We start from the raw sequence: 72,089 nt of genomic DNA, 5'->3' as shown, positions 1-72,089 counted from the left end.
AACTTAAAAGACCTGTAAACCACTGATCTTGTGATATAGCAATACATCGCCGGGGGGGGGGGGGGGCCAAAAAATTGTTTACACAGGAAAGGCATGAAAAAAACCAAGGTCGAGCTACCTCCTTCTCTCTTCTCCACATGGTATCGGTACATCGGCATATCAGTGATGGGAAATCCTGCATCCTACATTATCAGGGATTACAGGAATAGAGGGGATACCTCCCCAAAAAAATTGTGGGATTGTGATTTTGTGATTTAGTATAAGATCGTCGAGGAAGGCCAAAATTATTTAACAAATGAAACCCATATAAAAGCAGGGTGGGGCAAGCCTTTTTCTCTCTCCTCCAGGGGGCCATGTGGAGGCATATGATTTATCCTTAGAGCTAACATGGAAGCTGACATCATCAATGACATGGTAGTACGGATGCTAATGTGGAAGATGGAATGTGTCACTCAGTTTCAGCATTTTCAAGATTCCTATGGGGCCATTTTTAGGTGACGCGTGTCACCAATCACTGGGTGACATGTGGTAGTGATGACATCACCCTGGGGTATCGACGATCGAGGATCGTGCAAAGTAAATTTCATTCCCACGTCGATGTTCCTTCCCTGCCTACGATTGCGATATGCGGGGAACCCTCTCGGATGCGATATGTTTTAATGGTTCTCTACCTCATTAGGATTTTGCATCTGGACGGTCGACACATACTATGGAAAAAGGTAAAAGGTCCCCCTCTCCTGTAGTCCAATTGCGATGTCCTAGGTGGGCCTGATCCCGCAGATTGGCAATCGCAGTTGTCTAGGGGAGAATCTTAAGGTAAATCATGGTAATTTGTCGATATGCGAGATTCTATACAAAAAAGGAGAAGCTCTCCGTGCAAAGGTTTTAAGGGTTTTAGTGCTTGAAGGCTAGGCCCCAAGTCTCTGCCCCTAGTTATATGAAGAAAATAGAGGAAAGAGGGGCTAAACTCAAAGGGGGCTAAGTAATTTTGAAAATTTCTGTTCTTTAGCGTCTACAGGAGTAAAGGCCCTGATTAGAGTAGGACCCCAAGGGCATGGTATATAGCTTTAAAGGTGGATGGTTTAGCAGCTCCAACATTGAATAAAAGTAGTGCATAATGAGTAAATGAAAATATGAGAGGCATAAATAAGACTTAATGGCTCGGCATGGAGTCTAGCTCCTATGCACATCGAAGGATTGCCTAAACGCGCTCCATCACTCCTCCAGTGAACGAGCTACTCAGCAAGTTAAGGTGGAATTAACAGAAATCGGTTGAGCAGTAGGGGAAGTGCATCACAACAGAGGCGTGGCCTCAGTAGGGGCGTCCACTGAAGCATAAGAGAAACACCTCTTCCTTAATATTTCTATTTTCCTCCTTATTTCATTACTTCTACAATTTCCATTTATTTTCCTACTTCTTTCATTACTTTTGTAATCTTTTTGGGCGACACTACCATCCCAGGACCAAGAATCTAGTCCATCAGATAACTGGCCCTGGGCTGAGATATTTTGTGAACTATAATTCTAGCTCCTCCTCTTCTTATAAAAAGTGGGAAACAACACTTTAAGAAGGGTTGGTTGGTTCCAGAATTTTTTACCTGCAGGGTGTAAATTTTGAGATGCCATTTTGGTTTAATTTATTTTTCATGGGGGCTTCACTGATATGATGCTAAATGTATGGACTGGTTATTTGGACCCTTTAAGATAAATGTAATTTCCTTGTTCATTGCAATAATGTGCGATGTGCAGTATGTTTTCCCTTCTATAACCTCATTTTATAAGTTTTTCTTCCTTCTCTCAAATAGTGTAATGAGATTATTGGTTTCTCCTTGGTTCATGGATTTACCCTGGCTGCTAAATAAAGAACAATGCATGTATGTATTACATATTTACTTTTGTTGTTCAACAGCCTATAGTACCTGTAGTAACTACATATTTACTTGTGTTATTAGATTAGCCTGCAGTACCTGTATGAGCACAACCTTTCTCACACTATTTGGTGATAGAGGTACCCACACCATAAGCATGAAACCTCAATAATTACTCTACTTTTTCTATCACTCCACCTCCTCCCTTTTGCATATTTCTATTAGAAAATCTTTACTAAGGATTATGTGTTGTTTATAGCCCTATACATCGAATTCCATATTTTTGTTGGAACATTGCTACTTAGGATTCTCATTAGGGGAATTTTGAGGTCTAAAATAGGCCTCCTAAGGAAATTATAAAATAATATTGGAAATAATAAAAGAAGATTAGATTGCATCACCAAATTTTAGAGGGAAAAAAGAAAAAACTACTTTTTCAACTCGTATTTTCAACTTATCTCCCTATGGGTTTACTGAAATTTTGAGTGGGAACACTTGTTGGATGTAGAATTTTATTCCTCATCCAAGGAGACCCATGTTGCATACTTTTGTGTAGATGGGTCCATTGAAAGTATGCAACATGGGTAATCTTTGGATGATGAATTAAATTTTGCATCCAATGAGTACTCCCCCTTGAATTTTGAGTAAAACATTACGGAGATAAGTTGAAAATATAATTTGAAAAAGTAGTTTTATTATTTTATTATTTTTTAATATTTTTACTTTTTTACTCCAAAAATGGTGAATCACCCCCCATGGTTGACATCATCATCTTGAATCCTATTAGTTCTTATAAAGTTTATTTTGGTTGTACATTTTTCTTAGGAAGCCCATTTTAGACCTCAAAATTCCTCTAATGGTTTGTTACAACCCGGTGCATCTACTTCCCTTCTTCCTTTCCTCGTCTCCACCATTTCTACAATTTTAGTTTTAAGTTGTCTCATTATTGTGTGTCGGCCACCAGAAGAAGAGGCCATTTCTCTTTGAGATTTCCCCAAACATACCCCCAGCATTTGGATCCATGAGTTGGCCTGAATCTACCTCATGAAGGCTTATTGAACCAATCCCCTCCTTTTACCTTTTTACATTACAATTGGAGTGCTGAAAACCCCTCACAGATAATCTCTTAAGAACTCCTCTATTTAAGATTTCCTATGAACTAGTCTACAATCAACCTAGAGGCTATCTCTAGGAAGCTTTCTCTGTCTCCTGAAGCACTTGTGCCACAGGGTGCTAAATTTAGCTACAACATGGTGTATGAGTATGTATGTGGCCTTTTAGCACTATTGTTGTTTGTTTATTGAAATGCTAATTTAGAACCTAATCAAGCTATCTTACATCGTTAATCAAAAATGATATTTGAAACTAGAACTTGTATAAGGACAAACCTTTATCTCCTTGAGTTGTTATCTATCTAATAGTTTAATCTTATAGATGTCTCGCTTCATACTTGTCATGTATTGGAACTATTTTAGTATTGTGGCATGAACCTTTTGGTCCTTATGCATATGTTGTATTAGGAGTTGGAGTTATTTACAATTAAGTGTCTAGTAAATACTTATTAGGCATGTAGTTGTTCATAATTGTTTTAACGAGGATTAGATCTTGTGAGTTGTTTCCCTAGTCTAGTTCCTTCATTTTATTTCAATTTCTACATGCTTATTTTCCCATTGTTTTAGCTTGCTCTTGATTGAGAGAAGGACTAATCCTTCCTTCAATCGAGATAGGTCTAGGATTAGATGCATCTTAGATTATACATTGCATTTATTTTTACTTTCTACATTCTAGAAGTCCCCTCATACAGTGGAAAACTTTAGTTTTGGCTTGGCTGAGCCCTAGATCAACTTAAGTATCACTTTATTTCCTGATCAGCAAGAAGACTGATCTGATGTCTCTTCTTTATTGGTAGGTGAAAGTCATATTTTAAGCCAGTAGAGATAGAGAGAAGGTAATTGGGCCTAGTTTAACAAGTCTTAACCACCATTTCAATGGAAAAGGAGCTGCTCTAAGTTCCCAACTGGGTGTTCTCCCTTATAATGTTGTAGGTAGAGATTTTCAAGCCTTTAACATTTTTGGCGCGATAAGGAGGGCTAGTGAATTGTTTTCTTTGAATATTCTTCCTATTTGACATGGCTCCATGTAAATGACTTTCTTCGAGTTGCTTTATTGGACCTCATCCAAAAACCACTCTAGTAATGGAAGTCAAGATCATGTCTCGGGTAGAATATAATGGTACGGCATCTTCTTTTAATCATCTATTTCAATTTATCTTAAGTTGCAATAATTTAAATATTGGTGAAGATATTATTTGCAGAATATTTACTCTAACTCAGACAGGAAAAGACAAAGACTGGTTCTTGTTACCTCCAGTTTCCTTTGTACGTAATTGGGATGAATTTCCAAAGATTTTCCTTCACGCATTTCAGTAATATAACTACGAAAAGGTGTGCAATCAGTTAGAATAATTGCATAGATGGAAGGTGGGACTTTGGATATGTTTTATGTTAGATTTAAATAAATGCAATTTTGTTCCAATGATTTTCCTCCTAAATTCCAATTGATTGGATGGTTTAGGAAATTAGTGTCTCTATCTTGTGATAACTATCATGAACAAGAAAGTATATCCTTTGTTGATAGTGATACACTTTCTCAAAATGACAATTTTGATTGTTCACAAATTGAAATTACAAATGATAATGCCATAAATTCTCTAAATTTACATAATGTTGGTCAAGTAGAATTTCAACAAAATGCACAATCTATCAACAACAACTAAATTAGAAACAATTAAATCAACTAGAGTATGTCAGCAATGCATGGTCTATTGCTGAAATTAATTCACGATCTGCTGATAATAAATTGCAAATGGAGTAGCTTAACAACAATTTGCAAATTGATCAAATATATCAAGAATTTGAATTGTCTATTTTGGAAAATCATAAATCATTTATGTACAGAGAAACCTTCAGGTATATATCTTCAACTTCCTATTTTTCTCTCTACCCTGATATCTTTAACAATATTAGTTTAATTCATAATCAATCAACAGTTCCTTTAGATATAAATTTAATTTTAGAAAATAAAGGAACTGATTTTAATAATGAATTATTAATTTCTAATACAAGTAGAGAAATTTAATCTATAATTCAATCAATAAACCTGAAGATTCTCTTAACTTGATAGTCAATCACTTGCCAGGTTCTGATTTATTTAATTCAGAGGAAAATAACACTTATGAAGTTACATATGATGATGAGTTGGAAAATGAAAAATCTCAACCTCTTTTCTCTTTGGAAATGATTTTGTTTGATTCCTTAGGTGAATCCATTTTTGAAGATAAAGAGAATTTTAATCAAGGATTTATTCCAACTCAATCTAATTTTCAAATATTAAATCATCCTATTAATTTTGGTATTCAAGAACCTATCCCAATTTTTTATTCCTATGACGATCAAATGCCCTTTTTGGATCATAAACTTGAAATCTTCCCATTCCTGCAAATGAAAGAAAACAATGAGTTTTCTTTTATAATTTCTATTGATGCTCGTGGGAAAGAAATATTCACATATGAATCCTAGCCATGTTGTACCATTACTTTTAACATTAATGTAAACTTGAATCCGCTCTATTTTCAGTTCTCTTGGTTTGAATTTATTTTTCTTTTGAATCTCATTGTTGAATTTCTGAGCACAATGTACTGGTATTTTGAACATTGAAGCTCTAGACACTCATCAGGTGCATTAATAAGCATATATGAGAATCAATTCAAGATTTTTAGTCAAGGACATCGACTGCTTTTTATTTTGAAAATTTATTTGTTCATGCTTGACCAATTTATTTATGATTTTCAAATAAGTTCATCACATATTTTGGCACTTGAGAATGCACTAGTTCATTATGACTAGCAATGCGGCACTTCTAGGAACCTTTTAAATGTTCATCCATTCTTCATTTATCCATTTGAAAAATATATGGAAGTTATAGTACATAGGAATATTTATGACTTTGCTAGTGTTTGGTAGGCTTCAATAATTAAAAATTTACCATTGAAGCCTGACATGATGTTTACTCTTCCTACGAACTTCTTCCAATCATTCACTAAAATTCATGCTATTTTTTATGTTCTTGTAAACATTTGGTTGGAAGAATTCAAGGTAATAATTTTGTAAATAAATTTATTTCTCTAAATTTGTTAATTATGCATAATAGGCTTAAATTTTAGTTTTAAAACTTAATTGCAATTTTACTCGTGTCGTTTGACCTGTACATATATGTAGGAATCAAAATGATAAAATTGTTGCATTGGAAGTATGAATATACCTAGTCATGTTTCCTTTTATTCGGTTAGCAGTAGGAATAGATTAATTTAGATTAGATTCCTTTTATGTTTGCATTTATTTCCTTATTTGATATTTTCAATAAGAAAGTAATGAATCCAAGTTTTGTTGGAATCTCCTTTCATTTTCTAGAAAAATGTCTTGGAACATGTCAGAGTTCTTATATAGTCAGATGATATACACTTTTGATGTCCTTAATTGCATTTCTTTTGCAAAAATTCACTGCATTTTTTCTGTAATGAAAACTTGTATCAATAAATTTGAAGGAATTACTATAACTTGGAAATTTTGGATTCACAGGTATCTCTAAAATCTTATTTTATCACTTTGGTCCTGTGATGGAAATTTGAAGTGGATATGATTAATAATTCATTACTTAGCATTTTAAATTGAATAAAATATGATTTTGGGCCAATGAAAATTACATTTAAATCCACTTTTTCATGCTTTTACTTCCAATTAAAAGAAGAGGTTACTTTGGTTGGAAGCAAAAAAAATTCTTAGGTAAGATCAAACAAAATTCTCCAACGGTAAGTTTCATATGCCCATTCTCATCCTTTTATTTTTTTCAGTTTTCCTTTTTCCTAAATTCCTTGCTTCTATTTTCTCTACTAGTTATATTCCCTTATCCTTGTCTCCTCTATTTTGGAGGTTTTCATTGGTTTGAGGATTTATTTTGTTTGAAGAGATCAGTAAAAGTATCTAGGAATAACAATCTAGTAGTTTCAGGAATTATCCTCTTCCCTTCCTTGTTTATGATTTTCATTCTAATTGATGGTCTTCTTCTTAAAAGAAAACAATATTTAAAAACTTTCAATTTAAATTCCTAGAATAAGATTTGTAAAAAGAAAAATTCTCCAAAAATGCACATCAATGATTTATTATTTAATAAAGCCTCAATTTAACAAATTTATTTACAATATAAAAGCTCTAATCTTGACATACTTTTTAAATCTTATAAAAATTTACGCAAAGATCATTCTCCTGATTGGCTTCCTTGTTGATTTGCTAACATTTGGTGCTTTCCTTTTTATTTAATTTTTACATAATCATATGTATATACCAAAGTGTTTTTGTTTGTTGAAGTACCATTTCTTTTGGTTTTATACTTGGGCTATATTTCCATCTGTGTGATCCAACAAAGTTCATTCCAAAAGGAAGATTATTAAAAAAAATAGCGTTATGTTATGTTTCATATTTTCACTTCACTATAATATCTTACTACTTAATCATCATTCTTCTAAATTATCTATGAAATTAGCACTTTAAGGTTTAATTCTACAATATGATAAGCTATAACATATTTAGCTACTAAAGAAGAAAAGTTCCTCAATGAAGGTCTAGAATTTTATGATTCTTGTCATCTCGATCTCTTAAAGAGTGGATTTATCTCCCCATCCATTAATAAAATATTTTCAGTGTAATTCAGAAATAATAATAGACTTGAAAGATAGGGAGTCTCACCAAGAGCTAGCCTACCATGATCATAGGCATTGATAGTGGTGACATTATCACAATTGGTTACCAAGCCAGGATAATGGCTTGTAGCCAAATGGAATTGTCAATATCTGGTCACCAAGCTAGGAAAATGGCTTTCAAAGTGACAAAAAGGAAATAAAATAATTATTCCTCTATTATAAACTAATGCATGGGATACTGATACTTCCAAGGGTTAAAACATGACCCTGTCGAGGCTATGGACGCTTGCTGGTAGAAATGGCACAACCTATGACATTCAAGTATATCTTTAAGGTGAGCTTATAAATAAACTTTTCTTCCTTTAGTTCAAGCCAACATCTCTACATAGCTATCTAAAATATGATTATACTCTTATATCTAATGTTAGTGTCAGTCTTGTTAGCCCGTCACCTGGATCAAATGTGCTTTTACAATTCTTGTTAGGACTATCAAAATCAGATTTTGTCATGTCACTTGGTTTACACAGTTAAATTTGATCATTGTTTAGTCGGTCTAGGAGTAAGTTCAGTCTTTTGAGAATTCACTCATGCTAGTCGCCTATCACATTTCTATGAAGGTGTCATAATAAAGACAAGACAATCATGATCATCATTCCATTCAGTTTCAGGTCCTCTATTAGGTCATGTTGTGGTAAAAACACAACCCCCCCATTATTGAGGTGTTCACCTCAAATAATGGGGACCCTTTCTATAAAAGTTTGGCTAAGCACCTTTTTGGATTTTTATTTTAGTTGATTGCCCGACGCTTTTGTTAATTTTTAGTTTTCTTTGGATTCTTGTTTTGATTGTTTTCTTAGAATCTATTTTTTATAAGCTTCCCATCGATGCTTGTTTCGCCTCATTTGGTCAACTGGTTTGAAAATGGCACTCCTTTGAAGTCTCATCATTTATCTAGCCTGGGTTAAAAATGCATAAAATGTACAATATTGCATTTTGTAAATAAATTAGTTCAATAAGGCATTCATTTTAAATATTAACCCGTAGCGAGTTTTTACTAACATTTTTCATTTTTAGTTATGCGGCCAAATCATTAATTATCGAGATTTAAGAAATTTACTCCAATTTCCAAATCAAATCCTAATCTCGAAAACCCAAACATTCAAGTGGCTGTAGTTTATTTTTATTATTTTTAATTATTTTTCAAGTGGCTGTAGTTTAGATAATTTCGCAACTTAACTAAAACTCATTAAAATAAAATCAAAACCAAAAAATAATATTAAATATTAATTTAATTAAATTTAATTAATATAATTAATTTAATTAAATTAAAATTTAATATAAAAAAATAAATAAATAAATAAAATCGCATCGCAAGTTTATTCGCAACATATTTTAAAAGCCCCCGACATACCCATAAGCCATACCCCCGATGCGATATCGCATCGGGGAAGTTCACTTGACATGTTTTAATGAACCCCGATACGACACCTCCCGATTTGCCGATTGCGAATACCCATTATATGCCCGATCACCAATTAAACAAAAGTTTTTATATACATATCGCATCGGAGATAAATGGTTTATCGCATCGGGACTTCAAAATAACACATTTCTTAGGACGCCGATATGCCGATTGCGAAAAAGGTAAAAGGCATTAACTTGTTTTGTGTTGGGTTAATATAGTTTTCAAAAAACACTCATACGTATGAGTGGAGTATGGTAACATGGTTAGTTAGTATATATTAATTAGTTTATATTAATATGTAATATGTAATATATTATTTAAAATAATATGTAATATATATTATATTATTTAAATTAATATGTAGTATTTAATTAATAAATTTTAATTATCATTTAGATTAATATTAATTAGTTTTTAGATAAAATTTGTTATAAATAATTAATTAGATATTAGTTAGTTAAATTAATAAATAGTTCATTAATAATTAGTTTAATTTATAAATTAACAATTAATTTAGAATTAATTAGAATTCTAATTTAGGATTTAATTTTTAATGAGAATTTTGATTTTTAGCCCAATAACAGAATTTCCAGATTTACATCAGATTTGATCCATCAACTTTGGAGGCTCATAAATTGAGTTATACTTGGCCAAATGAGGCCCAGGACGGCTCATTGGAAAGAGAAAATCAAGGAGAACATTTTGGAGGAGGTTTCACCAACAGATTTATTCATTTATTGGGTCAAAAATCAGGCAGAAGATCAGGCTCCGAATTTTGAAAACAAAATCAATTTTCTGAGTTATTTTCTTCAATTTCATTTGTCCAAAGCCTCTTCTAATTGCAGATCCATTGGTCAATAATATCCTTTGCCAATCAAATCATTCCAAGCATCAATACAGAGCTTATATTTTATTTTCAATTATTTATTTAAAATAGAATTTGATTGGGTTTGATTTAATTGCCAGAAATGATATTTTGATTGCATTTTTTATTTATTTTGATTTCTTTTGCAGGAAAACAGTGGAAAAGATATGGAGAAAAGGATTTCAAGCAATAAGAATGCTCCAGCAATTGAAGATCAAAATTAGGAGCAAGTAAAATTATATTTGGCAGATTTCTCTTCAACAAACTCTTCTCTCAAGAATTCCTTCACAAATATTATAAATAATAGATTGCAGAATGTAAAAGGGGCTGCTCTCCTCTATAATGCTAGACTTCTAAGAGCACTACTGTAATAGGAATTTAGAGTTGTAGGAGAGAGGAGAGAAAATCTCAGATCTGGGGATTATTGAGGATTTTCCTTTGTATCTTGAATTATGTATGAGGGGCAGAGTTTTCACTATTGTGGCTTTAGCTTTGAAGGCAGAAGTTCAAGCAATGTAAAGGACTGTTGGAGACCAAGATCAGAGAAATGGATGCAATAAATTGGTATTTTTAATACTACTGTTTTAAATATCAGTTTCATTTTTATGGTAACAGGAATGTGTCATTTTATTCATGTTTGTGCATTATTGTCAATATGGGTAGTTTGTCTCAATGTTGTTATCATGTATCTCTGTTCTTATGAATTAATTTCTCATTTCTGAGTAACTATTTACTCAGAAATCTGCCTTATTAAAACTGATTTATTGAGTGGTAATATGTTGTGAACTATTTCCACATATTATTGTTTAGTTATTGGATTTGCTGATTTGATAATCAATATCATTTATGTGAACTACTTCATGAGTGTTGTTGGTTTATTATTTCAGTTAAGAGGTCTCAATAGGATGTGTTTTGATATCCATAATATCAGTTAATTGAACTACTTCATTAACTTGATATTCATTATAAGCAAGACATATCTAAATCCCAATACTTTAATTATCTTGCTCTTAGTTGGGTTAGATCTATATCTGCCTAATTAAGATAGGATTTAGATTAGTTTCTTTTGCTTGCATCATAGAATAAACTTGCATTTAGAGTAATTTTGCATTCTTTTAAGTCCTCTCCTCAAAGAGGCAAAATTTTAGTTGTGGCTTGGCTGAACCCAAATCAGCTTAAGGTTCATTCTCTTGCCTGATCAACAAGAAGAAGTGATCTGATGTCCCTGTCTATTGGTAGTTAAAGATACATTATAAACCAATAGCAATAGGGAGAAGGTAACTGGACCTAGATGAACAGTCGGAGCCACTACACCAAACGGAAAAGGAGCTGCTTTTAAGGTCCGGACCGGGTGGTTATCCCCCAATGTTGTTGCAGCGATTTTCGAGGCATCAACAGGTCATTAGGGTTTCCAAGGTCCATCATTTTCATGAATAAATTCAGTAGTGAATAGAGCATGACAAGCAGCTCTTTGGTATTGATTTGTGAGTTATCACACATTCATCATATTTTCATGTTTGGAAAGTTCCAGAAGAAGAAGTTATAGTATTCAGGAAAGTGAAAAGACAGCTCAGGTTTTAGTTTTAAAGGTGAGTATGTTTTCAAAAGTAAAAAAAATCAGGTTTTCAAGGGTTTGTGGATCCCATTTCTTTTTAAAAGGAGAAATAAATTTGCCTCTATAAATTAAAAAGCCCCAAACTTGTCATGTTTACCTCTAATTCACTCTTGTTTATCGAGCTCTCCTACCCAAAAGAGAGAAAAAGTTGATTTTTTAGGTAAAACAGGAAAAAATATCAAGGCACTGTGCTCAGAGACACTACACTACACTTGGAGACCTGACATTGCGCTCAGGGACACTGCACTGCACTTAGGCACTACGCTCAAGCTAACTGTGCTACGCTCGCGTTAGAGTGTCTAGAAAATGCCCAAATATCTCCCAAAATCAATTTTCAAGATTGTTAACCTGATTTCATTGCTTCCTAAGCCACGAAAGAAGTAAGTACATCACTGCATTTCCTTCCTTTTTTTTCAAAATCATCTCATCCTAATGATTTTTCCAATTAGGGTTTTGTAGTGAATTTTTCATGGAAAATGATAGGTTGATGTTAGCCATTTTCATTTCTTGGTTTTTAAACATGTAAAGTGTTGCCCTACACCTATACACATGTTTGATAATCTAGTTAAATCATTCAATCAACATCCAAACTTAATCTTATCTATCCAAAAGTGAAACCCTAGTTCATTCCTAGGGGTTTTGGGCACTTTCACTAAAAACTCTTTTTTTTCCTTCTCACAAGCATATCATTCCTCCATTGGTTTTTCACCCATTTTCATCAGCTCTCCATATTTAATTTCCACCTCTTTCAAACCTCCCTTACCATGTTTTCAAATTCCACCTTCCCATCACTCCATTTTCCGCTCATACCTCATAGTTTTTCTCATTTTTTTGCTATTAGGGTTTCTATCATCATGGAAGCAAAATCTTCACTAGAGAGGAAAAGACATCACAAGGGAGGGAAAATACTTAAATATGAGCCATCAAATTGCAGTGAAATCAACTCATATCCCTTTATCAAATAGTGCTTTGAAGATGTACATTGCTTAGATTTCTGCAAAAGGGTGAGTGAGGTGAGTTTCAATGAGTAGTTGACAAATTGGGTGGCAACTCAGTTGAAGGGTGAAAGTATTGTTATTGCTAGTGTTGAATTCACTTTTCTAGTGGCCTCCATTTCACTTTCTCCAGGGCTACCAGAAAATGGTGAATATTAGTTCAAGGGAATGAGCCTAGATCTTGAGTATTATAGGCCCTTCTTAAAAACACCATACAGGGAAAACATGCTCATGTTATGCCTTTCAGGTACTTATTAGAGAAGTATGCCCCCTTGATGAATATTGTCATCAATTTCTTTACATGTGAAGGAATATTCTCCGGACTATATGCTTATCATATTTGCCTCCTAGTGCACTTTACCTCTCAGAAGCCACTCAATATGTGCAACTACCTATGTAGGAGCATTGCCAAAATGTCAGAGAGGATTCAAATGAAGAACAAGGAGCACTACCCTGGCCTTTTTCATCATATTCTGATCAAGACTATAGTCCTTCATAAACTTGCAGAGAAAGGTATGACTTTGGAAACATTTTTGGAAACATCTCTCAAATGGCATGAAACTAATGTGGCAACTCAACCATCTAGCCTACCAACACAAGAAATGGAAGTGGGCTTATCTAGCAAATCAGTTGAGAAAACCAATGAACCTAAGCCTGAGGAGACCAAGATGTACAAGAGAACAAAGAGGCTTGTGTTTGCTTCTCATGGTGAAAAAGGGGCCAAGCCTTCTACATCAACAAAACAGGTATCAGAAGCATGGGATAAAGACATGGTTGAACATGAATTTGAGCTAGTTGATTTAGAGGCAGACGATCATACTTCAAGCATGCAGCAAATCATCAAATATAAATACTATCATATCAAAGAGCTTACAATAAACATGGAGAGATCAAGGTAGATAATTTCATTTCTAGAACAGAAGAATAGTCAGCTCAAAGTGAAACAATTAATCGAGGAAAAAGAGAAAACCAAGTTATTACAATAGGTTGGCAAAGGAAAAGTAGTCATTGAGTAAAGTGAGCCTCAAGGAAAAAAATGGAAAGGTAAGTGGAAAAGGCCAAGAACAAAGGGCCTAAATAAGGCATTGCAAGAAGAAGAAGAACACATTCTGTTGAATGAAGAGTCCCTAGACCTAGAGGATAGAATTGCTCTTGAGGTCAGTCAAGATAAGGATTATTGACTCAACAAGGTGAATAAACACTTGGAGAAGCTTCTAGAGAAGAAATACAAAGACAATCAACTACTTAGGCATATGGTGAACCACTACCAGGCTGAAAAGATGATTGCCAACGTCAAGGTAAAGCAGCTTGAAATCAAGCTCAAAGAAGCCAAAAATGAGGAAAAGGATGAAGGAAATTTAGAGATTCTTTCTAAAGCATCTATGAAGGTTTAACATACATAATTTTACAGCTCCTGGCCAATTTTGAGAAAATTGTGATCATTTTTGGTTTTTTGTGAATTTTGAAGCCAAATTCAGAAATTCAACAATTCGAGGAGCGTAGCGCCTTGGCATTGCTCTTCTTCCTCAAACATGTATTTCAAGGAAAATCTAAATTTTTAGAAATCTCTTACCATCGTATAAAACCCGATTTGCTCAGATTTTCTAGAGGTGGCTCAGATTTTGAGAAAAGTGGAAAAAAGTGGCAAAAAACTAGCATTTTGGACCCTCTTTTGATAGGCACTGCACTTCTGGAGTGACATTGGGAGAATGAATTATTGAAGCCATTCCCATGGGCCATTTCCAAAAATTCAAACTTTTCAAGAAACTAGACTTGAGGGGCTAGTTGATCGTTCTCTGATTTTTTTATTTGCACCTTAGGAAGGCACCTAAAAATCATCTCAAATGTGGTGCTATGCTACTACATTTTTCTGTGTTTTAATTTGTAAATTTCATTTTGTAAAATTTCTAGTTCCAGTTTGACTTAGTCAAAGTCAAACCTCTTTATACAATGGAACTTTTTTCAAGGCTAGGTTATTTAGGCATGAATAAATCTACATGAGAGGTTGTTTTTGATGTTTATTAGGCCTCATAAAGGAAGAAAACTCCTAAACAAACTCTCCAAGAAGTGTTTGAGTTTCACCTTCTCACTCTCACCAGTTGGTTGAGAGAATATTGGAGTCAGTTCCTCCACCAAGGAATTCGACTCTTGAAGGTGGGAAAGTGGTCTAGGAAAGTCTATATGTATCATTTCTCTTTCATAAAGAGGGGTTGGACTTTTTGTGGAGGAGGCTTGCATGTAATCATCTTTTCAGCTCATACAAAGAAAATTGCAGCATTTTTTAAGGAACTCTAGCCAGTGAGTTCATGGTGTTTGTTCTTCATTTTATTTGTTTTCTAATGGTTAAAACATCTTAATCTACATGATATCTCTTCTTTCTATGGATACCTTACAATGAAATATACATAATTCTTGTTCTCAAGCTTTGTTTATCTCGTTTTCATAGTTATGTTTATGTCTTCCTATGTTAATGAAATCATGTTTATTTATGCTCGTTAGTTTCTTCTTCACTCTCTCTTCTATACTACATTAACGATATTCTAAATACACCATGGTCTTCTGGCATCTAGCTCCTTTCCATATTTCCTTCTCCACTCCTATAGCCTAGACCTATTTGCGGCTCCAAACCCTAGTCCAACAAACCCTAAAATCTAAATTTTCACCAACACACAAACAAAGATACATATCTAACCTAAAAATTATTTTCCTTAAATTCATTTCATTGATAAGAGACTTTAAGAGACCTCTCATGCTCAGTAGGGCTAGCTACTGAGCTGAAGTGGTTTGAGGTTACCCTTCTCGATCTCCTTTCCAGCCTACGAAGTTGTAAGGGACAACATTTTTGGCATTGTTGTTGGGGAAACAACTAATAAATCATTCCTAGGAAATATCTAAGAGCTTTCAAAGAATTGGTTTTGTAGTTCACAACTTCTAGTATCCAAAGAAATGCTGAATTCATAAATTTCATTAATTTAGGGTGTGAAATCCTGGTTCCTAAGAGACATACCAGGTCAAACCCTGACCCAAATCCCCCCTTCATTGTTGAAGATCCAGAAAAACTGCTCAAAAAACTTAGATTACCCATTACTAAAAGTGCAGTTCAAAAAATTAAAAGAACAACCTCTCTTCTTGAAAATATGTTTTCCTTTGAGCAACTTCCATTTGATGTTTACATAGAATTGTCTCTTTCAAGGTCAAAGTCTGGGTCCTACATCTTTGAAGTGACATTAAAGCCTTTAATAGTTGAAATTCACTCTATTTATTCAAAATCTTTGTCTGCTAAATCTAACCATGTATAGTGGTTGAATTTTGGCAAACTTCAATACCTTGTTGACCAACTCTAGATCACTATTGAAAAGGCCTTCATCTTGTATCACCTTGAATACCTAGCCACTACTTCATCTTCTATTTTGCCCCCAAATACATTTGTTACATCTCCAAGTACTTAAGCAATCTCATCTTTTCTTCCACCACATCCATTTGTTCCATCTTTGCTTGTACAACCAATTGTAATACCCCCACCGCCTCCAGCAGTCATGACAAGATTTGCACCCCTTTTACTTCCTACTCAACTTGTTGTTTTGCCTCAGAATTATGGTCAAATACTCCCCTTGTTTGACGGAAGTGCATAAATTACAGCTCAACAACATGTTGATAAATTAGTGGATTTCATTGATTTAGAAGAAATTGATGAAAATGCCAAGATGAGGATTATAGCTCAGAGTTTTTCAGGAGATGTTAAGAAATGGTTTTGAAGTATGGATGCTAATTATATCAACAACTCTCAAAGGTTCATTGAATTATTCTTATCTCATTGGCAAGAGAAGAAAAATCCATTGTAGATATCGGTTGAGTACAATTCAATGAAAATAAATGCAAATGAGACAGTTCAAGAATTTACAGCAAGATTTAACTTGGTATACAATTCTATTCCTGATGATATGAAGCCTCCACCTGGTATAGCAACTCTCCATTATCTCGATGCCTTTGACCCAGGCAAGGCATATCATCTCAGAGAGAGAGACCCTGCTACTCTTGAAGAAATGCAGCGAAATGCAGTCAATATTGAATCCAATCTGCTTATCAAGAAGTCTAAATCAAAGTCTGAGAGGATTGAGAAGAAATTTGTTTTTAAAGAAGAACCTTCATCATCTTCAGATGTAAAGCTTTACACTCTGACCAAAACCATGGAGATAATGATGGATAGAATGTCCATAACTGATCGACAAGTATAACCTTCAGTGAGGAATCCTAACTTTCACGGAAAACAACAACAATAGTTTAGAAATTGACAGAAATAGTAGCAAAACCAAGATCCTCAAGGCAAAGTAAGAGCTCCATTTAAGCAAAATTATACTGAAGCCTAGGATGAAGATGAAGAAGAGATTGTAGAAGTGAATCACTTCTTTGAAGAAGATGAGCTACCTACTTTCCTAACAAAAGAAGATCAGTTTTCCGAACATTCTTTCATACCGAGTGATCAATAAATTTTTCTTGCAAGTGATGATTTATGGGTTGTTCAAATTGAAAAATACCAAAGAGGATATTAGAATTCCCTTAGCCATCTTCGAAATCAGTACAACTTGATGAATAGAAATGTATCTGTTACTTTGACTCAGAAAAGGCAAAATGTACAAAAATACACACCAAGCAAGGAACCAGCTCTAGCGGGTTAGAACAAAGAAAAGGAAATTGTCATACTGAACTGGGACAAGACAAATGAAGCCTCTACCAGCAATGTAACAAAGGACAAAGAGTTTCAAGCTTAAAGTCACAAGAAAGAATCTCAAGCTAAAGGATAGATAGAAAATAAGGAAATCACTGCAAAGGAGGTAGAAAAACAATCTAATATTTTTAGCTTGCAAAATGAAATTTCTAAGTTGAAGGTTGCTATTAGCCTCACTGAATTAGTGAAGAATGACAAATATAAATTCCATATTGCAAAAATGATTAAGGTTTACAAAATGTCAGATACAGTTACTGTGGTTGATGATGAAACAATAATCCCTTTCGGTCCAGCATTATATGGAACTCATGAAGATAGTGAAATCCCTCCTTTTTATCTAAGTCATAAACTTCATGATTTTATCTTCCATAATGCCATGCTAGATTTTGGTGCCTCATATAATCTTATTCCTAAAGTCATCATGGACAAACTAGGACTGAGTATCACCCAACCCTACCATGAACATTATTCCTTTCATTCCAGGAGAGTGAAATGCCTTGGCCTCATTAAAGACTTGGCAGTTTCCTTGGACCAAATCCCGGCCAAGAATGTACTTATGGATGTAGTAGTTGCTGATATTCCTCCTAGGTTTGGCATTTTCTTTCAAGTTCTTGGGGAGAAAAACTAAAGGGCACTCTACAACTTGACTTTTCATATGCCACTATCCCTGTTTTTCGTCAACTCTAGAAACTTTATAGAGAAAAGAAGATGAAATTCATGATCAATAGTAAGGAAATGCCAGTCAATAATCCTATACATGTTAATCATACTGATCTTAACTCTTTCATTTTATATAGTGATATGAATTATGTTGATGATAAAAGACAGCTAGTGGAAATTTCTGAAGTTCCTAAGGTCATGATCAGCGTGCATGAAGTTATTACAGCAGAAGGTAAACAGGTTAATGAAGAGTGTTTGCAGCCAACAAATCCTATTGAGGAGATAGAAAGGATAGTGCAGAAAATAGAGAGTCTTGAGATAGTTGATTATCTTGTTAAAGAGAAAACAATTCAACCTTTAGACATCCTTTTTCTAGATGAATAAGATGGCATTTGGACCATGGAGTTTCACAGTGCGTTGGGAAGAGAAGGAGCTAGGATTGGTGTTCGGATACATAGTCCATTACATCAGTCAAGTGAAATTCCTCGAAATGTGAGAATGAGTTCTTACAAGTTGGCTTTTGAGTGTTCAAACACTGAGGCAAAGTATGAAGCATTGATTTCTAGCCTCAAAATTCTGAAGAAGCTAGTAGAAAAGAAGATTTTTATTTATGGTGACTCCGAATTAGTAATCAAACAAGTTAAAGGGGAATACCAGGCCAAGCATCCAAGAACGAGAGCTTATCGCAATGTTGAACTTGACATCTTGAAGAATTTTTCATAATATACTTTGTCTCTTATTCCTAGAACTCAGAATGTCATAGCTGACTCACTCACCCCTACAACAAGTATGGTGAAGATTCCTATTCATCCCAATTAGAAGTATTCCATCCATGTCAAACATTACCTAGTTGTCCCAGATCATATGAGATTTTGGCAAGTGTTTTGCGATGATAAACAGATAGACAATTTTCTGTAATTGGAAGAATAATTTCAGAATTCTCACATTGATGATGCATCCAATATGAATGATATAGATATCCACTCAGTTGAGATTGAAGTATTACAGCTCAAGGAAAACAACATTCCAAGAGGCTTGGTGCCTTTGGAAGAGCTTTTTGATCATGATGATGTTTCTAGGAAACCCACCATGGTTCCTATAGAAAAAGGAGTTGAAGATGTAAACATTGGCGTAGTTGATAATCCTAATATGGTTAAGCTATCAAATTCCCTATCTCCTAAAACAAAAAGTAAGTACATGTACTTAATGAAAGAATTTCCTGTTGTATTTTCTTGGGATTATTCAAATCTAACGGTTTATTAAAAGAGTATCATTCAGCATACCATTCCTATCAATCTTGATCAAAAGCCATTTCACCAGAAACTAAGGAAGATTAATCCCAAGCTACTGCCACCAATTGAGAAAGAGGTAAATAGGCTTTATAAGTCTGGTATCATAGTCCCTATTATATTTTCTGAATGGATGTATAATCTAGTGCCTGTAAGAAAGAAGACTGGGGAGATTCATCTATGTATTGATTTCAGAAATTTGAATAAGGTATCCTTGAAATATAATTATCCCATGCCTAAGATGGATCATATACTTCAGAGGGTGATTGGGTTCTCTAGGATGTCATTACTAGATGGATACTCCAAGTATAATCAAATTCTAGTACACAAGGATGATCAACTCAAGGCAGCCTTTAAAACGCCATGGTCGGGTACATTCATGTACGCCAAGTTCCTTTTGGATTGAAGAATGCAACAACTACTTTTCAGCGGGATATGGACATAGCTTTTGCAAATGAAAAAGATGTATTTCTAGTTATCTATTTAGATGATCTTACAATGTTTTCAAAACCTGATGAAGATCATTTAAATCATTTAAGAATTGATTTTCAGAAATGTAGAAAATTTGGCATCTCACTCCACCCAAAGAAGAGCTTATTCGCCATGGAAGAAGGTAAGCTATTGGGCCACATCATCTCTAAATATGTGTTATAGACATTTTTGTGCCTTACAGCTCTAAGCATGAAATGTCCATAAACCAAGCAATCCTAAGTCCCTAAAAGTGTTGTTCCTACCCCTAGGGGAACAAGGTCAACCAATTACAGCTTCTCCCAGAAGTTCTCCACCAGAAACTGCTCAGAATCAGTCAAATCAGGATCATTTCAGCCACTCCACTAGCTAGCTGCCTTGCATAGCACCCAAGTACACTAGCTAGGTGCGTTGCAACACACCTAAATGCACTACCAGGGTGCGCTGAGCGTGAAATGACAAATGGCAGTGTCATTCCGCGAGGTGGACAAACAATGGAAGCTTCCAGAATCTTCCCCATTGACACTTGCCTCACTGAGTTCGACCAAGGATGAGTAAGAGGCTCTCAGTCTCCAAGTGGAAGCAAGAACTGACAGAGAGAAGCCACTAGTCAAATCATAAGCTGACTCATCCTCTTTGCATACATCTATATATGGATCCCTCATCCCAAAGATCTAGAGGCTGGAATTTTGTACATTGTAGAGAATTGTTGTTGGTTTTGAGATAGAGATCAGTGTATTGGGTGATTTATGCTTTGTTGGAGGTGAAGAGGGGATTCCTTTGCTGGGGGTTGATGCTGGATCAGGAATCATCGGTTGTAACTCCTCCTGGACCTTCTTGTTATATCAATAAAACTATTTGAGTTTCTCCTACATGCTTGTGTACCAATGATGTTTTGTTATATTTGCATGTTTAGCTTAAATCTGATCCTAAGCTATTTATGAATATAAATCCATGTCTTTGTGTAGTTTTCCTCTTCTGTGATCTTGCAGGAACTTGGTGAAGTTGGGCAAATAATGGAGCAGGTAGCTGGAAGCTGTCAAATAGGAGAGAGATTGGATCAAAGGACTAGCGCAAGACACAGGTTGGTTCATCCTATTACTCTTCGTTTATAGTTCATAAAGAAGAATATGAAAATAGTTTTCTCTGTTTGTTTCTAAGGTACTCTCACACCTTAGTGGGATAGGGGCGTTCTAAGTAGACACTTTTCCCGTTAACAAAATGGCGACTCCGCTGGGGAGCGTGTCTAGTTAGTTTGTTTGTGTTTCTCTTGTTGTTTGTTTCATAAACATAGAAGTAGCAATCGAACTGCATTTGCCATTATCAAATGCAAAGTAGACACCTGCTACTTCGATCCATTCACTGGATTTGTTTATGATTTGAACAGCTGATTCACAAATGATCTGATTACCCTTTGTGATAGCTCTTAGACCTCCTTTAAATCCACCCTCTGATTGTGCATTACTGATTGCTTTTACTCGGCCAAAATCCATAGATTAAACTGCAAACCGTGACCCAGAACCCGGATAGAATTCTCGTTTCTGCCCCAGCGCAGGCTCTGTGAAGAGATTCTGCATTTTAGTGCAGTTCCCGAGAGGCCTACCTGCGCTGCAATCCAGTTTCTCTGTGTAACAGGTGTGCTGATCAGCCTAGCCCTGTGCAGCTGAGGTTCTTTGCTTCATTTTTTCAGTTTTGTCTCTGATTTTGCAGCCTGTGATTAGTGTGTGTCTGTTTAAAAACCCCTTTTCTTTGCCTTAATTCCGCCTCCTCTGTACAAAAAAACTGTAGATGTTCTTTGTGTGTTTGTTACATCATTTACAGTTTTCCATTGAAAGTGTATAATAATCATACTGTCGTCCTTGGATTTAGATCTGTCGCAAGTGTCAATTTTGATCTTAGGAGAAAGTTTATTTGCTGTTGACAGTCGATTATGCTTTTACTTTTGCCTTTGGTTTGAATTTGTCACTTTCTAGTGTCGAAACGAGTGTTTATTTCAAAATCATAAAGTGTCGTAATCTTCTCTACCTTTTGATTTCGAAAAGAAGCTTGTTTGTGTTTGTCGCTTGAAAGCAAATTCAGATTTGTACATCAACTTTCTTTTTAGGCATCAATATTGAGAAAGTGAAAACAAATACATGCATATGTGCATTTGCATATTGATAGTCTGTTTGGCTTGATTTAGGAAAAAGTGCATTTACAGTGTGCTCTTTGCTCTTTGAGAAAAGATTGTGTCTTTCTTTTCCCCTTGTAGCTAGGATTTTCATTGCTGAAAAGAGATAAAAGCTTGCTTATCATCTTTAGATTGCATTTTAGGAATTACATCTACATCTCGTGGTGATCCCAAAAGGCAAACTTCTAAGAAAGATCAACTTAAAATAAATTGAATGAATCTAACAACGCTTTGGAACTTAACGCACAACATTTAGAGGTCTAGGCTAGAGACATATTCCGGCGTCGTAAAGCTTGGTAACTGTTGTTCTCACTGATGGTTGGGTGATTCCTCCACTTTGAGACGATAAGTGCCAGTACGGACTTGTTCTCCCACGTACCATCGAGTATATATTGGGAGACCCCTATAGGCTTAAAACCTTTTATCCATAGGAAGCCGTGTCGGCCGCCCTACTGATCGCAATGCACCGAACATAGCATTCGGGAAGATTGACTGCCGTACCGTAAAAATTATTCTGCAGTTTTGCGATTGGTTTGGTACTCCCTCTACCTAGATCTCTAGAGCAGTCCCTTTCGCTCCTTTTCAGACTCCTTAACGGAAAAGGTCCATCTGAGCACTTGTCACTTCAGGCTCATTAAAAATCGAGGGAGACTAGAGTCATCTTTTGTTTTTTCTCGACTCTTAAAAACTGAGAAAACAAGTTGTGTCAAAGCGTCTTAAAATTTATTTTAAACGGAATATTCATACCCTTTTCCTACGTTGATATTAGGTTGAGAAAATGGATTCTACCAACCAAGGAATTCCCCTTGGTGGAAATCCTAGTCCCTTCTCCTCTTGGGGAGATGTCGGTGCACCCCATATGACCACATTGTCGCTTCCAGGACTGACAATTGGCTTGCCAGTATGGCTCTTCTCAACCAATGTCATTCAGAACACCACTATTCCTGAACAATCGAATCAGCAATTAGACGAGTCCAGAGTTGCCCACCAACCTTCTACTTCCTCTAATTCTTCCTCTCCTCCTTCCTCTTCGCTTGATGGGGCTGGCAAAGCCAAAATTCAAGTTCCTAAAGAGAAGATGGAGAAGAATAAGAAAGAGAAGAAGAAGAAGGAGCCAAAGGCGAATGGGGGAGAATGAGTGTCGTCTAACGAAAATCCACACACTGCACCGACCAGGCCTAAATCGCCATGTGTCATTTGCAAAGGAGACCACTTTCACAGAGATTTTCCTTGCATCCCTCGGATACTAAGGGACCGGTCTCCTCGTTTGCACAATCCAGTGTCATCAACCTCTGATGATCATGTTGAAAGCACACCGTCAACTAGTGAAAGTGAAGCCCCAAGACAAAAAGGGAAAGCTAGATTTACTTGTAAATTGTGCGAAGGCAATCATGTCATCCACCGTTGTCCCTTCTTAGACGAAGCGAAAAGAGTTTTGGATGATCGTCCGGTTTCACCGTTACGACTTCCTCCTGGATATAAAAAACTCTTGCCGAGTCCGTCGCTAGTTGAGAATCCAGCTGGCCCGCTCAAGTGGTCGGCTGAAGTGCATATCATTGAAGATAAACCATCTGAATCCATACCAGACAAAAGTCAAAAGGTCGAGGCGGCAGTTGACCCGGTCTTGCCTTCAGAGGTTTTATCTTCGGATGATACAGTCACTGAAGAGAACAAGGATGACACCGTCCAAATTCTCTTCATCAACACAGACTCCGACGAACATGGGGGCAATCTACCCATTCCCTTACCGTAGGAGGGAAGTTCGTCAGAGCCATACCCGGCCGTCTACTCGGTCCCACCTCCAAGCAACCTAGTTGTCTCCTTCGATTGGAATCAACTAGGCAGACCCCGTTTACCAGCAAGCATACCATTCCGAATTATCGTTCAAATATATAGAATGGTCATGGCTGGTACAATCATAGATGAGGGGGCTTCTGAGAGTATCCTTTCCTCTATTGCTTGGAAAGCGCTTGGTTCGCCATCGTTGTTGCCTGAGATGAGAAATCTGACAGGTTTTGATAAAGGAACTAGTCGACCTTTAGGGATCCTTCCCAATGTGCCCATAACATTGAGAGGGAAGACAGTTCAAATGAACGTAATGGTAGTGCAAGGACCCTTGGATTATAACCTACTCCTTGGACGAGACTATATTTATTGCATGGGAGCCATCGTCTCCTCACTCTTTAGAGTAATGTTTTTTCCACACGAAGGAAGAATGGTCAAGCTCGTGGACCAGCTTTCATTTCGCGGATCACGCATAGCAAATAGTCACATACCATCCCTAAATGGTCTCTTCACGCAAGAAATGTCTCAATCTCCAGTCCGTCCTCCCGATAAGCGCGAGTAATTCAGAGGGATATGACTGAAACCCAGGGGGCATGCGTCCTGGTCTGCTTCGGCGGGAAAACTTCGGGTATAGGGTAGGTTTCCGCGAGAGAATATGACTAGTTTGTACCCCGTCCGTCGGTGGAAGAGGGGTTATTCTAGAATAATATTATCTTGTCAAAGTTATGTGAGTGGCGGACGTCGTCACTCACCTTTGTTTATCTCGATAGACATCGCCGAAGAAGTGTTTTGTTTGCACCGCGAATAGAACAATCTTTGGGTAACCTGTAAGAGGTAGGCCTTTCCCGATAGAACAAATGTTTTGTCTGCAAATTGAGGGGTAACCTTGAAACCATATTTTATACCTGGGGGCATGCAAACCTTTTGGAGTGCAAGAAAAGAGCGATTATTTATCTGTTTTTTGGATTAGTCGTTTCCTAACTTGCATAAAGAAAGGATGTGGGGCAAAAATCTAAAAGTTGTCATTTTATACGGGACATTCTTATCATATGACTGGATTAATCGAGCAGTTTTAGCGCATAGTTCAAGCTCGTTAAAAAATAAACATAAGACATGAGCAAATGTTTCCACCCACGTTTAAGCTCGTTAAAAAATGAACTATTCCCCGGTAAATAACCACCGTGAATGAAGCATTTCAGCCATTAAAGCCTTGGTCGTGTTTGCACCGTCACCTCCACTTTTCCATAGGCCGATCATTCACCTCCATTTGATTGTTTACCCATTTTGAGGAACAACTGCGAAGAGTGATTTCACTAGCCATCCTTGTGACACTGCCGTGATTGGAAAATTTCAACCCTTACCTGGAATCAGCTGCTACCCATTTTATCACTCGTTCCTCAAAAGATGAGTCTTCTTTAAGCTCTTTTCAACTGACTCGTAAAATATGAAAAGATTGCCGAGTTTTGGCCTTCCAGCTCGTTAAAGCGACCGGAAGTGCTATCCCTCCTCTAGATTTTAATCTTTTTGGACCTGAGGGATTATTACACAAAACGATCGAGCGCTTGTTTTGTTCGGCTCGTTAAAACTATCGAAAATTCATCCCTTCTGTATTGTTTTATACCTTTTCAGACTTAATGGATTAGATGACGAAAAAGGAATTTCGGAGTTACCTTTACGTACCTTTTCAGACTATCTACAAATGAAAAGGACCGAGTTATCTTTGTCGTTAAACTCGTTAAAAAGATTAATAGCGACAAACTTGTCTTTAGACGAGAACGAGTTTCACTATCGCTAGGCTCGTTAAAACATAGCGATGGGTTTGCTTGAAGGGAAAATTATAGAACAAGCATATGTTATCCTCCTCAAGCTTGACAAAAATAAAGAGGTACTGGTCAGCAATGACTGGGGAAAAATTGGGAAGAAACTCAAAAAATCTTTATTGGTAGCAAGTCACTCTTGAACATGACACTTCCATTCCGTGCCTAAGTCGGGTTGGGTTGTTTCATTCACCGGTCACATCGCCATGGTCACACCATACCATCCATATTTGGGGTAAATGCTACCAATCCATCACATAAGTGTCGCCGACATGTTCAAGAGAAGTCATCCAGAGAAGTCATCTGTGTCCCATCCACTACCATACATTACACTTCATTCTTTCATGACCGCCATCCTGAACCATATATCATCAGATCGTTTTCACCTCCATCAAAATCATTTGCTCCGTTCCGTATCATTGATGTGGGATTCATCAAGGCCCTCCTTTCACGGATCGCTTCTTGTCGACCTCAGCTCATTATCCAAGAAGTTGATCTAGGAACACCCCTTCAGTACTTTGAAGCTTGCATGCCTCAATGGCAAGTTTCTCACTTCCAGTGACAGGTATACATCAATGACCTTCGACCGAAAGATTTTGCGTGGTGTTCGACGCCAAGTCCTTTATTCACACCACGTGAATTGTACTGCAGTACCTTGAGAGTCATCATCATTATCGATGATTCCTCTCGCGCTTGTTAACAGTTTACATCATTGACTGGTAATCAAGCGATATCTTTCCATGTTCGACTTCAAAACATTTCTCACATGGATCGATTTGTACCTCAAGTGAAGATCGGACGAAATTGAAGACCCCGGATCTAGTTTCATCCATCCGGGCTATGATATATATTCAGGAAAATTAAAGACATTGACATGTACAACATTGCAGCACAGATAATCATCCTACCAAAGGGATGATGGCTCTATCAGAATCATCAGTCTACCATCAGACGATTGTCTGTCCTATGTACATGAAAATGAATTTATAAAGTTGAGCAAGGGAATGCCCGCCTTAGCTAGATCATGAAAACAGTATGAAGATAATGTATTGTATTGTATCTTATTACAGGTCTCCTCCCAGTATTGAATGAACTTCGGATCCTCCTAATAAATCATTTCACCCGATAAATGGCCTCATACTTTAGGGGGCAACTGTTATAGACATTTTTGTGCCTTACAGCTCTAAGCATGAAATGTCCATAAACCAAGGGATCCTAAGTCCCTAAAATTGTTGTTCCTACCCCTAGAGGAACAAGGTCAACCAATTACAGCTTCTCCCAGAGGTTCTCCACCAGAAACTGCTCAGAATCAGTCAAATCAGGATCATTTCAGCCACTCCACTAGCTAGCTGCGTTGCATAGCACCCAGGTACACTAGCTAGGTGCGTTACAACGCACCTAAATGCACTACCAGGGTGCACTGAGCGGGAAATGACAAATGTCAGTGTCATTCCGCGAGGTGGACAGACAATGGAAGCTTCTAGAATCTTCCCCAATGACACTTGCCTCACTGAGTTCGACCAAGGATGAGTAAGAGGCTCTCAGTCTCCAAGTGGAAGCAAGAACTAACAGAGAGAAGCCACTAGTCAAATCATAAGCTGACTCATCCTCTTTGCATACATCTATATATGGATCCCTCATCCCAGAGATCCGGAGGTTGGAATTTTGTACATTGCAGAGAATTGTTGTTGGTTTTGAGATAGAGATCAGTGTATTGGGTGATTTATGCTTTGTTGGAGGTGAAGAGGGGATTCCTTTGCTGGGGGTTGATGCTGGATCAGGAATCATCGGTTGTAACTCCTCCTGGACCTTCTTTTTATATCAATAAAACTATTTGAGTTTCTCCTACATGCTTGTGTACCAATGATGTTTTGTTATATTTGCATGTTTAGCTTAAATCTGATCCTAAGCTATTTATGAATATAAATCCATGTCTTTGTGTAGTTTTCTTCTTCTGTGATCTTGCAGGAACTTGGTGAAGCTGGGAAAGTAAGGGAGCAGGTAGCTGGAAGTTGTCAAAGAGGAGAGAGATTGGATCAAAGGACTAGCGCAAGACACAGGTTGGTTCATCCTATTCCTCTTCGTTTATAGTTCATAAAGAAGAATATGAAAATAGTTTTCTCTGTTTGTTTCTAAGGTACTGTCACACCTTAGTGGGATAGGGGCGTTCTAAGTAGACACTTTTCCCGTTAACAATATGGCATCCACATTGATCCTGCAAGAGTGGAGACCATTCAAAAATTAGATTTCCCAAGGAACAAGAAGGAGATTCAATCTTTCAATGGGAACATCAATTTTTTCAGAAGATTCATTCCTAATCTAGCTGAGCATTTGAAGGAAATGACAAACATGTTGAAGAAGGACAGTGAAGTAAAGTAGTCTTTAGAGGCTAAGAAATCATTTCATGTAGTGAAGTTTGAATTATCTCTTGCTCCTATTTTGATTAATCCATATTACACCTCAGATTTCATCATCTTTTCTTTTCCCTCTGAGCATACATTAGTCTTGGGGTCTTGACTTCATTGGAGAAATCCATCCCTCTTCCTCAGGCTAGCATAAGTGGATTTTAACAGCCACCGACTATTTCACCAAGTGGATTGAATCCATTCCATGCAGGCAGGCCAATGACACCACCATTATCCAATTCCTTCAGTGCAATATCCTGTCTAGATTTGGCTGCCTTGAGAAGATCATCACTGACCATGCCGCTGCTTTCAAATCCAAAAAGATGATCAATTTTTGCCATAAATTCCATATCACTTTAGGCCATTCCACAGCCTATTACCCTCAAGGTAATGGCTTAGCCGAGTCATCTAATAAGAGCCTGATCATTAAGAAGACCTTGGAAGAAAGCAAGAAGAACTGGCATAAAAAGCTCACCAATGCCCTATGGGCAGACATATTATCAACCAAGAAATCCATTGGGATGAGCCCTTATGAGCTAGTATATGGCATGGAGGCTAGATTTCCTTCATCACTGGGCATTCCTATTATCAAGCTGCTACAAGAGATTCAAGCTGAGCCAAATGATATACAAAGGAGGATAAACCAAACAATCCATTTGCAGCAGACAAGAGAGCAGGTCTATGACACAGCTCAAATTATGCAAGAAAAGCTCAAAAGGATGTTTGATAAGAGGACTAAGGCTGAGAATTTCTGTGTTGGCAACAAATTTCTAAGGTGGGACTCACGAAGAGAAGACAAGGGAAAACATGCAAAATTTGATTTCCTTTGGAGAGGGCCATTTGTTATTTCTGCTGTTCAGGGAAATAACACATATTTCCTCAAATCTGTAGAGGGCAGCACTACTGAAGAAGGCCCTGTAAATGGTCGTATGCTGAAGCATTATCATGATCCCTTTTGTTGAACATAACGCAGCTTTGTAAATATCTCTTTGTACATTGATATGTGTATATATCAGCACTTTTGTTTTTATTTTGTATAAACAGTCTGATTGTTAGAGGAGCAGCAACAAATTTTGTGAAGACACAGTCAATACAAGTCCTCTATTTTTAAGCTCTGTCTCTGCAGTAATATCAGCAAAACAACAAGAGCACCGCTGTCATATCACAACGATTTATGATAAAGAGAAACTGTTTGCAGCTTGTAGTCTTCAATTCAACAGTCTCAAAAAGAAAGGAGGATTTTTAGTTTACTTCAGCACCCTTTCAAAGACAAGAAAAGAAGAGCTCCAGTTTTATTCCCTTTTTGTGTTTATTTCACAAGGCAGTGCTCAAGAAAAAGTGTATGCAATATCAAGCATGCAGAAGAAAGCAGGCGATGCATTATTTTTCATAGTGTTTCAGATAAGGAGGAGTGCTGCATTCAGAAGTTAAAGTTCTAGCCATTCAACAGTTAGCACGGAAGAGATTTTTAATTAACAGCAACTACAGAGGATCAAGGCATTCTAACCTACTATTCTTGGCTTGTCACAAGGAAAAGCCATCCCCAAGTGGAGCCATTGTTAGCCTCCTGCTGCAGTAGGTTAATCATCTTTCATGATCGACATTTTTACATGCCAAATATGTCAGACTTTGCTTGCTGCAATGCTCGATATTTGCTACAGATGGCCAGAGAAGTATCCATGAGGGGGGGCTAGTCTAAATGCCACTTCTGTGTTCCATTTTTGATGAGTTTTCAGCTAGGGGAGGTCCAAACAGCTTAATCTTGGTCTCCCTAGATTTCAATTTCCTGTTTTAGAATATAGAGAATAAACATCTATCCAAACTGTTTAATCTTGGCAGATCTGTAAATAGGTAGATAAACAAGGGTGCTCAACAGCTTAGTCTGAGCCCCTAGATGCAATAAGTGTAGTTGTAGATAGGAGGACAGCAAGAAGAAAAGAATGAAAAGCTGGGTATGCTAGTTCAAGTGCACCTAAACCAAAAAGAAGAGAAAATGCTAGGCAAGTAGGTCAGGTAGGTAGCTTTGTGGTTGCAGAATCATGGCTTGTGATCCATTTCATATTGTCAAGTGTTATACCTATCATATCACAAGTTTGAGGTAGTTTTCCATTTGAAGGACTTCAAGCGAGGCATGACTAACTTCCCCTTCTTCCTCTTTCCCCAAATCACTCACTAACTTCCCTAAAAGAGGTCAAGATCTGGTTGGTACCTCTTAGTCTCATCATTCTCCATATCATTTACCTTAGTGAAGATCTACTTCACTCAAGGAATGTCCACACTACTTCTATGAAGTCATTTGCCCCATTAATAGCCTAAGACATCATACTTAGCACTTTTTCTCATCATTGTCATATTAACTAATAACACTACTATGTATCCCCCTATCTATTTCCCCTTCCGTTACAAAAACTATGTATATAACTCCCCTATATATTTATCCCCCCCCCTGGTTGAAAATAACCATATACATCCTTTGGAATTGCTAAGTTTATCTGAAACTTAGCAAGAACCCTCATTGACCCCTCTGACCATCTTCCAAATGCATAAGGACTCATTCCTTTGCATAATTCTCCTTCACATGTTTAAAAATCACCCCTTTTACCTTGGTTTGCCTTTATAAGGCATGAAACCCTCTTTGGCCACTAAACCCCTCTCAAAACCACATCACTTTCCTCCTAAGTGCCTTTGGACTCCTTCCAAGGCATAAGAATACAAAAACCATGCAAAACCCATGAAAAACCTTCAAAAGGGGATAAAATCCTCCCTTTTTTGGCTATCGGACCCCTTCTGATGCCTTAGAATCCATGCCAAACTATAAAGGAACCCTTACGATTTCCCAAAAGGCTTGGCAGTTCAGAAAAACATGGGTCCGATATAATAAAGTTTCATTTGGACCCCCTCCGATGCAATATCGCTGTCGGGAGGGGGCAGCGGCATATATAAGCGAAAATGGCTAAGTCTCAAGGCATGGGGCATAGTGCCGATGGGCCAGACCCGAAAACATATAAAATGGACCGTTAAAAGCATATCGGGTCCGCGCAGTTCGGCAATTCCATATGTGCCACCCTCTGGTCCCTCCGACTGTCGATTCGCCGATGGATCCAGGACCGTTGGATCGGGCCCCGGATCTAACGGTCCAGATCTTGTCGCATGGCCCCCATTTCACATCGCCCCATATACTGCTCTGATTTGGTGGAGCCGATGAGTTATCAAATGCATTGTTAAGGGTTTTTCTGGTCCGCGGACCCATTCCTCTATTAAACCGCCGATTTGGGTTCCGCCGATGGGTCGGACCCAAAATAAAATAAAGAGGGCCTATATAAATATATCGGGTCCGATGGGTTTCAGCGTTTTTATGTGGCAACCCCATGACCCCGCCGATAGCGAATTGTCAAGTTAATCTCAACCGTCCATTCAGGTCCAGAGATCAACGACCCATATCTAATCGCATCACTCCTATATGGCTCCGACCAACGGAGCCGAAAAGTAATAAAGCGCGGCATAAAGGCATATCGGTTCCGCAAAGATTGGTACTGTGTGCCCCATATCCGGATCCTATAATTTATAAAGAGCAATTGAAAGGGATTTCGGGTCCGATGCCCATTTTCATTCAAATCCTCCGATAAGAGTTCGCCGATGGGCCAGACCCGATCTCAATAAAGAAAGGGCCTATAATCATTTCGGGTCCGCAGCATTTCAGAAGCACTATGTTTTGGGATGAATGGTCCGCCCCGATGCAATTTAGCGCTGGCCGTTGGATCGGCCCACGCCGGATCCAACGACCAGCATTTAATGTTATGAACAGTGATTCGCTAAGCGCCATTTTTTATCAAAATTTGCAGTTTTAAAGGTATTTTGCCTGTTTTAAAGGGAGGGTTGATTTATGCAGGTTTCTATGCGGCGCCTCCGCCCGCTCAAATCTAAGGCAAGCACGGATTTTCTCGGCCCATTATACATCACTTGTGGCTCTATTTGTGCCAAAATTCATGATTTTACCTTAGCAAATCTGTGGGCGATCCCTTTTCATCATTTTTGTAGCGATTTATCAGATTAAAGGCAGTTTTTTGATCGGCAAGGGCCGATAAGCTCCCATAGGCAGCTGGAGGATTTCACAGCAAGTTTTTGGGGCTGAACAATAGCCATGATGGGCGATGTAGTAATTAAAGGCCTTTTCAAGCCAGGAGGGGGCAAGAGGCATGCTATAGCATCTCCAAAAGCGGCAAAGAGTATCGATCCATTTTTTCAAAGCAGATGAAAGCAAAGCAAGCCCAGCAAAGTCAACAAAGCATCATTTAGCCATTAAGGCTCATCAACACTTCTTTTATTGCTTTAAAGCCACCTAAAGGCATAGATGAAGGCTTTCAAGGCAGAGTTATTGCAGAGAAATTGTTCCCAGTCATGTTTTTGGAGCAGAGCTGCTTCCTTAAATGCGCAGTTATCACACAGAGGACAGCGCATGGCTCAAGGAACTCTTTTAGTCCATTTGTGAAGCTGCAGGACCATGCGCAGCCCTAAAGAGCCATTTTGATGAGGCTGCTCCCTCATGTGCAGCTGTTTTAGATATTTTATTGCATTTATTTCCAGCAACTTAGCATTAGAAGCAGTTATTGCACAGATCTCTTTGGATCCGTTTTGATAGATATTTTGAGATATTTTCTCCCTTGACACTTGTTCAAGGGATGTTTGTAAATATTTTCTATTTAAACAACCCTCTGTATTATGTAAAGGGTTGGTTGGTCGATAACTTCCTCTCTAGACTTGCACTGTATTTTCTGAGAGTCTCTATAATCAAAGATCGCTGGAATGTTTGGGAGATGAACTGGCTGTTGTGTTTTAATGATTGAAGAGTGACTATGGAATCCTAACGCTTCTACATAGCCCAATAAGTGTTTCTTATCTCTGTTTACAGTTTATATGTTTTATGCCATCATTGTTTCACTATCTAAATAGCAGAAAGAAAGAATAGTTCAGAGCTCACTTAGTTGTATTCTGTTCTCAATTTCTGTGATTTATCTATGTTTTCCTCTGAATTAGTCCTGAATATGAACACTGATTGGCTCATATTTACACTATTTCCTTCATATATGAATGTTGTTTAGGAATCCTTTATTGCTCCTATGTAAATGTTCATTCACCTTCCCTCTGTTAGCATAATGAGAGCTACTTAGTTACCTTTCATTCACTGACCTTCATTCCATCCTTATTCCAGCTTGATATTTTTTTATGTGTAGCTATCCCGCTCTGTATTCCTCTTGTGACCAAGAAAATGCAACAGCAATCCTAATCCACGACTCCATGCCCAATGGTTTGAACTTCTCACACTATGCATCCCAACTCTATTTGAAAGAATCCCCCATCCCACCAAACATAAACAAAACCCCCTTGAACTCATTAGCTAGCCTAATATCATCTTCAACAAAGCTAAATTATAAAGAGAGAGCCCTCTCTGATTGCAGGTAGGCTAGGACTTGCAGTCCAAAGATTGGTTTGTGGTTACCTCGGCCATATCCTTTAAGGAGCTTTAAGGACAACCTGAGTGATAACATAATGGCGACTCCACTGGGGACCATCCTCAGTTAATTTCACAAATCAAGTTGGAAAGCTCCACTGGGAAGGAACCAGACCTTCAAAAGTTTCTTTCTAACCCTTATATTCTTAGAAAAATCCCCAAAAAACAAGCTAGAAGCTGGCTCCCAAAAAGAATTCACGTTATACAAGGTCAAATCCAGACCCAAATCCCCCAGCAGCTTTTGAAAATCCCAATATAATCCCAAGGAACCTTTGGAAGCTAGAGCGAAGAGAGGATTTTGCTGATAATAGTCCTGAAGTAGTTCACCCATGCTGTGGCCCAACCCCTGTCAAAGTTTTATTTCGGTCAACCCCTAGTTCCCCTTGTTCTTCATCCACCTCTCAAAGCACTCCTTCCACACCTCCATTCACTGCACATACTACCACTACTACTCCTATTATCCCATTTGTTCCTATTGTCCCTCTTATCCCTGTGAATATGGCTAACAGATATGCACCTTTGCAATTACCTGCTAATCCTGGAGCTATGCCTCAGGATTACCAAACTAAAATCACATATTTTTTGGCACAAGTGCCTGCACAGCCCTTCAACATACAAAGAAAATTTAGGATTACTTTGAAAGCTATGAGATTGACGATGATGGTGTGAGAATGAAGATTTTTGTCCAAAGCTTGTCAGGTGATGTCAGGACTTGGTTTAGAGCACTTCCAACCATTTCCATAGCAGACCCAGAAGCCTTATACCAGTCATTTATCAACAGATGGGAGAAAAAGAAAGACCCTTTGCACATACTAGCTGAATATGATACAATCAAAAGAGGTCCACAAGAAACAGTCTTGGACTATTGTGCAAGGTTCAATAGCGTTTATAATGCTATCCCACAAAACTTAAGGCCCACACCTGACCTTGCCTTATATAAATTCCCTGATGGATTCAACCTAGATATGGCCTACCAATTAAAAGAAAGAGCCCCTAACAGCCTTGCAGACATGCAAAATGTGGCTGTCACTGTGGAGGCAAATTTAATTGCCAAAAGGAACAGAGCTAGAACTGAGAGAAGAACCACCTTCAAGGAAGAGCCCTCAGCCGTGGATCAAAACCTAGATGCTATTATCAATGGCATGCACAGGCTGGGAGACAGAGTAGAGAGTGTTGAGAGGAAATCATCATGGCAAGGACAACAACCCAATACCATAAGGAACCCAAATTTCAGGAACACTCAGAACTCAAACACTGGTAGATCTAGCCAAGACCGTGATATAAGGCCTCCTTTCCAAGAAAATTATACAGAAGAATCCACATCTAGTGATGCCATAGAGGACACTCACATGAACTTGGTGGATTTGAAGGGTGAGCAACAAATTTTCCTAACTCAAGAAGACCAAGATGACCATGAGATAAGTCAATTTAAGACTAACTCTGGTGAGTCTTTTGACTTTAAACAAGGTTATGATTCAGCTATTTATGAAGTCCACAAACAGTATAAGCTGAGGACAAGAACCATAGATGTGCTCGAAAAATTTAAACCAAAGGAGGGCAAACAGCCCAACCAGATTAGAGGCAAGGCTATTATAACAGAAACAGCTGATATAACTATCCCAAACCCGCACCAAGTGACTGTAGAGGACATAACAGACATACAACTTTCTGTTGATCAGCCTCTGCCACCTTCTCCCTTGAAAGAGAACTTGAACAGCACTCCTAAAAGCCTTCCCAAAATAGAAATACCGCAAGGTATCACCCATCATAACACTGATAATCAAGAGGAAAACGCAGAAAATACACTTGAAAGAGGGAAACCTACCATCGCCAACACAAAGACTCCGTTGGAGACACCATTCAACTTAGAAGCAGAAATAAGCAAACTTAAGATTTCCATCCCCTTATCTGAACTTGCAAAGCATGATATGTATAGGCAAAAAATCCAAAGATCACTGCAAATGCCAGAGAATAGGGATGATGTGAATGTTTTAGATGATACACCTGAGTTGCTTTTTGGTCCAGAAGTTGATGGCAAATCAGCGCATGGAGCTGTTCTACCCTTTTATGTCAGTCTGCACATACATGATAAAGTTTTACATAATGCAATGTTTGACTCAGGTGCCTCACACAACCTTATGCCCAAAGCTGTAATGGAGAAGCTAAACCTTGATGTAACAAGACCATACAAAGATCTATTCTCCTTTGACTCAAGTCAAGTCAAATGTTTAGGCCTCATCAAAGACTTGTGTGTCTCCTTAGTCCAATACCCAAACAAGACAATCCTAATGGATGTGGTGGTTGCTAACATTCCACCAAAGTATGGCATGCTGTTGTCAAGATCTTGGGGGGAAAAACTCCAAGGATCTCTCCAATTAGACCTCTCCTATGCCACTATTTCAGTCTTTGGGCAACCAAAGAGACTGTATAGAGAAACACTGATGAAGTATGTGGTAAGTAGTGAGGAAAAGCCCCAGAATTTCCCTATCTATTCAATCCATTCCAATATGGATTCTTTTATTTTGTTTAATGATGAAACAAGTCCTCCAACTAATGAGAGGCCTCTTCATTTAGAACAAGAAACATGCATCAATCAAGAATTGGTTGCCCATACCCAGGAAACTATCAAAACAGTCAGTGCAACCAGCATACAAGAAGAACCACATGAAGCACAAATCCTAGGTCTACCTAATCCTAAAATGACTGAAACTCTTAATACTAACCCAAGAAATCACATGGTATTTAGAGTTTGATGGTTCTGTTAAAAAGTTAGGAGCAGGGGCAGGAATATGGATTCACAATACACATAATAGCCATGCAGAGGGTCATGCTTACAGACTTAACTTCAGATGTACCAACAACATGGATGAGTATGAGGCACTCCTCTTAGGCCTTAAGCTGCTCAAAGCTTTAGGAGCTGTCAAAGTTTCCATTCTAGGTGACTCAAACCTAGTAATCCAACAAATGAAAGGCAACTTTGTTACCAATGGTAGAAGGCTAAGAGCTTATAGGATTGCTGCCACTGCAATACTTCATACATTCACTGAATCCAGGCTTGCCAAGATTTCAAGAAATCATAACATTCATGCTCACAGCCTAGCCACTTTCGCTAGTACATGCAAGCTTCCCTTTGATCCAAATCACCATTTCACTGCTGAAATAAAACATAGGCCTGCTGTCCCAAATAACATTAAATATTGGCAAGTGTTTGAGGATGATGCTCAAATCAACAATTTTCTTACCTTATAGCATGAGTTTTCAGGCCTAAACATTGATATGGATGCCATGGATGATCCCCTACAAGCAATAAACCAAATCCAGCAAACTGTGACAGCTGAAACAGCTAGAAAATTGCTACAGCCAACCATCTTTGATGAAGAAAACATAGAAGAGCTTAAACAGATGCATTTGGAGGAAATAGCCAAAACAGAGGCTGAAATCATTGAACTAAAGGAAAATTTTCTCCCGGTTGGCCTCACTCCACTAGAAGACATGTTTGATGCAAATGATGTGCCCAAAAAGCCAAAAATGCAGCCTATAAACACTACCATAGAAGAACACAACATTGGGACAGCAGAGAAGCCCAAAATGATCAAACTATCTCAATCTTTGCCACCCGATCAAAAACCCAAATACGTTGATTTGTTCAAAGAATTCCTAGATGTATTTGCTTGGAGTTATGAGGACTTGAAGTCCTATGACACCTCAATTATTCAACATACCATTCCCTTAAAGCCAAATCAAAAGCCCTTCAAATAGAAACTGAGGAGAATCAATCCTATGCTTCTCCCTTTAATTGAGAAAGAAGTGAAAAGAATGTTTGAAGCAGGTATCATAGCACCCATTAGATTTTCTGAATGGGTATCCAATCTTGTTCCCACAAGAAAGAAAATAGGTGAGATTAGGCTTTGTGTAGATTTGAGAAACTTAAACCAAGTCTCCCTTAAAGACCACTACCCATTGCCCAAAATGGACCACATCCTACAAAGAGTATTGGGGTCATCTAGAATCTCTTTGCTAGATGGATATTTAGGTTTTAATCAAATACTGGTTCACCCAGATGATCAAGACAGGACAGCCTTTACAACACCGTGGGGAACATTCAAATATGTGAAAATGCCTTTCGGCCTAAAGAAAGCAGGTGCCACCTTTCAAAGGGCCATGGACATTGCATTTTCCAAAGAAATCCATGATTTCTTGGTTGTTTATCTTGATGATCTTACCTCTTTCTCCAAACCTGATCAAGAGCACCTAAGACATTTGAGACAAGTGTTCCTAAAATGTAGGAAATATGGCATTTCCTTGAACCCCAAGAAGTCTTTATTTGGCCTTGAAGAAGGCAAGTTACTTGGACATATCATTTCAAAAGATGGGATTAGAATTGCTCCGGAAAGGATCGAGGCCATTCTCCAAATCCCATATCCAAGAAACATAAAAGAGCTGCAAGCATTCCTAGGAAAGATCAATTTCCTAAGGAGATTTATCCCAAATCTAGCCGAGCTGATAAGACTGTTGAGCAAGATGTTAAAGAAGGATGCCAAGGTAAAATGGTCTCTTGAAACGAAGCAAGCATTTGAGAGTATCAAGGTTGCCTTAACTCAAGCCCCAGTCCTCACAAGTCCTCAATTTGATAGGGACTTTATCATATTTTCATTTGCATCTGATAATACCATAACTGCTGTCCTATTGAAAAAGGATGACCAAGGAAATGAAAAGCCAATTGCTTTTTTCAGCCGAGCCTTAAGAGATGCACCCCTGAAGTACCAAATCATGGAGAAGTAGGCCTATGCCCTTGTTAAAGCAATCAAAGACTTTAGAATTTACATTTTATATTCACACGTGATTGCCTATGTCCCAAATGATGTTGTAAAAGACATACTAACTCAAGAAGGGTTAGAAGGCAAAAGAGGCAAGTGGATTGCTAACATTCTTGAGTATGACATAGAAATAAAACCAATCAAGCTAATAAAGGGACAAGGTTTAGCCAAACTGATGTTCGAAACAAACTTCCAAGCCTTAGACATCAACCAACTGGACAATGAACAGGAGCTGGCGACTCCATAGATCAGTGACACCTTTCTGCAATCCCCATGGTATGCTGATATATGCTTTGTATTGTTAAACTTGTTTGCTCCCCCAGGATTGTCCAAGACCAAGAAGAGATTTTTAAGAATGAAGGCTTTGAAATTTTGTGTCTTAGATGGTGCTTTATTTTGGAAGAATCATGAAGGCATATTGCTTAATTGTTTGACCATGAATGAAACTAATAATGTCATGAAAGAATTCCATGCAGGGGACTGTGGAGGACATCTATATTGGAAGTCCACAGCTGATAAAATTTTAAGGGCTGGTTTCTATTGGCCCTCTTTGTTTGCAGATGTAAAGAAGTTTGTTATCTCATGTCACAAATGCCAAATCTTTGAGGGAAAAAGAAATATGTTACCCTTGCCTCTTAAGCCCATCTCAACCGAAAATCCTTTTCAACAATGGGGTCTTGACTTCATTGGAGAAATCCATCCCTCTTCCTCAGGCCAACATAAGCGGATTTTAACAGCCACCGACTATTTCACCAAGTGAATTGAAGCCATTCCATGCAGGCAGGCCAATGACACCACCATTATCCAATTCCTTGAGTGAAATATCCTGTCTAGATTTGGCTGCCCTGAGAAGATCATCACTGACAATGCTGCTGCTTTCAAATCCAAAAAGATGATCAATTTTTGCCATAAATTCCATATCACTTTAGGCCATTCCACAGCCTATTACCCTCAAGGTAATGGCTGAGCCGAGTCATCTAATAAGAGCCTGATCAATATCATTAAGAAGACCTTGGAAGAAAGCAAGAAAAACTGGAACAAAAAGCTCACCAATGCCCTATGGGCAGACAGATTATCAACCAAGAAATCCATTGGGATGAGCCCTTATGAGCTAGTATATGGCATGGAGGCCAGATTTCCTTCATCACTGGGCATTCCTATTATCAAGCTGCTGCAAGAGATTCAAGCTGAGCCAAATGATATACAAAGGAGGATAAACCAAACAATCCATTTGCAGCAGACAAGAGAGCAGGTCTATGACAGAGCTCAAATTATGCAAGAAAAGCTCAAAAGGATGTTTGATAAGAGGGCTAAGGCTGAGAATTATTGTGTTGGCAACAAAGTTCTAAGGTGGGAATCACGAAGAGAAGACAAGGGAAAACATGCAAAATTCGATTTCCTTTGGAGAGGGCCATTTGTTATTTATGTTGTTCAGGGAAATAACACATATTTCCTCAAATCTATAGAGGGCAGCACTGCTGAAGAAGGCCCTGCAAATGGCCGTATGCTGAAGAATTATCATGATCCCTTTTGTTGAACATAACACAGCTTTGTAAATATCTCTTTGTACATTGATATTTGTATATATCAGCACTTTTGTTTTTATTTTGTATAAACAGTCTGATTGTTAGAGGAGCAGCAACAAAGTTTGTGAAGACACAGTCAATACAAGTCCTCTATTTTTAAGCTCTGTCTCTGCAGTAATATCAGCAAAACAGCAAGAGCAGCGCTGTCATATCACAATGATTTATGATAAAGAGAAACTGTTTGCAGCTTGTAGTCTTCAATTCAACAGTCTCAAAAAGAAAGGAGGATTTTTAGTTTACTTCAGCACCCTTTCAAAGACAAGAAAAGAAGAGCTCCAGTTTTATTCCCTTTTTTTGTTTATTTCACAAGGCAGTGCTCAAGAAAGAGTGTATGCAATATCAAGCATGCAGAAGAAAGTAGGCGATGCATTATTTTTCATAGTGTTTCAGATAAGGAGGAGTGCTGCATTCAGAAGTTAAAGTTCTAGTCATTTAGCAGTTAGCACGGAAGAGATTTTCAATTAACAACAACTACAGAGGATCAAGGAATTCTGACCTGCTGTTCTTGGCTTCTCACAAGGAAAATCCATCCCAAAGTGGAGCCACTGTTAGCCTCCTGCTGCAGCAGGTTAATCATCTTTCATGATCGAAATTTTTACATGCCAAATATGTCAGACTTTTCTTGCTGCAATGCTCGATATTTGCTACAGATGGCCAGAGAAGTATCCATGAGGGGGGGCTAGTCTAAATGCCACTATTGTGTTCCATTTTTGATGAGTTTTCAGCTAGGGGAGTTCCAAACAGCTTAATCTTGGTCTCCCTAGATTTAAATTTCCTGTTTTAGAATATAGAGAATAAACATCTGTCCAAACTGTTTAATCTTGGCAGATCTGTAAATAGGTAGAGAAACAAGGGTGCTCAACAGCTTAATTTGAGCCCCTGGATGCAATAAGTGTAGTTGTAGATAGGAGGACAACAAGAAAAAAAGAATGAAAAGCTGGGTATGCTAGTTCAAGTGCACCCAAACCAAAAAGAAGAGAAAATGCTAGGCAAGTAGGTCGGGTAGGTAGCTTTGTGGTTGCAGAATCATGGCTTGTGATCCATTTCATATTGTCAAGTGTTATATCTATCATATCACAAGTTTGAGGCAGTTTTCCATTTGAAGGACTTCAAGCGAGGCATGACTAACTTCCCCTTCTTCCTCTTTCCCCAAATCACTCACTAACTTCCCTAAAACAGGTCAAGATCTACTTGGTACCTCTTAGTCTCATCATTCTCCATATCATTTACCTTGGTGAAGATCTACTTCACTCAAGGAATGTCCACACTGCTTCTATGAAGTCATTTTCCCCATTAATAGCCTAAGACATCATACTTAGCGCTTTTTCTCATCATTGTCATATTAACTACTAACACTACTATGTAGCCCCCTATCTATTTCCCCTTCCCTTACAAAAACTATGTATATAACTCCCCTATATATTTATCCCTCCCCCTAGTTGAAAATAACCATATACATCCTTGGGAATTGCTAAGTTTATATGAAACTCAGCAAGAACCCTCATTGACCCCTCTGACCATCTTCCAAATGCATAAGGACTCATTCCTTTGCATAATTCTCCTTCACATGTTTAAAAATCACCCATTTTACCTTAGTTTGCCTTTATAAGGCATGAAACCCTCTTTGGCCACTAAACCCCTCTCAAAACCACATCACTTTCCTCCTAAGTGCCTTTGGACTCCTTCCAAGGCATAAGAATACAAAAACCATGAAAAACCTTCAAAAAAGGATAAAATCCTCCCTTTTTTGGCTATCGGACCCCTTCCGATGCCTTAGAATCCATGCCAAACTATAAAGGAACCCTTCCGATTTCCCAAAAGGCTTGGCAGTTCACAAAAGCATGGGTCCGATATAATAAAGTTTCATTTGGACCCCCTCCGATGTGATATCGCTATCGGGAGGGGGCATCAACATATATAAGCGAAAATGGCTAAGTCTCAAGGCATGGGGCATAGTGCCGATGGGCCGGACCCGAAAACATATAAAATGGACTGTTAAAAGCATATCGGTTCCGCGCAGTTCGGTAATTCCATATGTGCCGCCCTCTGGTCCCTCCAACTGCGATTCGCTGATGGATCCAGGACCGTTGGATCGGGCCCCGGATCTGATGGTCCAGATCTTGTCGCGCGGCCCCCATTTCACATCGCCCCATATACTTCTCCGATTTGGTGGAGCCGATAAGTTATCAAATGCATTGTTAAGGGTTTTTCGGGTCCGCGGACCCATTCCTCTGCTAAACCGCCGATTTGGGTTCCACCGATGGGTCGGACCCGAAATAAAATAAAGAGGGCCTATATAAATATATCAGGTCTGATGGATTTCGGTGCTTTTATGTGGCAACCCCATGACCCCGCCGATAGCGAATTTCCGAGTTAATCTCAACCGCCCATTCAGGCCCAGAGATCAACGGCCCATATCTAATCACATCACTCCTATATGGCTCCGACTAGCGGAGCCGAAAAGTAATAAAGCGCGGCATAAAGGCATATCGGGTCCGCAAAGATTGGTACTGTGCGCCCCATATCCGGATCCGATAATTTATAAATAGTAGATGAAAGGGATTTCGGGTCCGATGCCCATTTTCATTCAAATCCTCTGATAACATTTTGCCGATGGGCCGGACCCGATCTCAATAAAGAAAGGGCATATAAGCATTTCGGGTCCGCAGCATTTCAGAAGCACTATGTTTTGGGACCAATGGTCCGCCCCGATGCGATTTAGCGCTGGCCATTGGATCGGCCCGCGCTGGATCCAACGGCCAGCATTTAATGTTATGAACAGTGATTCGCTAAGCGCCATTTTTTATCAAAATTTGCAGTTTTAAAGGTATTTTGCCTGTTTCAAAGGGAGGGTTGATTTATGCAGGTTTCTATGCAGCGCCTCTGCCCGCTCAAATCTAAGGCAAGCACGGATTTGCTCGGCCCATTATACATCGCTTGTGGCTCTATTTGTGCCATAATTCATGATTTTGCCTTGGCAAATCTGTGGGTGATCCCTTTTCATCATTTTTGTAGCAATTTATCAGATTAAAGGAAGTTTTTGGATCGGTAAGGGCCGATAAGCTCCCATAGGTAGTTGGAGGATTTCACAGCAAGTTTTTGGGGCCGAACAATGACCATAATGGGCGATGTAGTAGTTAAAGGGCTTTTCAAGCCAGGAGGGGGCCAGAGGCGTGCCATAGCATCTCCAGAAGCGGCAAAGAGTATCAGTCCAGTTTTTCAAAGCAGATGAAAGCAAAGCAAGCCCAGCAAAGTCAACAAAGCATCATTCAGCCATTAAGGCTCATCAACACTTCTTTTATTGCTTTAAAGCCACCTAAAGTCATAGATGAAGGCTTTCAAGGCATGGTTATTGCAAAGACATTGTTCCCAGTCATATTTTTGGAGCAGAGTTGCTTCCTTAAATGCGCAGTTATCACACAGAGGACAGCGCCTGGCTCAAGGAACTCTTTTAGTCCATTTGTGAAGCTGTAGGACCATGCGCAGCCCTAAAGAGCCATTTTAATGAGGCTGCACCCTCATGTGCAGCTGTTTTAGATATTTTATTGCATTTATTTCCAGCAACTTAGCATTAGAAGCAGTTATTGCACAGATCTCTTTGGATCTGTTTTGATAGATATTTTGAGATATTTTCTCCCTTGACACCTATTCAGGGGATGTTTGTAAATATTTTCTATTTAAACAACCCTCTGTATTATGTAAAGGGTTGGTTGGTCGATAACTTCCTCTCTAGACTTGAACTGTATTTTCTGAGAGTCTCTATAATCAAAGATCGCTGGAATGTTTGGGAGATGAATTGGCTGTTGTGTTTTAATGACTGAAGAGTGACTATGGAATCCTAACGCTTCTACATAGCCCAATAAGTGTTTCTTATCTCTGTTTACAGTTTATATGTTTTATGCCATCATTGTTTCACTATCTAAATAGCAGAAAGAAAGAATAGTTCAGAGCTCACTTAGTTGTATTCTGTTCTCAATTTCTATGATTTATCTATGTTTTCCTTTGAATTAGTCCTCAATATGAACACTGATTGGCTCATATTTACACTATTTCCTTCATATATGAATGTTGTTTAGGAATCCTTGATTTCTCCTATATAAATGTTCATTCACCTTCCCTCTGTTAGCATAATGAGAGCTACTTAGTTGCCTTTCATTCACTGACCTTCATTCCATCCTTATTCCAGCTTGATATTGTTTTATGTGTAGCTATCCTACTCTGTATTCCTCTTGTGACCAAGAAAATGCAACAGCAAGCCTAATCCACGACTCCATGCCCAATGGTTTGAACTTCTCACACTATGCATCCCAACTCTGTTTGAAAGAATCCCCCATCCCACCAAACATAAACAAAACCCCCTTGAACTCATTAGCTAGCCTAATATCATCTTCAACAAAGCTAAATTATAAAGAGATAGCCCTCTCTGATTGCAGGTAGGCTAGGACCTACAGTCCAAAGATTGGTTTGTGGTTACCTCGGTCGTATCCTTTAAGGAGCTTTAAGGACAACCTGAGTGATAACAAGACTAATGATATGGAAAGAAGGATAAATAATATGATTCATTTATAGTAGATATGGGAAGAGGTTCTTCAAAACTCATCTAAACTTCAGGAGAAGATTAAAAATATTTATGATCGCAAGACCAAGGAAGACAATTTCAATCTAGGAGATGTGGTTCTTCGGTGGGATGCTAGAAATGAAGAAAAGGGAAAACATGAAAAATTTGAAAATTTATAGAAGGGACCTTATAGAATTTCTACTTTCAGAGGAAAGAATTCTTTCTTATTCGAAGAAAGGCATGGGGGAGATTATTCAGGAGGAGCGATCAATGGTAGGCTTCTCAAGCACTACTATGTCTGAAAGAGTTCTTAAAATTCATCATCATTGTATATAGCAGTATGTATTTTGTTTCTAGCAATCTAAGTGGTTGTCACAGGAGTTTGAAGCCCAAAGAGAAGGCCCTAAGGCTTCTTTGGTCAACTACTATTTTGGTTTTTATTTTACTTTTCAGTCATTTTCATGTCAAAAAATTAGTCAGTTTAAAGTCAAAAGTTTCTTTTTCTGCATGTTGACTCCATTGCCTAAACGATAAGGCTGCTAGGTCTACGGTGTTCTTGATACCTCCAAGGAGCTGCCATCCCCAGCTGAAGCCAATGTTAGTGTCAATATTGTTAGCCTATCACCTGGATCAAATGTTCTTTTACAAGGCTTGTTAGGACTATCAAAATCAAATTTTGTCATGTCCCTCAGTTTACAGAGTTAAATTTGATCACTGCTGGATCGACCTAGGAGTAAATTCAGTAATTTGAGAATTCACTCATGCTGGTCACCTATCACATTTCTATGAAGGTGTCATAATAAAGGAAAGACAATCATCATCATCATTCCATTCAGTTTCAGGTCCTCCATTAGGTCATTATGGTTTCCAAGGTCCATCATTTTCATGAATAAATCCAGGAGTGAATAGAGCATGACAAGCAGCTCTTTGGTATTGATTTGTGAGTTATCACATATTCATCATGTTTTCATGTTTGAAAGGTTCTAGAAGAAGAATTTCTAGTACTTAGGAAAGTGAAAAGACAACTTAGGTTTCAGTTTTAAAGGTGACTTTTTTTTCAAAAGTGAAAAAAAATCAGTTCTTCAAAGGTTTGTGGGTCCCATTTCTTTTTAAAAGGAGAAATAAATTTGCCTACATAAATTCAAAAGCCCCAAAACTATCTTGCTTACCTCTCATTAACTCTTGTTTATCGAGCTCTCCTACCCAAACGAGAAAAAAACTTGATTTTTTAGGCAAAACAGGAAAAAATCTCAATGCGTTGCACTCAGAGACACTGTGCTACGCTTGGAGGCCCAACGTTGTGCTTGGGCACTGTGCTTGGGTTAGAGCGTCCAAAAAATGCCCAAATTTCTCCCAAAATCAATTTTCAAGCTTGTTAACTTGATTTCATTGCTTCCTAATCCAAGAAACAAGTAAGTACATCATTGCACTTCCTTCCTTGTTTCTCAAAATCATCTCATGCTAATGATTTTTCCAATTAGGGTTTTGTAGTGAATTTTTCATGGAAAATGATAGGTTAATGATGGCCATTTTCATTTCTTGGTTTTTAAACATGTAAAATGTTTCCCTACACCTGTATACATGGTTGATAAGCTATTTAAACCATTCAATCAACCCCAAAATAGAATCTTATCTCTCCAAAAGTGAAAGCATAGTTCATTCCTAGGGTTTTGGGCACTTTCACTAAAAACTCTGTTTTTTCCTTCTCACAAGCATATCATTCCTCCATTTCTCTTTCACCCATTTTCATCAGCTCTCCATATTTCATTTCCACCTCTTTCAAACCTCCCTTAACTTTTTGTCAAATTCCAGCTTCCCATCACTCGATTTTCCACCCATTCCTCACAGTTTTTCTCATTTTTCTATTGTTAGGGTTTCTATCATCATGGAAGGAGAATCTTCACCAGAGAGGAAAAGAAATCATAAGGGAGGGAAAATATTCAAATATGAACCATCAAATTGCAGTGAAATCAACTCATATCCCTTTATCGAACAATTCTTTGAAGATGCACATTGCTTGGATTTCTGCAAAAGGGTGAGTGAGGTGGGTTTTCATGAGCAGTTGATAGTTTCAGTGGCAACTTAGTTGAAGGGTGAAAGTGTTGTTATTGCTAGTGTTCAATTCACTTTTTAAGTGGCATCCATTTCACTTGCTATAGGGCTACCAGAAAATGGTGAATATTGGTTCAAGGGAATGAGCCTAGATCTTGAGTATTATAGGCCCTTCTTAAAAAAACCATACAGGGAAAATCATGCTCATGTTATGCATTTCAGGTACTTATTGGAGAAGTATTCCCCCTTGATGAAGATTGTCATGAAGCTCTTTACATGTGAAGGAAGATTCTCTAGATTGTATGCTTATCATATTTACCTCTAATGCACTTTACCTTTCAGAAGTCACTCAATATGTGCAACTACCTATATAGGAGCATTGCCAAAATGCCAGAGAGGATTCAGATGAAGAACAACGAGCACTACCTTGGACTTTTTCATCATAGTTTGATCGAGACTATAGTCCTTCATCAACTTGTAGAGAAAGGTATGACTTGGGAAACGTTTTTGGAAACAGCTCTCAAATGGCATGAAACTAATGTGGCACATTAGTTGAGAAAACCAAATCACCTAAGCCTGAGGTGACCAGGATGTACAAGAGAGGAAAGAGGCTTTTGTTTGCTTCTCATGGTGAGAAAGGGGCCAAGCCTTCTACATCAACAAAACAGGGATTGACAACACAAGATAAAGACATGGTTGAACATGAATTTGAGCTAGTTGATTTATAGCCAGAGGATCCGACTTTGAGCGTAAAGCAGATGATCAAAGATAAAGACTATCAGATCAAATATCTCACAATAAACATGGAGAGAGCAAGGTACATAATTTTGCTTCTAGAACAGGAGAATATTCAGCGCAAAGCGAAGTAATTAATCATGGAAAAAGAGAAAACCAAGTTATTATAGCCAGTTGGAAAAGGAAAAGTAGTCATTGAGTCAAGTGAGCCTGAAGGAACCAAAGGGAAAGGTTAGAGGAAAAGGCCAAGAAAAAACGGCCTAAAGAAGGCATTGCATGAAGAAGAAGAACACATTCTATTGAATGAAGACCTAGACCTAGAGGATAGAATTGCTCTCGAGGTCAATCAAGACAAGGCATATTGGCTCAACAGGGTGAATGAACACTTGGAGAAGCTTCTGGAGAACGAAAACAGAGACAATCATCTACTTAGGCATATGGCGCACCACTACCAGACTCAAAACATGATTGCCAATGTCAAGGTAAAGCAGCTTGAAAACAAGCTCAAAGAAGCCAAAAAGGAAGAAAAGGATGAAGGAAATTTAGAGATGCTTTCTGAAGAATATATGAAGGTTTAACATACATAATGTTACAGCTCCTGGCCAATTTCGAGGAAATTCTGAGCATTTTTGGCTTTTTGTGAATTTTGAAGCCAAATTCAGAAATTTAGTAGTTCTAGGAGTGCAACGCCTTGGAACTATGCTTCTTCCTCATGCATCTATTTCAGGAAAAGGTATACATTTTTGGAAAGATCTTTACATCCTATAAAAACCCATTTGCTCATATTTTCTAGAGGTGGCTCATATTTTGAGAAAAGTGGAGAAAAGTGGCAAAAAACTAGCATTCTGGACCCTTTTTTGAGAGGCACTACACTCCTAGAGTGACCTTGGTAGCATGGATTTTTGAAGGCCTTCCCATGGGTAATTTTCACAAATTCAAGTTGTTCTGGAAACTAGACGTGCAGGGCTAGTTGACCATCTTAGATTTTCATTTGAACCTCAGGAAGGCACATGAAAATCTGCTCAAACTGAGCGTTGTGCTTCTGTTTTTCCTGTGTTTTAATTTGTAAATCTCGCTGTGTAAAATTTCTAGTTTCTAGTTTGTCTTAGTCAAAGTCAAAACTATTTATGTAATGGCACTTGTTTCAAGGCTAGGTGATGTAGCTATGAATAAATGTACATGCCAGGTTGTTTTTTATGTTTATTAGGTCTCATAAAGGAACCAAACTCCTAAACAAACTCCAAGAAGTGTTTGAGTTTCACCTTCTCACTCTCACCAATTGGTTGAGAGAATATTGGAGCTAGTTCCTCCACCAAGGAATTTGACTTATAAAGGTGGGAAAGTGGTCTAAGAAAGTCTATATGTATCATTTCTCTTTCAGAGAGAAGGGTTGGACTTTTTGTGGAGGAGGCTTGCATGTTATCATCATTTGAACTAATACAGAGACAATTGCAGCTATTTTTAAGGAACTCTAACCCAGTGAGTTCATGGTGTTTTTCCTTCATCTTATTTGTTTTCTAATGGTTAAAACATATTTATCTACATGATATCTTTTGTTGGCTTTTATGGGCCTGACCCAAGTTCAGAGGTGATTTAGCCAAGAAAATCGCAGTACTATTGTCCCTTTCAGCAACAATCCATGGAGCATGGATTGAGCTCTCACCCGAAGTAGTATGGGAGGGTTCTAGAACTAGGTTTCTACACCCTGGGGATGTCTGATGGGCTCTTGGAGGTCCACAGTCTGAACCGGTCACTATGCGCACTTTCTATCCCTTCACAACTTGCGATGTTGCTTCCACGTAGCCCTAGTCAAGGCGCAGCCCATATAATACCCAAATTCCTTGCTATTTAATCTATTATCATCTAATTACTTAACCTGTTTGTGTAATATTAATGGTTATTACAACATATTCAGCAATCATATCAATGCACACAGTAAATAAATTAGCATAACCATAAAGAAGGCAATGTACAACAAATACACATAAATAAGAATCAACTTCTCTTTATTAATCTTCAATCCCGATTATAGACTCGACACCGCCCTGCGCACTCAGCTACAGGGGTCTGTGCACTCAGCTGCAGACTCTTCTAGGCCTTTGCACACTCAGCTGCAGAGCCTCTTCCTACTACTATGACCCAATACACTTAGAATCCTACTATAAGATCGAACCATTCGTGTTCTTCTCTCTTATTCCTTTTTTATTAACCATCTTTACAACTTAGAGCCTCACTCTATTTATACAATCCCATGGTCCGCAGACCATGGTTAGGCTGACACAGCTTTACGTTACATTACATTACTTTAGGGTGGACAACCCTATGACTTAACCTCTACTTTGTGCTCTACACCCGCAATTCGTGGAGTCTTACAAAACATTTGAGCAAAACTTGGGCTTTGAGCGCCAAAACATGTTGTGGAGGGATTCCATGCCTAACAGGCCCCAAACACAATTATCGTGACTTCTCTCGAGTCACTCTGCTAGAGCGGCGATCTTGCCACGGAGCCCCTCCAACTGGTCCCATACTGCTCGGAGGTTCACAACGCACTATTATGCCATTTACCGGACCTGGTGCATTGTTGCTTCTGATTCAACTGCATCTGAATCATGTACTTACCTTGGCATCGACATTTGATGCATGTGTTTATAGTCCCACACCCTTGTCTGGCTCTTCGGGTTGCGAAGACTATGCTTCAGCTGGTTACTCAAAGAGCTGGCCCACTGGTGTAGGGTTTCAAGTGGCTGCCGTTTGCTTTTCATAGGAAGGGTTCTCCATTGAGTTTGACTAGCTAGACCGCACCTCCATCTATGACCTCCTTTACCACATATGGTCCCAGCTAGTACATTTTGAATTTTCCCAGAATTTTTTCAAACTTACTTTCATACAATAGTACTAAGTCACTTACCTTGAAGGTGCGCAACTTGATATGGTGGTCATGCCAGGCCTTTTCACACTGATTTTGTACATGCTCGTGAAATCTAGCTAGAAACCATTCTTCCTCAAGTTCTTCTAATTGTGCAAGCCTTTCTTCCAGAGCTTTGTGGTCTGTCATGCTTGTGAGTGTTGTTATTCGTAGACTAGGTACGATGTATTCCATCGGCATGACAACTTTCATACCATAGACCAACCAGAAGGGTGTCTATCTCATCAATTTCTTGCACGTTGTCCTGTATTCCCATAACACAGTAGGTACACGCAGGTCCCAGTCATTCTGCTATGCATTACATACTTTGGTCAGCACAGTCTCTAGTATTTTATTGAATGCCTCTACTGCCTGTTGGTGGTATGGTGTACTTTTCTAATGATACACATGGAAATATTTTGTGAGCACGCTCATGGTTTCATTCAGGAAATGTGTTTCGCAATTGCTCATTAATATTTTTAGACAGCCAAATCATGTCAACATGCTTTCGAACAAAAACTTTGTAGCTGTAGTGGCCACATAGTCCTTGACTAGCTCTGCTTCCGCCCATCATGTCAGGTACTCCATTGCGGTGATGATGTAGGACGTACCCATCTTCCCCTAAGGTTTGATTGGGCCCACAAAGTCGATTTCCCATTTTTCAAACGGCTGCAATGTCATTTGGGGATAGAGTGGCATCTCATCCCTTCAACATGGTTTTCCTATCCTTTCACATATATCACAGGCCTTACAGTGTGCTTTCAAATCCTGGTGTAGGGTTGTCCACCATAACCATGCATGAAGAATCTTCTGTGTGGTCGTGCATCCTACATAGTGTCCTCCTGCAGCCTCTCCATGTGCTTCCATGAGGATCTAACCTCGTTAAAATTTAGGCACATATCTTTGCAATATCTCATCATTGCTCATCTTATAGAGGTGCCCCACGATGACTAAAAAGTTTGCTGCGTGCACCACCAATTCCTTCTTCTATTGGATTGAGTACTCCTTTGGCGCACTTCCTATTGTTAGAAAATGGATCATATTTTCAAAGTGTCCATCTGCGACGTGCACTACAAAGATTTGTGCGTTAAGTAGTCCCTCCTCCAAATTTGTTGGTTCCTCTCCCGTCTCAATTTGTGACAAGTGGTTTGGTCCTGCATTTAAGCATCTCGGCTTGACTATGACCTCGAAATCATATTCTTGAAATAGTAAAATTCATCTACATATTCGCCCCCCAGCACAGGCTTGTTCACCAGGCATTTCAACGTAGAATGGTCGGTATACATCTTGAAAGGTCCTCTAAGTAAATAGTGTCGGTATTTTTGGAGTGCGTACACCATTGCCAACCCCTCATGCTCAGTAGTAGATTAGTTCTTTTCTACTTTAGAGTACCTTTGACTCGCAAATGTGATAGGCTGATCTACACCCTCTGTGCCTTGATGTGTGAGTACGGCTCCTAACGTGATACATGATGCATCAACATGTACATGAAATTCCACGTCCCACTTTGGGAAGACCAGGATTGGAGTGGAGGCCAATTTCCCTTTCAGGACATCCAAACTCTTCATGCAATCATCATTCTAGCAATATGTAACATCTTTTTTCAATAGCTTTTCCATCGCGCAGTTATTTGGGCATAACTTTTGATGAACTTCCTATAGTATCCAATGTGTCCCAAGGTAGCACGCAATTGTTTAACACTTCATAGTGCTTCCAAATTTAGGATAACAACAATTTTCACAAGGTCCACAATCAGACCTTGTTTGCAGAACACATGTCCCAGTAGGTTTCCAAATGGAATGAGGAATGTACACATCTTCAGGTTCAACGCAATCTGGTGTCGGCGGCAAGTATCCAACATCAACAGTAAGCTCACTACATGGTACTTAACTAATCCAAAAATAGTCCAATCATCAAGATAGACTTCCAAAAACTTGTGGATGTCTTGTTTATACATGACTACCATGATGCGTGAGAATATAGCGGGTGCATTCTTCAATCTGAACGGCATAATGGTGTATTGGAAGTAGCCCCATTTTGTTGCGAAGGTCATTTTTCTCCTATCTTTTGGAGTGATCTTGATTTGATGGTACCCTCAGAATCCATCCATGAACGAGTACATTTCCTGACCACCAACATTCTCCAGTACTTCATCTTTGAATGATGTTGGGAATGGATCGTGTACGCAGGCGTCGTTTAGCTTCCTGAGGTCTATGCATATTCTTATTTCACCTTTCAATTTCTTCTCTTGTACTACCATAAGACTCACCCAATCGGATTCTTCCACTAGTTCAATAATTCTCGCTATGAGCATTTTGTCTAATTCACCACAGACCTTTTCTTTATAGTTTAGATTCAAGCGGTAAGGCCATTGCTTAACTGGCTTCACGTCGGGTTTCAGGGTGATCTTCATCATCCCTAAATCACCAATGATCCCTTTTAAGTCCTTAATTTTGGTTGGGAACAAGTCTTGGTATTTGTAGAGTAACTCAGTGACCTTATCAACCATGGCATCGTCCCAATAGTCCCCAAGCTTTGCGTACGTTAGCTCTGCCTTCGTTCCAATGCTGACCTACTTCACTTTTAGCGGCATGGTGATGTCGGGGTCTTCAAGTGATGGTCCGTGAATCTCGCGACAGCCTTCCGTTTCTGAAATGTCAATGTTCCGTAGGTCCTCATCCTCCTCCTCAACATTCACGTTATAACACTCCAGTGCATTGCTTTACTATGTCGCCCATTCTGGCTGAAGTACTCCCATTGGCTCCTGTGGTATTTTGGAGATAGCGATTTTACTACTTGTAGCGCATCCTCAACAGTATCCGACCAACTATCTTCAAATGTGAACGTTAGCAAAAAACCCTTGCGCAAGACATCCCATTCTCCCGTACCATGGCGTAGCTCCATCTCAGTATACCAATTCATGGGTATGACGTTCAGAGTATGGTAGAATAAATGTACCCATTCAAGCTGTGGCTCTTCCCCGTAGACCTTGGTCCATTTTGCAAGGTGCATGTGTGGATCATCTCGTCTGTCATATTTGTCGACTAGCCATATTTATGGTTTCCCAAATTGTAGGCACATCATTTTTCTGCATCCGTGCCAGTCCTCAAAATTTCCTTGATGCGTACCCCACCATCATGTGGGTGTTGCACACAGTGACCAATTCAACGCATCAAACCGCTGCTGTTTTGGTATTTCACTTTCAATTTTTCTTAGAAATTCATCTACCACTAACAATCCATCATATGTCGGTAGCTCCCTTGCCTCTGTTGTCACACAATGTAGTGATCTAACCATTATGTTGCAATTAAGCATTGTTACTTTGTGCAGTTGATTCTACCATCGCTTTATCTCTTCATATGAATCTGAAGTGCAGGAGCTTTCGCGGTCCCAGGAAATTCTTCCATCTATAGTCACATTCACCCAATGTTCTTCTTGCACAGTTATCTTGTAAATACAATCGGGATCATCATCGCTATCATCTTCGCGCACTGGTTCAGTGTATTGCGCTCCTTTAGCTAGATCTAGTAGTACTACTACACGTAGTGACTTCTTCTCAAAGATCATTTTGCACTTCTTTAGATTTATGACTCTGTTCATATCAGTAGCCCAGTGTATTCCCAATAGCACGGGATAGGGATTACTGTCATCGACAATCTCTATCACTTAAAAATTTTCCTACATGCTCGCACCTTCAATATCGACTATTACCCCTTGCAATCTTCGCATGGGAAAAATATTCTATTGGTTCGCCATTCGTATCTGAATAGGGGACCATTGTAACGTGGGTTTTCCCATGCGTTCCCATGTTTGCTTTAGTAGTACATTCACGTTCGAACCTAGATCCAGGATTACCTGATCCATTTCATACTCACCTATTTGCGTTGTCAACCTCTTTTCCCTTCCTGTGCATAATGCATGCTTTCCAAGTTTCTGGACCACTTGCAGTTCTCCTGACCCCACGCACCTATTGATCAGTTCATGTAGTCCTTTGATTGCCTTGCTATCACACAACAATTTCATGCATGTCTCCAGAAAGATAGTGAGCATTGAAGGATCCATCCCTAGTTCTAGTTCATCCTTACTACCTAAAGTGGAGGCCTCCACGAAGCTCTTCTTAGCTTCCATGAATGTCTCCTTCGCGCGTTCTAGATCAAACTTGGGTTCCTTTGTAGGAGCCTTACAAACCCACACACTTTCTTCTAGCTACTTCCCTTTATCATCTCCCATGCTCATATGGCTCCTAAGCATCATGTTTACATTTGGGTCTTCTTCGCGCGGCTCAGACTTCATCATTTGTAAATTCTAGGTCGGAGGGGGCTGGAGTACCCCCTTTCCGCGCATCCTCGCTATCAGCGAAGGCCAGTCTTCTACCTCATAATCAAACTGAGTACAGTACGAGCATGATATTATTGTCAGGTTTGTACAATCATGGGCATAATGCTCTGGGCCTCCACAATTGTAACAAATTAGTTGTTCGCGACCCCTCCTGGCCCAATTCTACCTCGACCCCGACCGCACCATTGAAACCCAGCTTGCGCCATCCCTATATTTGGGTCGAGGGCTCGCGTTTCGGTTTGCACCCTATAGGCAGGAGTCTGATCCATCATTAGTTCATAGCTTCGATAGGTCCATTCGTCATGGCCTACTAACCTACAAAAATTACGAAACAATTGTTGGGACGTCTGCATATACTTCTGCAACAGATGACAATTATCCTTGGTGTGTTTTCCTCCTATATGGTAGATCGTGCACCATAATGAAAACACCATGCTTGGCCCTGTCTGTGCCTCAGTTCTTATGGGCACCAGCCCTCCTCCTGCCAAGTAGTTCACAAACACTGGATAGTGGTCCTTGTTGTGCCCTTGGGCATTGCATTTTATGTACCATACTTCCTCATGCACCTCTGGCCGAGCTGTCCTATCCTGGCTCAAAATTTTCATTTCGAGACACAGATTCTGCAGCTATGCGTGGATTTGTTTAACTCCCAACCCAGGGTCTTGTATAGGGGTCTCATGTAATCTCATTGCCATCTCCAACGCTTCAGCCTGGATGGAAATTTTTTGCTGTGACAGCGTCATCCTTAAGTGTGTCGTAAGTGAGGCCACAAACCATGCATGATGTTGTGCATCCGTTAACGTCATATTGGCTTCTTGGATCGTATTCTTTAGTCTTTGGTCCAGATCCCAAGGGGTCTCGCCCGGGAGCATCGTGATCTCCTTAAACCTGATGATTGATTGTGTTTCTAATTTTGGCCTGTTAAATTCCCTGTTTAGCACAACCTGGATCTTTGAAATTCCTGCGTTCGAGTGGTCATTGGAATGCTTGATACACCATGTTAATGTGCGATCTTGTAGGGCATTGACCAGCGTATCTTTTTTAATATTATCATCCATGACGCCTTGTGCTTCCCATACTACTCTTACCATGAACCAGAATTGGTCCGAGTGTTCATTTCCCACTCCTATGAATATTGGTAGTTTGATCGCACTTGCCATACTGAACTATGGTGGTGGCAGGGGTGGGGTGGGTGGAGATGGAGGTGAGGAGGGTGAGATGGGTCGCAATGTGGGTGGAGGTGTTAGTTGTGGAATACACTACCTTATCAGACTAACTGTGCTTCTCAGAGAATCTTTCGCGAGCTCTTCCTCGCTTTCCCGCAAGGGTGAAATTAAGGGTCTATTTTCCAACTCTTCACTACTTCCACTTCTGTAGATCTTCCCACTTCGCATAGTCCCAAACATCAATTTATTCACAAAACCCACTTTTCACACAATAGAATCTTAATCCAAGTGTTCAAAGATTTAATATACTTACCTCACCGTCCCTTGAGAAAACGTTGCTCCACCTCACTATAGCTGATAGTCATGTCTACCGTGAACTCAGTGATAAATCCTCCTATTATTTGGTTGAGCCAATGATCCACAGCTGATGCAATATTATCTCCCGACGCTTCTAGTCTGCGCACTAATTCTGGAGTCCACACTATTGGTTTGTCAAGCGTACACCTTCCCTAACTGTCTGCTAACTTCGCGATCCATTCTTACAGCTCAGAGGGAAAGGATGCAAAGAAAATTTCGTGGATTTCCATATACAAGCAATGCTCCAACCACTGTGCCTTAGATACTCACAGATATCTATTCTCTTGTGCCATGAACTCATGGATATTCTTGTGTAGCCACTCTTCAATTTCATTCTTTGTTTGATTCCAGTGGCACGACATCAGACACCCTTTATGCAGATCCCAGTCCTCGCAACGAAACCATTTGTTGGCTTGTATGGGCCTGACCCAGGTTCAAAGGTGATTTAGCTAAGTAAATCCTTGTATTACTGGCCCTTTCGGAAGTAGTCTATGGAGCGTGGAATGAGGTCTCACCCGAAGTTGTTGGAAATAATACTGAGAGGGGGGGTGAATCAGTATTATTAAATCAATAAAATGTTTTCATTTCCATATTAAGATTCATATACGCGAAAACAAAGGAAAGAGGAATTCTAGGGGATGAGCGCAGGAGAAACGATGACGATGGCTAGCTAGGGTTTGCCATATTTGTGGGTTTCTGAGCCTGCGAGATATCCCTGACCCGCTCCCCTGGACGCATCTGCCCTTTTGATGGACGATCTCATCCTTTAACACAGTCCCCTGACATCTGCTCTCTGACCTACTGTCACTGGAACATGCTGCTCATGGGAGATTATGAAGCTATAGATTACACTGCTGACCTCTGGAAGGTGTACCTATCTGGTGTACCCCAAATGCTTTACGAGGTATGTATAACCAGGCTTCTTTTTCTATTGGGGATCTGTCGCTCCCTTGTCCGGCATCTCATTCGATCCTTACACCTTCCCGGCATGACCTCTCTTCTCCGATGACCCTCAGAACTATGGTGGAATGCGCTCCCTCATACCCTCCCCCTCCTTCTTTCTCTGCTTCTGTTCCGGATCACGTTCATACTGCACCGCCTCCCATCTCTTTCTCTATTTCACCGTCTTCAGATCCCCTCCTTGGAGGTCACCCATGTCATCCTTCTCCCTCTGATCCGTTTAGAACTTTCGGCGGCTTCGTTATCCCCACATCCTCCTCTGTCCCTTCTCCTGTCTCAGGAGCCTCCCCGCTACCGCATTGAGCGCGGAGTTCACCACAGGACCCTAAACTAAAAAGGAAGAACAGTTGTTTCAAGTCCAAAGCAGAGGATGTCTTTCTCAGACTGGAGGAGGATGTCCAGTGGGGTGAGATTATGGATCATTCCGATAAAGTCTTGGTGGGCCGAATAAGGGGTCGGAAATACTCGGTTTCTCGATTGAAGGCATGGATATCTGATATTTGGGGACTCCATCTGAGGGATCCCCTCTTAGTACAGATATTAGCTAGAGGTTGGTTTGCAATAAAATTTGTCCTTGCTGAACACACAGACTGGGTCTTATCTGCTCATTGGCATTTCCAACATGCCCCAGTCCTCCTTAAACGTTGGACTCCAATGTTTGACCCCGAATCGGAGCTGATCGGCACTGGACCTATATGGATTCGGCTCCCAGGCCTCCCTATACAGTATTGGTCTGAAGATATCTTCAGAAGAATCGGGAATGCATTGGGCTCTTACTTGGATTATGATCGATCCTTCATCCATACAGGAGTGATGACATATGCTCGTATTCTCATCAATCTAGACACCAGGGGTGGCCTTCAAGAACACATCTCTATACACTGGAGGGACTTGGCGCGCAAACAGATTATCGATTACGAAGGGATCCCGTATAGATGTCGCCGATGTCACCAAGTTGGACATCTATACCGGGATTGCCCTCTACTTCACAAGGGTAAGCAGCGACCACTAGAAGAGGCTACTGAAGTTCCCCCTCACTTCCCTGATCTACAAGCATCGGATGCGCCTTCAACAGAGCAAAACCAGGCTACTGATGATACTCATGACCCTCTGGGCAGCACTATTGATCCCACTTCATGTCCTTTATCTGACCAATCGCAAGCGTTTCCTCATCAGTTGGGTGATAGTTCATCAATCCCTCATACCTCTTCCCCTACGGCACATCCATTTCCCTCTGAAGAAACTGCTCCGCATCCGAACCTTTGCCCTCCTCGATCTGTCCCTCTTTCGGGGATTCCCCCTCCCTCCCTCTATTGCCCCATTCCACCTCCGGCTCCCGCTTCTCCCCCTTGTTCGCCCTCCATAATCACTCCATCCATATCCACCTCCCTTGCTCCATCCCCCCCGCTTTCCCCTCGATATGCCCTCAGATCCAGATCTAAAGACAGAGGTGGAGATGCTTTCGGCCTTGACATTATATCAGCTCCTATTAAGCAATCTCGTGGTCGACCATCGCGTATTTCTAAAGCTAGACATACTGCCGATGCTGAAGTTGCCATTGGGCGACAACAAACCATCCCCTGGGCCCTTAGAGCAAAGCATGGCCCTGCCCCTCTTCCCTAATGAAGGTACTCTCTTTCAACTGCAGGGGTTTTGCTAGTTCCCCCAAGAAATTAGCGCTTAGGAGATTGCTCTTCATATCTCAACCAGATATCATTCTACTTCAAGAGACCCTCTGTCCTGCAGACACTCTCATCCAGTCCTTCAAATCTTGGATGCCATACTGGACATTTCATGCTATTGATGCATCAGGGAGATCGGGAGGTTTAGCTATTGGGATCCTCAACAAAGCTATCAAGATCAGTAACATTTGGGGCGGTAGGGGCTTCATAGGCCTGGACATCTATGTACTCTCTATGGAAATGAACCTGCGTATTGTCAATGTCTATGGTCCATGTTCTAGCAGGGCTCCCTTCTGGAGTGCGCTACTTGAATCTGACCTATTGAAGGAGGACAATATATTGCTTGGTGGCGACTTAAACTTCTCAATGGGTCAGTGTGAGTCATGGGGACACTCTGCCCTGATAGACCCTTTATCAGACACCATATCCAACCTGTTGGAGGAGCATCACTGGGTAGACATACCCTCTGCCAGACTACAACATACCTGGATGAATAACAGAAGTGGGAATCAGAGTTTGGCTAGAAGATTAGACAGGTTCTTGCTTAAGGAAACCCTCTATCACCATCTTCCTCGCACTAGGCAGTGGGTCGGCTCCGGTGGCATCTCCGATCATCGCCCTATCTTTCTGGAGACAGCTGACTCCTATGACAGAATCAAGAGCCCTTTTAAATTCAATTCTACTTGGTTAAAGGATCCCTCCTATATACACTTGGTCACCGAATATTGGCAGAACAATCCAATTCGTGAACAGGAGGAACTCTCGGCCGGATTTGTGAGGAAACTAGCCGAATTAAAGCGCTTGTCTAAGCATTGGGCACACCAGAAGCAGATCAGGGACGATCACACTTTAATAGAAGCTGAAAAAGCCATTGTAGCATACGAGACTTCTTCTGATGGCATCTACACTATTGAAGGAAGCAAAGAACAGTTCAATTCCCTCATTACCGAGCGCACACAGATTCTGAAATGCAGAGAGGAAAGCTGGCGGCTGCGCAGCAGGGCCATATGGCTTAACGAGGGAGATGCAAATACTACTTTCTACCACAAGTTCGCCAATGGTCGAAAAGCCATCAATTCTGTTTGGGAGCTCAGGGATGAACAAAATCAGTCTATTACATCCTAGAGGAACCTGGCCTGTTTAGCAATCAATCATTTTAAAGGCATTTATACTGCCCCCAGAGAGGCAAACATCCTGGAGATCATGCGAGTGGCAGAGAATTTTCCCAGATTCGTCCTTCAAGATGATACAGAGGAGCTCACTAAGGCAGTCACAATGGAGGAGCTTGAATCCACAATTAAGTGGTTCAAGAAGGATAGAAGCCCCGGTCCTGATGGCTGGACCATCGAATTCTACATTGCATTCCTTGATCTGCTGGGCAATGATCTCCTCAATATTATTAAGCAAAGCAGAAGATCTGGTAGGATTTCATCAGCTATTAAATCCACCTTCATCGCCCTCATACCGAAAGCCAATCACCCTTCATCTTACAACGACTTCCGCCCCATCTCCCTCTGCAACTGCCTATACAAAATCATCGCTAAAATCATCTCCAATCGTCTTAAGCCCATTTTATCTCGCCACATATCCCCTGAACAGTTTTCTTTCCTCCATCATCGGCAGATTCATGAGGCCATCGCCACCACTCAAGAGCTCCTTCATACTCTCCATACAAAAAAGCAAAAGGGCCTGATATTAAAGGTTGACCTGTCAAAAGCTTTCGATAGAGCCAACTGGCTCTACATCAGGCTTCTTCTGACTCATCTCGGCTTTCCCTATAGCTACACTAAATGGATAATGGGCTGCATCTCTGATGTGCCCTACAACATTCTTCTTAATGGTGAAGCCACATCCTTCTTCACCTCTGAACGAGGGCTCAGGCAAGGTTGCCCATTATCACCGCTTCTATTCCTCCTCATCATGGAAGGTTTGAGTCGGCTTATCATATCTGCCCGAGACAGGAATCAACTCAATGGCATCAACATCTCAGAGTACCTTCATCTTACACACCTCTTGTTTGTCGATGACATACTCATCTTTCTTAATGGTTGCACAGGTGACACCACTACTCTCCAGAACATTTTTTCTCTCTTTCAACAGGCCACTGGCATGCAGATCAATGAGAACAAATCCACAATTACGGTGGTTGGCTGCTCACAACATGAATATACCTTCGCTCTACAGCGCTTCCCCTTCATCTCTTTAACATTATCTGAAGGCATCAAATACCTAGGGTACAGATTAAAACGCGTGGGCTATCGGATTGCAGATTGGTCATGGTTAATAGCGAAGGTGGAGAAAAGATTACAGGTTTGGTATCACCGATATCTTTCCAGAGCCGGTAGATTGACTCTTATCAAAGTAGTCATTGAGGCCACCCCAGTATACTGGATGACCTTGGCATGGATACCTCGGGGCATCCTGAGCAGATTACAATCCATATGTGCTAAATTTTTATGGAATGGGCATCATACAGGGAAGAATTTTGCCTGGGTGAATTGGGCTACCATAGCAAAACCCAAGCGATGGGGAGGCTGGGGCATTAAAAACCTCAACTTCTTTGCAAAAGCGTTGGCTGCCAAACTTGGGTGGAGCCTCTTGACCACGGAAAGCCTATGGACTCAAGTCGCTCAGGCAAAATACACCAAGCCAACGCACCTTATGGACTGGTTACGTCTTCAACACATCCCGGGCAGAAATACTTCAAATATATGGAAAGCAGTCCTCCAATCATTGCCGCTGTTGAGGGATGGAATCACCTGGCGCATCAAAGAGGGCAACAGTGTCAGGATTGGAGTGGATCCGTGGGTCGGGTGCGGTAATTCGCACAGGTTACCAGATGAGATTTTAACGCACCTCCATGCCAATGGCATCACTCATATCTGGAAAATTGGGGATAGGGCAAACACCACCTTCCTACAACAAGCGTGGGCTTCACCTCGCACATTAGAATTACCTGAACGTTGGCATCCTGTATGGCGGGATTATACAGAAGCTTTGTCGCAGGCCCACATTCGACTTACTGACGGTCATGACGAATTAATTTGGGCAATCGCACCCCATGGCACCTATTCGCCCAAGTTGGGATATATCACTCTAATGGAGCCATATAAGCCCACGGTTATTCTCCCTGTCTGGAAAGCGCTCTGGAAATTGGATGCTGCCCCCCGAACTCGCCTCCTTATGTGGAACATCCTTGCTGATAAAATTCCAACAGGTATCAACCTCATGAAGCGCGCTTTCCATGGGCCGTTCAGATGTCATTTGTGCCGATCAGGTGAGGAAAGCACTGCACATTTGTTCCTATTTTGTCAGGCCACAGTAGCATTTTGGCAAAGCATAGTTATACACTATCCATCCCTCAAGCCCTGGCAGGGATAGAATCTCATGGATACATGGAGCGACTGGTGTCGATCCCACACAGGCAAATTCGTCAACATGCCCTTACTTGTTTGCTGGGCAATATGGATTGCCCGAAACCAGGTTATTTTTCAAAACAGGGAGCCACAGTGGCCTGTCATTCTGAGACACACTATAGCAGATTTTGATTTACTTCCCACAACTATACCAAAAAATACCACGCATACCTTCAGACAAATCAACTTGGATAAATCGAAGCCTTGGGCGTTTTTCGACGGCTCTGCACAAGAAATAGGCTGCGGTGGTGGAGCGCTCCTTTATCTCAGCGATACCCATTGCTACAAAATTCAGATAAATCTGGGTCATGGTACCAACAATTTTGCTGAATTATGTACAGCAAAGCATATCATCCACTTTGCCATACAGAAACATTGCAGCCATCTACAGTTATTCGGAGATTCTCAAATTGTTTGCAATTGGTTGAACAATACAGCACACTGCCATACATACTCTCTGAGCCACATTCTCCTAGAGACAAAAAGGCTGATAGCATCATTGGAATCTTTCAACTGCAGCCACATATACAGAGAACAAAACACCGAGGCGAACCAACTTTCCAAAGCAGCTACTCATATTCAAAGGGACGGCTGGCTCATACAAGAGGACATTGATGGATCATCCCATCAATACTACCACAGACCTTTCCACGATATTCCATAGGTCTGGGCTTGCTCCCACACACTATCTATGATTTTTTGTAGCTCATATGATCAGCTGTATTTTTTATTTTTACATCAATTTTGTAGCTGTACTAGAACTGTTGGGTTCTCTGCGCAGAGCCGGAATGTGAAAGTATTATACGGGATTTAGCTGTTAGGACTCCATATCAGACGATAATCATTACACAATCTTGAATGCAACTGCATCTGTAAAATGTAATTTCTCCTTTAATAGAAGTTACGATATTTTCCTTATGGGAAAAAAAAAAAAGATTCATATACGCTACTTCAATTAAGGAAAACCACGTGTATATGCAACTGTGTGTAATGCAACAAGCGTATATCCAGTAAACTTATGATTTAGTTAGTTGATCCTTAGTGAGTGCATCAGAACATTATTAACCATATGAACAGTAAATAGGAGCAGTAAAATAGAACAAATCATCACACACAAGAAGCACACATGAACACCATGATGTAAGGTGGAAACCCAATGTGGGTGAAAACCACCTCCTGCAAGTCATCTCAATCTTCTTTTTAATAAGAAACTTCTTTATAAAATAGTTCTATACTGGTGCAGTCTTATACTAGTACACAATCTTCTACTTGCAGAAGGCTACAACCTTCTCTCGTTCTCCAGACTCTCCTAGAATGGAGCTACAACCCCCTTAGCAATTGTACTAGCCGATCCATTTACTAGTACGTAGGTGACGACCTACAAAATGCTCCAACCTTCACTCGTTTACCAGCTGCTACTGGAAGGGAGCTACCACCTCTTAGCTCTTGTACTAGCTGATGTACTAGTACGTAGGTGCCGACCTATAGAAGGCTATAACCTTCTCTTTCTTCCTCCAGGTACCACGTTTCATAAATTTTCGGACTGGATACTTCTGAAGCACAACACCATAATCTAAAGGCCACGTTTCATCCAATTTTCATACTGGACCCATCAAAAACATTAAAGCACAAAATCAATCACCATTGCAAAACACTTATCAACTACACCTACATCATCAATCTCTGAATCACCCAATACTAAAGCACTGAAACCTTGTCAGAACAGACAAGAGAACTCTGCAACAATAACCAGATCCAACTGCAACTTCAAATATCATGTCTCATAATGTATACGCTACTATGATGAATCAAACCAGTGTACATACGTGCTTTCACCAAAGCCAACCTGCGTACAGATCTGCAAATATTTACTCATAACTTTGTAGCTTTTCTAGACATCAGTCATACCCAGATCATAACATTCATACAATAAAATATACGTCAATAATTCAGATCTAGTCTATCCATAAGCAAACCATATAATGATAAAACATTCCAAGCCTTAAGATTTCCAAGCCTTAAGATCTCGATCCATCATTCATCATCATTCACATGGGTGCATCTTTGGTTTAGATCAATCATAGCATCACAAACCCATAACCAGCATACTAGATCTCACACTTCATAAGATATTCATCACTTCTCAAAATTGCCTTTTCCTAATGATCTTCTTCTCCTTTTATAGTCTTAGGCCTTACTCAATACCATGGTCCAAACCATTTAGAACCAATACTAGAGACCCAATACCTGGGTTCAACACTTCAGGCGCAATACCAAGGACCAAAACGATAGGTCTAAATACCACGGACCCAAAAATAAGATATCCCGCATGTACACGCTTTTTCGTGCATGAAACTGCATGCATATGCATATGCGACTTTTGATCAGCAATCCCACGTGTATACGCATCTTTGTATATAGTGAACCTGCGTGTATATCCTACTTGGTGTATAGCAAACCTGCATATATACGCAACTTGGTACATAGTGAACCTACGTATAACATGCATTTTACGCAACTTGGTATATAGTGAACCTGCATATATACTCTTCTTTCTACATTTTTGTAGTCTGATCATCAATTCTTTGCTACTGACCTGCTGCACTATAATCTGTCATCTTATCATCAAGGACAACACTTGTATCATAATGCCAACAATCTCCCCCTTTGGACTTAATGGCAAAGCTAACTTGTCATACTGAGAACTGTCATCTGATTCCTTTGAGTTGTCCTGCATCCCATGTATTCTGTCACATCTAATATCTCTTCTGTAGATTCAGCTAGATATATATAAGTGAGTTGTTCTTCTACGAGTGGGTTTCCATCAAGTACAAAACATGCATCATAATGCCAACAATCTCCCCCTTTGGACTTGACGGTAACAACACCAAATCACTCTCCTCCTTTGACATCAAGGGCAAAAGGCGGACCAAGATATTCTCTTTCTTTGATAAACATTCCGCTGTCCATACTCCCCCTGAGTACCTACTGAAATCTCTGAATGATCTCCCCCTTTGTATATACCAAGGTGTACCAATCTGACCATGCTCCCTCTGAGTACATGCTGAAGTCTATGCTCTACTAAAGTGTGTCGTTCATGCTCCCCCTGACTATAAGCAAGGTCTGCAAAAAGATGTTCTACAAGAAGAACATGACTCTATCTTAAATGACCTTCCTATCACCAAGGACTCATACATACATCCATCTCCCAACCCAATGGGGATATACCAATATTGACTCATCCACCCAACCAACTGGGGATATGCCAGATACAAAATGTTTATACATGACTGAACTATTACATCATCCTTCCCATGCATAGTGGGGGTACAAATTACATCATATGACCAAAAGGGATTTATCAAATGATTACAATAGATAGATACAAACTATTACATCATGAGTCTTGATATGACCTTTACATTACATTTAAAATAGAGACCAAACATCTAAATAAGATCATGATAGTCATCAACAACTATCATACACAATGTATGATCTTCTCCATAATCATCTGACAACAGCATCTAGACCAGCAAAAAGGTATGTTTGCATCAACTCATCCTTTTGAATAGAATTCTGCATATGGCATACAAAATCATTCACATTATATCATATGTGAAAAACACCATAGCCATCTCATCAACATCAAGATCTGCATGATCCAAGTATCATCACATGGGAATATTTGCATCAGTCAACATATGTAAGTATCAACCTATCATCATATAGGTAAGAACTTATCATCATCATGTCTCCAACAATGAAACTTTGAGTAAACATTCATGTATCCAGCACTATGTATCTTGAGCTCAAGATCATTTGTCAAGACTTCTTGATATCATCAACAGCAACAATCCTCATCCACATGAGCACCAAGAACTATAGGAATCCTGCATCATAATTGTATTATATGATCTTTATGAATATGATGACAGTAGCATATGAGTGACTCATCAAGTGTATTCAAGATTTGTACTTCTCCTTATCCTTATGAAGATCACCATGTAAGCACCATATATGCATCCACAAATCTAATCAGAACACCAACTATGTAAACCCAAGAATCATATGAGATTTTTTCATGGACAACTCATAACCATATCATAGCAAGATTTATCATTTAGCCATATAAACATCATCACTAAGGACTAATAACCATAATGCCAACAATGTATTATCAAAAGCATATGCTCCCCCTGAACCTGTGCCATCTTGCTTACTGTCAGATCTGATGATGCATATATCAACAAGAAGTATCATCATCCACAAGTTAAGATCAAATCATTCCTAAACATATTACAAGTATCAAGACATTTCCACACAACATCAACAAATTGTAACCATTATGAAACAGAGCAAATAATGGACTGAATCATATCAGACCCCTTCTCTTGATCCTGTCCCACTACTTTTCCTCAAACTAACATATATACGGTTGTGCAGTAACCAACTCATGTATATACGTGACTTCCCTTTATGAAACTTGCGTATGAGATTTATGACACTGAAGTTTTGCACTTTCAGGTCCCTCTGAGTCTGTTATGCCTGTATATTGTGTTGTGCCACATCTTTTTTACTGTACTTCCTTCTTCTTCCATATCTTCAAGTGTGATGATGTTTTCTCCTTTTGGTATGGTGCCCGTACTTTGTTCCTACATTCCTTTGTTGTATGTCCAAGCTTGTTACATGCATAACATCTTACATGTTTCATATTCCTTCTATAGCAATCAACAACTCTGTGACCAAACATATTGCAAGCAAAGCAATATCCCTTAAAGTACCTGGAACGTGATGATCTTTCTTAGTGATAGTCTTGAACCATTCTTCTTCTGCATCTGGCTACAACATGTCCAAGATTATGACATAAATAAAATTCAACATTATTCATTTGAGGAATTGACCAACTATTATTTCCATAGTTAGGAATAGAATATTTTCTTTGAATAATTTATTTCCTTGGTTGTTGATGGGATTGACCTGTCATCTCCTTGTTGAGAATTTCAGATTTTACATTAGAGTCCCTTGTCTTACTTTGTGAACTAGATTCTCCTTCAATAGATTCATGAAAACCAAGACCCGCTTTGATAGCAGGAGACCGTTGACTACTAAGAATATCATCCAAGATCTTAGTACTATCTTGAAATTGTAAGAGCTTATCCTTTTCTTCTAAGTTATCTTTAAGAATATTTACCTCAACCTGATGTTGCTCCTCCTTTCCATGATACTACATCTTCATGTTTTCTTCAACTTTTCTTCCTTCTTGCAACTGATGTCTTAGTTCAAGAACTTTGGTTTTCTTGTTTTTCAAGAGCTTGGAGTAGTTCTTTATTTTGCCTTTTTGATTATTCAAGATCTTCTTTTAGCAAGAGGATCGTAGCTTCAAGACTTTCATAGTAACTGGATCTGTCTCTGAGTTTCTTGATTTTTGTGCTCCTTTCATTGACTTCATTTCTTAATGACGTCACTTCATCCTGCAACTTTTGCCATTGATCTTCCTTGTCCTTGAATAACTTCCTTACCTTGTTTCCTTCCTCTAGTTGAGCTTTTAGTTTGGTAGCTTCTTCTTTGAAGGCACATTCCCTTTTGTTCAATAGATCTTGTTGATCTCTAATTTTTTCTGTATTCCTTTTAAATTCTACCTCTATTTGATATCTTTCTTGCTCACCCATAAGAGCAAATTCAGTTGTTTCGCTATCACTTTCATCATCTTCAAAAGGATGGATAAATGTATCACCAGAGTATAACAAATTCGTACCTACTAGTTCTTTTGCTTATTCATCTTCATTTTGAAGTGATTCTGAATTTGAAGTGCTTCTTCCACATATTCCCCAATCGATTCTCCCACTGTCATAGCTCTTATGAGATGTCTTCTTCTTCTTAGGCGCTTTCTTCTTAAGATTCTTTCCCATTGATCTACGGATCTCCTTCAAGCGATCAAGCATCTACCAAAGGACTTGCTCTGATTCCAATTGTTGGAAATAATACTGAGAGGGAGGGTGAATCAGTATTATTAAATCAATAAAACTTTTTCATCTCCATAATAAGATTCATATACGCTACTTCAGTAAAGGCAAACTGCATGTATACGCAACTGTGTGTAATGCAACAAGCATATATCTAGTAAACTTATGATTCAGTTAGTTGATCCTTAATGAGTGCATTAGAACATTATTAACCATATGAAGAGTAAACAGGAGTAGTAAAATATAACAAATCATCACACACAAGAAGCACACATGAACACCATGATGTATGGTGGAAACCCAATGTGGGTGAAAACCACCTGCTGCAAGTCGTCTCAATCTTCCTTTTAATAAGAAACTTCTTTATACAATAGTTCTGTACTGGTGCAGTCTTATACCAGTACACAGGCTTCTACCTGCAGAAGGATACAACCTTTTCTTGTTCTCCAGACTCTCCTAGAATGGAGCTACAACCCCCTTAGCAATTGTACTAGCCGATCCATTTACTAGTACGTAGGTGTCGACCTACTAAATGCTCCAACCTTCACTCGTTTTCCAGCTACTATTGGAAGGGAGCTACCACCCCCTTAGCTCTTGTACTAGATGATGTACTAGTACATAGGTGCCAACCTACAGAAGGCTACAACCTTCTCTTTCTTCCTCCAGGTACCACGTTTCATAAATTTTCAGACTGGATACTCCTGAAGCACAACACCATAATCTAAAGGCCACGTTTCATCCAATTTTCATACTGGACCCATCAAAAACATTGAAGCACAAAATCAATCACCACTGCAAAACACTCATCAACTACACCTACATCATCAATCTCTGAATCACCCAATACTGAAACACTGAAACCTTGTCAGAAGAGACAACAGAACTCTGCAACAATAACCAGATCCAACTGCAACTTCAAATATCATGTCTCATAATGTATACGCTACTATGATGAATCAAACCAGCATACATACGCGCTTTCACCAAAGCCAACCCACGTAGAGATCTGCAAATATTTACTCATAACTTTGCAGCTATTCTAGACATCAGTCATACCCAGATCATAACATTCATACAATGAAACATGCGTCAATAATTCAGATCTAGTCTATCCATAATCAAACCATATAATGATAAAACATTCCAAGCCTTAAGATCTTGATCCATCGTTCATCATCATTCACATGGGTGCATCTTTGGTTCAGATCAATCACAACATCACAAACCCATAACCAGCATACTAGATCTCACACTTCATCAGATATTCATCACTTCTAAAAATTTCCTTTGCCTAATGATCTTCTTCTCCTTTTATAGTCTTAGGCCTTACTCAATACCATGGTCCAAAACCATTTAGAACCAATACTAGGGACCCAATACCTAGGTTCAACACTTCAGGCGCAATACTAAGGACCAAAACCATAGGTCTAAATACCACGGACCCAAAAATAATCTTTCCCACTTGTACGCGCTTTTCCATGCATGAAAGTGTGTGCATACGCATACGCAACTTTTGATCAACAATCCCGCGTGTATACGCGCCTTTGTATATAGTGAACCTATGTGCATAACATGCGTGTATACCCTACTTGGTATATAACGAACCTATGTATATATGCGACTTGGTACATAGTGAACCTGCGTATAACATGCATATGTACGTGACTTGGTATATAGTGAACTTGCGTATATACTCTTATTTCTTCATTTTTGTAGTCTAATCATCAATTCTTTGCTACTGACCTGCTGCACTATAATCTGTCATCCTGCCATCAAGGACAACACTTGTATCATAATGCCAACAATCTCCCCCTTTGGACTTGATGGAAAAGCTAACTTTTCATACTGAGAACTGTCATCTGATTCCTTTGAGCTGTCCTGCATCCCATGTATTCTGTCACATCTGATATCTCTTCTGTAGATTCAGCTAGATATATATAAGTGAGTTGTTCTTCTATGAGTGGGTTTCAATCAAGTATAACACATGCATCATAATTCCAATAGAAGTAGTATGGGAGGGTGCTAGAACCATGTTTCTGCACCCTAGGGATGTCTAATGGGCTTCTGGAGGTCTGCAGTCTGACCCGTTGCTACGCACACTTGCTATCCCTTCGCAATTTGCGGTGCTGCTTCTGTGCAGCCCTAGTCGAAGCACAACCTATATAATACCCAGGTTCCTTGCTATTTAATCTATTATTATTTGATTACTTAACTTGAATGTGTAAGATTAATGATTGTTACAGCATATTCAGCAACCATATCAGTGCGTGCAATAAAAAAACCAACATAACTATAAAGAAGGAAATGTACAACAAATACATAGAAATAAGAATCAACTTCTCTTTATTAATCTTCAATCCTGATTACAAATTCAACACCACCCTATGCACTCAACTGCAGGGGTCCGCGCACTCAGTTGCGGAGTCTACTAGGCCTATGCGCACTCAGCTGTAGATCCTCCTCCTACTACTATGACCCAATACACTTAGAATCCTACTCTAAGCTTGAACCATTTGTGTTCTTCTCTCTTATTCCTTTTTTATTAACCATCTTTACAACTTAGAGCCTCGCTCTATTCATACAATCCCATGGTCTAAGGACCATGGGTAGGCCGACATGACTTTACATTACATTACATTACTTTAAGGCATACAACCCTATGACTTAACCTCTACTTCACGCTCCGTGCTCACAGTTAGCGGAGTCTTACAAAACCTTCGACCAAAACTTGGGCTTTGAGCCCCAAAATATGCTATGGGGGGATTCCATGCCCAATAGCTCTTCTTTCTATGGATGCCTTATAGTGAAATATACAGAATTCTTGTTCTCAAACTCCGTTTATCTAGTTTTGATAGTTATGTTTATGTCTTCATAAGCTAATGAAATCATGTTTATTTATGCTCATTAGTTTCTTCTTCACTCTCTCTTATATACTACATTAACAATATTATAAATACACCATGGTATTCTGACATCTATCTCCTTTCCATATTTGCTTATGCACTCCTACAACCTAGACCTATTTGTGGCTCCAAACCCTAGTCTAGCAAACACTAAAATCTAAATTTTCATATACACACAAACAATTATACATATCTAGCCTAAAACTTATTTTCTTTAAATTCATTTCATTGATAAGAGACTTTGAGAGATCCCTCTCATGCTCAGTAGGGCTAGCTACTGAGCTAAAGTGGTTTGAGGTTACCCTTCTCGTTCTCCTTTTCAGCCTAGGAAATTGTAAGGACTAATATGTAATACAAGATATTTTATGCAGATGTTGAATTCTAAATGGTTTTTACAAAGATATTTTAAGAATGAAGAGTTGAGTCATAACATCTTATCTTTATTCGTTTTTCTTTGAACTTCCTTGATATTTTCCCATAGATAATTGTTTCACCCAGTGTGTCGCCAATTGTTGCAGTACTCAACAACCTCCTATTTAATTTTTAATTTTAGCTATTTAATAAAATTATGGAGACCATTTTTGCATTGCATGTAGGCTTTGATTGTGTTTACTTCATTTCAAGTCTAATTTTCCTTTTATTTGCACTTGTTTTATTTGTATAGTTTTCCTAAGTTTGACTAAGTTTGTTTTCTAATAAACTTTGTAAATAAGTTTTTTCCTTAAACATCTTAGACTAATAAAACACAACCCTCGAGACCAAGAAGTGTGCATAAGCTTTAGGCCTTGATAATTAAACAAGTGGCTATTGTATATTGGAGATATCGAAGCTTTGACATCATAGGAACAATTTTAGAATTCCCCGATGTCAAAACCCCAATTCATAATAATGTGACAAACCCTTTTTATAATAATTCAGAGTGTTAATTCAAACATATACAACCAAAGTCCGACCATTATAAAAGTGGTTGTAGTTTATTGGACAAAATACCACATATCTTGTAACCTTCCTCCACTCCCTTATATCGAAGAATCCCCTATCGAAGCTTTGTTCTATGTCATCACTATTGGGATAGGGTCCCCTAGGGTCAAGTTTTTGTACTTATTTTTTGTACAAATGTAAAGTCTCCGCAATTTGAGGAAGGTCAAAACGAAGAAAATAAGAGTCAAAGGGGCTTTAGTCCCTTAGGTTGTTAGGAGATAATAAGTTTCAAGACCCGCCCATGGTCTGCAGACCATGGTATTGTAAAAGAAAAG

General features: G+C 39.3%; 1 protein-coding gene across 1 annotated transcript; it reads left to right on the top strand.

Annotated features, from left to right (window-relative positions):
* The first annotated feature begins 58,488 nt into the window (after nt 1-58,488).
* Nucleotides 58,489-59,673, top strand: LOC149142295 (uncharacterized). The gene has a single exon (XM_089451446.1). The coding sequence runs from the start codon at nt 58,489-58,491 to the stop codon at nt 59,671-59,673; it is 1,185 nt and encodes a 394-aa protein (XP_089307572.1).
* The last annotated feature ends 12,416 nt before the right edge of the window (nt 59,674-72,089 follow it).

The sequence above is a fragment of the Pinus tabuliformis genome, chromosome X (assembly GCF_031772625.1).
Source record: "Pinus tabuliformis cultivar Carrire ecotype Pingquan chromosome X, CPIR1, whole genome shotgun sequence".
Taxonomy (NCBI): Eukaryota; Viridiplantae; Streptophyta; class Pinopsida; order Pinales; family Pinaceae; genus Pinus; species Pinus tabuliformis.
The sequence above is the reverse complement of the archived record's forward strand: the minus strand, read 5'-3'. Positions and strand labels throughout refer to the sequence as shown.

What these genes read in the sequence shown, in the direction of transcription:
- LOC149142295 (XM_089451446.1), top strand. Translation starts at nt 58,489, where the DNA reads ATGAAGGTACTCTCTTTCAACTGCAGGGGTTTTGCTAGTTCCCCCAAG.